The following is a 71,302-nucleotide window of genomic DNA, read 5'->3' as shown; positions in this document are numbered from 1 at the left end:
TTACTACGGGTTGGAACTGACTTGAAGGCACTTAACAATAACAACAACAACTTCCCTAATTAAAGGAGCCTTGGTAACATAGTGGGTTATTTGTTGTGCTGTTAACTGCAAGGACAGCAATTTGAATCCACCAACGACACTGCAAGAGAAAGATGAGGCTTTCTGCTCCTGTAAAGATTTACAAAACCCTATACAGGGTCACTATGAGTTGGAACTGACTGGCAGCACACCACCAGCACTTCCCTAATAAAGCATATGATCATGGATACTGTCTATGAGCTCTGTGTGACCACTGAAATAAAACAGCAAGCTCAGCAAAGAAGTAGAGAGTGCTAGGGACAGTTAGTGTCAGAATTTATAAAAAGGTTGGAGAAAGGAGGTATATCTGGTCTCTGCCTCATAGGAAGCAGCCTTGGATTGATGCTGATAGTGATTTTCCCCATCACACTACTATTTTTACAACCCTACCCAAGAAAGAGCCCAAGGGGCTTAGACTCCAGCCTGCTTTTGAAGTTTCTATGAAGCATGAAGTGTAAGCTTCCTCACTTCTTGGGAAGGCTCTTGGGAAAACCCCTTCAGAAGCAATAACTAGATTCCAAATAGAAAGTTCAAAGTGCAAATATCAGCTGGGGGCCCAGCATCTGGCTGTTCCACCTCATTAGCCAAAAGTACATGAGGTCAGTCATTCTGGTACCAGGAGAAACTGCATAAGGAAACATGGCCAAAGCTCTCAGCTGGCGATCTGAAGTCCTTCCCAGATTCAGGATGAACTACCTGCCCTCCCCTCTCCCCAGTTCCCATAGCAGTCCTCAGCCCCCTACCACTATCCTGAGATTCAAAAGCATGCAATGACCCGGTACGCCAAGTTATCTGAAACCATACCTTCTGTTCATTTATTCAGTCAACATTTAATGAAGTACCTACAGCATGCAAGTCATTAGGGGCAAATGTCAGGGCACAAAGCATCTGCAGGATCCCTACAGAGCAGCACTCTGTTCACGAGGGACCCTGAGTAAGTGTCACTGGCTGGCTGGGACAGTGGGTAGATTAAAGAGCAGAGGTAAAATGTCCCATAAATGAAAAGCCAGGAGAAAAATAAAGACCAAAAACATGAGATCACAATGTAGACAAGTCTAGGCAAGGCAAGTCAGGAATAGAGACATCCAAACATTCTTACAGTGGGCCAAAACACTGGGCTCTGAGAAAAGGAAAGCTGATGGAGCCAGACTTCTAGATACCTATCCCTGACTCTGCCAAAGGGAAACGTTCCATCACTTCTGCAAAACAGGAAGAAAGGTCTCAGCCAATCTTAAGGTTGCTGATAAATCAAAGATAGATTGTACAAAGTTTTTAGAATTAATAAGATGCATGTGATTTGTTAATACAATTTGCAATAGTGGATACCGTTTTTGACTTGACAGTCATGTGCCAGGTTACTCATATACATCTTGGAATTTAATCTGGTGGTTAAAACCAAAACCAAATGTGTTACCATCAAGTTCAGATTCACGGCAACCCTGTGTATTACATACAGAGTAAAACTACTCCATAGGGTTTTCTTGGCTGTAATCAGAAGCAGCCTTTTCTTCCATAACCTTTTAATTAGTGGTGAAAGATGAGGCTTTCTGCTCCCATAAAGATTTACAGCCTTGGAAACCTTTTACAGTGTCACTATGAGTCAGAACTGCCTCCATAGCACATAAGTCACCCAGAGACTTTAATCTGGCATAGATTAGATTTCATTATCTTTATTATCTGAGTAAACAGATCACTGATCCAGCTGTTGTTGGCTGCTAAGTGCTATCAAGTCAATTCTGACTCACAGCGATCCTGTGGGGGTTTCCAAGAAGCAGCCAGCTCCAAAACTGGAGAGTTTAGATCCAGAGAGGGAGAGTGAGTGTGTGCTGAAGACCTGGGGGGCACAGGGGAAGGATTGCATGGAGGGGATTGTAACCATGGCAATGAGACGATATACGATACAATGAATGTAAAACCAATGCTCTCCCATGTAAACTATCACATAATTCACAATAAAACATTAAAAAAAAAAAAAAAAAAAGAAGAAGAAGAAGAAGAAGCCAGCTCCAAAGCCCGCATACATTAAACCACAGCTTGCACCTCCCTATCTGAATACAAAGGTATGGGGGTAGGACTGGGATTATCCCCCCTGTGGCAGTAGAGCTTTTGACTACAGAGAACAGAACAATCCCAGAAGAATTCTGAGAAACCAGAATCATCAGCTTCAGGCAGGGGCATCTGCACACCTCTCTAGTTGGGAAAAGCAACCTTTGTCTAGTACTCTAGATAGGCCAGCAAGTGTCCACCAGAACTCAGAATCCACTCATTTACCTAAAAAGTATGTATTGGATACCCACTATGTACCAGGCTTGACTCCCACTGTGTGCCATGCTCTGCACTGAAGATCCAGTCCCTACCTGGTTGAGACTGACAGACTCCTGAAGATTGTTGCCATGACATACTCTTCAGACCTTGGACAGAAACTAATCTCAGAGGTCACCTTGTAGCTAAATAATGGCATACAAAATCATGAATATCACCAGTAAGTACTGTGCTCCCTTAAAATTCACCAATATGAGACCAAACAATGAAGAATTACTTTAAAGATGAGGACATAAGAGGGCAAGGAAACTAGAATCAAGAAATGAAACAACCAGAACAGAAATAATGAGAATTGTCACCACTGTGAAGAATGTAACCAATGGCACTGAATAATTTATGTAGACATTGTTGAAGGGAAATTTAAACTATGTGAACATTCACTGAAAACAATTTTTTTTTTTAATTTTCTTTTTAAGGTACAGTCCCTAACCTTCGTGGAATTACAAGAATTAGATACTATAAAAGTCATTAAGAGAGGCAACTCATGCAGTATGGGGGAGAAGGGAAGCAGCACGGAACTGAGCTAGAAATGGGACAGGACTGGTAAAGGGAGACAGTAATCCTGGTAGAGAAGGTGGTGGTGGTGTGCCATGGAGTCAGTTCCGACTCATAGCAATACTGCATAGTTTCCAAAGTTGCAAATCTTTGTAAGAGCAGAAAGCCTCAACTTTCTCCCATGGGACAGCTGGTAGTTTCAAACTGCTGACCTTGAAGTTAGCAGCCCGACTTGCTACCACAGCTCCTGGTAGAGAAGGTAACATGTGCTTACTTGGATAATCAGCAATGAGTGAAGTCAGCTGCCTACAGAAAAATTTGCCTAACCATTCATTGGTAAATGGTTTCAAAGTCTCATAGCCTAGGCTGTTCACCAACAATTCTAAAGTAAGACCCGTATTTTTATGCAAATAACGTATTGTTCTTTAAAAAAAAAAAAAAAAAAAACCTTCCCTTAAATATTTTCCAAAGTGTGCCATGCTAATTTTTGTACATTTTGACAAAAATGTACAATGTATATGCCTATCAAAGCAGAAACTGTGTTTCCTATCTTCAATTTGTCATTGTTTGAACAGGAAAGCTTTGGTAGAAATATAGACCTCGCTCCATATGGTAAGGACTCCATTCTATAGCTGAGGAAATTAACTGCATTCAGGCCTGCTTGATTTTATGCTCTTAACCATTATACACCCTGCACTCTTCAAGGAAGAGAAATGCTGACTCAGGGACCCAAGCATTCCAACCACAGAGGGAAGTGCCTTTGTTGTGGGGTAGGGATATATCATCCAATTTTTCCAGAAATATACCCCAAACCAACCTAAGGCAGGTTTAAACCTTTCTCATAAAAGCCTTCCTCAACCTTGATCCCTTCCTCTAATAACCATTCTCCTTCTCTTCAGAGTAAATCTTTTAGAAATCATATCTACATTCCCTTCCTTCCTCTAAATTCATCCCACCACTCTAGTGAAACAACTTCACCAAAATTGCCCTTGAATTTTCTAGTTGCTGATACCAAATAATCCTTTATTCAATGATGTTACCTTACTTGCAATTTCTCCTGGGTATAAACCAGACCACTGCTAGGTTTGCTGCCCTGCTCTCAGATCCCCAGACTAACCTAGCCCCCATACTAACAACTAGAATGGTTTACATATCTGTCTCTCTCACAGACCCCCAGCTACTTAAAGGCAGAGATTAGATCAAAATAATTTGCATATTCCCACGGCCTAGCCCACAACTAAACACATAGTAAACAAAAGAATATTTCTGAAATCTAACTCCACCCTCATTGCCCTGAAATTTTTTCTTTCCAAATTCATCAGTGAATTCCATGTTGATAAATCCAATCAACCCCAGTCAGTTACCTAGCTTGACCTCTTAGCAGATTAGATACTGTTAGCTACTCATTCCTCAAATTGTTCTCTTCCAATTACAATCTCTCCGGTTTCCTCTTTCTCTCTAGATGCTTCTCTATCTTTTTGCAGAATGCACATCTTCAAATGTTGGTACTCCTAAGAAAGCTGTATTAATCTTTTCTCCTCTTTCTACAAGTCATTTTAAAGTCATCTCACCTATTCCATGGTTTAATTACCACCCAATCTCTCTCACAATTCCAGATACATATGTATATCCAACTGTACATTACCAGGCATATCAAGCTCAACATATCCAAAACTGATCCCATCAATTTCCTTCAGACCTAGCGCTGCTTCTTTAGTATTCTCCATGTGAGCAACTAGCATCTCCATCCATCCAGTTGCCCAAGGCAGACACCTGGGCATCTTGTCATGATCAACAACAGCTACCCACAATTAAGAAGGTTAAGACTTGGACACTGATTAATCTCCACATCCCCAAGTATGACTCTATTCAAAGCCACCATCATCTTTATGGCAACAGCCTCCTAATTGGTCTCCCTGTTTTCAGTCCTGCACAGCCAGAGTAATCTTCATAAAATTACCAGTCTGGATCCTGCCACTCTATTGTTTTAAAATCTTTAATTGACTTCCATTGTCTTAGGAGAAAACCAACCAAACTCCTTAGCATACATGGTTCATGGGGCAGATTTTATTTTCCAAAGATACCTCAACAATATCTTCCATTCCACATATTTTTCTTAAAATGTGAATTTGACACTTTTTTCATCAAGAGGTCTGTGCCTCTCCCTATGAAACTGGGTTGTTGTCTATGAATATATCAACCCATAGAGCATGGCTGGAGTGGCTCCATGTGATTTCAGAAGCTAGGCTGTGAAAGACGATGCATCTTCCAACTTCCAGTGTGTTTGCTGGAATACTCATGCTTGACATCTTTAGCTACAATATAAGCAGTCTGACTGCCTGAGATAGTGATGCTATGAGGAAGCCCAAAAAGTCCCTATGGAATTATGTTGTTGTTGTTGTTGTTATGTGCCATCAAGTTGGTTCCGACCCATAGCGACCCTGTACAGGGTTTCCGAGGGTATAAATCTTTACGGGAGTAGAAATCCTCATCTTTCTCCCGCGGAGCAGCAGGTAGTTTCGAACCACTGACCTTAAGGTTCGCAGCTCGATTCGTAACCACTACGCAGCCAGAGCTCCTTCTATAGAATTATAGTGCCATGGAAAGGCCCTGGCACTATATGTAGAGATGCCCAGCTAGTCCCCAGATTCTTCAGCATCCCACTATTCTAGATCTCATTGCCATTTGACCTCAACTATATAAGAGAACCTAAGCCAAAATGACCCCACTAAACTTTCCCCAAATTTCAGTGTCACAGAAACTCTGGAAGATAATAAAAATTACTATTGTTGGTTTACACCATTATGTTTTGGATGGTTTCTTATGCAGCAATAATAACTAAGGCACTTTATAGAATCCTGAACAATCTGCCTTCCCCAACACCATTTACCTCTACAGACCTAACTCTTAACATTTCCTGCCTTATTGTTAAGTGCTGTCAAGTTGGTGCCAACTCATAGAGACCCCCTGTATAGGGTTTCTAAGGAGCGACTAGTGAGTTTGAAGTGCCAACCCTGCAGTTCAAAGCAACCTTGTAGTCCAGTGCTTACCCTACATTGCCACACCAGGACTCCTCAAACTGCCTAAACTCAAGGAACCCTGGTAGCATCATGGGTTACAAGTTGGGCTGCTAACCGCATGGTCAACTGTTCCAATCTACCAGGTGCTCCATGGGAGAAAGATGAGGCTTTCTGCTCCCGGGAAAGATTTACAGCCTCAGAAACCCTATATAGGGCCACTATGAGTCAGAGCTGACTCTACAGCATATAACCACCACCACTACCACCTTAAACTCACTGGGTATCCTCCAATGAATTACCATAGCTCCCTGTACTTTACAAATCACAACAGTAATCAAAATCCATGATTTCATGTTAGGTTGTCCATCCTGCCCTCCCAGGGCATGCATACATACATTGACAGTTCCCATAAGGTGATAACTAGGCCAGGAATATGACAACTGTTCATGAACATTTGTCAAATGCTCAGTCTCCAGCCCATCTCTTTCCTGAGCTCCAAAAAGACAATCTACCATGTCCTACAAATAAATGTCAATGTCAACATGGCCCTGTCCCTCTCCTTCCTCATAAACCTACATCTTCCCCTGAATGCCTTTATTCTATAAGTAATACCACTACCTATCAGTTGGGAAAGCCAGAAAAAAAAATCCTCTATCTATTAAAAAAAAACATTTATCAAGTCCCTCTTTTTGCTGCAGACATAGTGGATCCTGAGAGAGGCACAGCCCTGGCTGCCACAGAACGTACAGACTGGTAGAAGTCTTCCTCAACTTTTCCTTTTCTCACACCCTGTATTTCAATCTTCCATTAAGTCTTATTGGTTGTACTGATTATATCTTCTAAAATGCTCTCAGATCTACCCTTTTCTCTCCACCCCTACAGCTACAGCCCTAGTTTAGGCTTTTGTCATTTCTTGCTTTGAGAGCTTCCTAATTGGTGTCTCTGCCTCCAACTTTGCCCTCTATGTCCCACCCAAGCTCCTATGCTCAAAATTCTTCAAAGATTCCTCATATGCTTTAGGATAAAATCTAAACCCTCTTGGAAGGTATGCCTCATGCTCTAAGTCCTTGTTTCTCTTTGCCCCCTCATATAACATAATGTTCCATTCATAGTTGTTGTTGTTAGGTGCCTTCAAGTTGGTTGATTCATAGCAAGTCTATGCACAACAGAATGAAACACTACCTAGTCCTGTGCCATCCTCATAATGCTTGAGCCCATTGTTGCTGCCACAGTGCCAACACATCTGACTGGGGGTCTTCCTCTTCTTCTCCAGCCCTCCACTTTACCAAGCATGATCTCTTTTTCCAGGAACTGGTCCCTCCTGATAATATGTCCAAAGAATGAGAGGCGAAGTCTCACCATTCTGGCTTCTAAGGAGCATTCTGGCTCTACTTCTTCCAGTAAAGATTGACTTGTTCTGGCATTCCATGGTACTTTCAATATCCTTCTCCAACACTATATTCAAATGCATCAATTCTTCTATGGTCTTCCTTATTCATTGTCTAATTTTCATATGCATATGAGGCTATTGAAAATACCATGGCTTAGGCTAGGCACATCTTAGTCCTCAAAATGACATCTTTGCTCTTCAACACTTTAAAGAGGTCTTGTGCAGCAGATTTGCCTAATACAGTATGTTGTTTGATTTCTTGACTGATGCTTCCATCCATACCCTATTCTTTTTTGCACCTTTGTGCCTTTTCCTATGCTAGAATGTCCTTATCACCTTCTTCATTCCAAAGATTTTTATCAAACATCTAACAGATGTCAGGCATTGTTCTAGGTGTTGGAGATTCAGTGGAGAGTATAACTAAATCCTTACTTCCATATTTACATTCTAAAGGGAAAAAGAATCAATTGCCACAGTACATCCACAGGGAGCTACCAGGAATTCAAGCCAGATTCAGAAAAGGACTGGAAACAAGAAATATCACTGCTAACATCAGATGTTGTTGTTGTTGTTGTTGTTATGTGCCATGGAGTCGGTTCTGACTCATAGCAACCCTGTACAAGGTTTCTGAGGCTGTAAATCTTTACAGGAGCAGAAAATCTCATCTTTCTCCCATGGAACCACTGGTAGTTTCAAACTGCTGACCGTGAGATTAGCAGCCCAATTCATAACCACCATGCTACCGGAGCTCCTTAAACATCAGATAGATATTGGCTAAAAGCAGAGAATACCAGAAAGATGTTTACTTGTGTTTTATTGACTATGCAAAAGCATTTGATTATGTGGATCATAACACACTGTGACTAACACTGCAAACAATAGGAAATCCAGAACACTTAAATGTGCTCATGTAGAGCATATACATAGACTGAGGTAATTGTTCAAACAAATACTGAGTGGTTTAAAACCAAAAAAAGTACACATCATGGTTGTATCCTTGTACCAAATTTATTCAATCTATAAACTGAGTGAATTATCTGTGAAGCTGAAATATAAAGGAGAAAAAACACAGCATCAGGCTTGGAGGAGGCTCATTAATAACTAGAGGTATGCAGATGATACAATCTTACTTAATGAAAGGGAAGAGGACTTGAATCACTTACTGATGAAGATCATAGTCTACAGCCTTCTGTATGGATTACACCTCAATGTAAAGAAAACAAAAATCCTCACCACTGGACCACTAAACAACATTATGATAAACAGAGAAAAGATTGAAGTTGTCAAGGATTTTGTTCTTCTTGCATCCACAATTAATGCTTATGGAAGCAGCAGTCAAGAAATCAAATGACACATTGCATTGGACAAATCTATTGCAAAAGTTCACTTTAAACTGGTCAAAAGCGAACATGTTACTTTGTGGTATAAGGTGCACCTGAACCAAGGCATGGTATTTGCAATCTCTTCAAATGCTTGTGAAAGCTGGACAATGAATAGGAAGACAGAGAAGAATCAATGCATTTGTTTTATGATGTTGGTGCAGAAAAAGTAGAAGGTCAGTGAAAAAGAGGAAGACCCTCAATGAGATGATTTGGCACAATGGTTGCAACAATGGACTCAAACATAAGAATGACAAGTGTTTCATTCTATGGAACACAGGGTTGCTATGAATCTGAACCTAACAATAACAACAACAAAAAATAATGTGTCATGTGGCAATGAATGCTGTCAAGAAAAACAAAATAGGATAGGGGCCTGAAAGTTAACCTATTAACTGTAATATTAATGCAAAGATGTCAATGAAGTAAGGGAATAAATTCTGCAGGCATATCAGGGGACAGCCTTCCTGGAAAAAAGAATCAACAAATACAAAATTCCTGAGGTGGAACCATGAGGGTTATATTGAGGGAAGAGCAAGAAGGCAGGCTTGGCTGAAGCAGACAGTGAGGGCAAGTGTAGTCTGAGGCAAGTCAGATGGAATAGGGTCTTGAAGCAACTTACTGATCTCTAGGTAGGTTTGATAACCTACCCAGGAAGAGGGTGTCCTGAGAGTGGGCATACACATTCAAGTCACTAGAAACTACACAGATACACTCATCACTCAACAGTAATAACAGCATCATCATTTACACATCAGCCTTGTAGGTAAGTGTGACTCAACTGGTGGGGAAATGATCAAACTCTAGGTCATTGCTCACAGGAGCGCCACCTGAGCGGCCCAACAGACGTCCCATATATCCTTCTACCTCTTCACTCAGTCACCTATATCAGATGCCAGTTCCATGACCCCCATCTGCCCACACTTGAATGCTCAGAATCACTACTAAGAGCTTACACACACCCAATATCCAGAAGTCCTAGAAATTCTACATTTCAACTATTTCTTCATGGACCCCTCATCTCCATTCAAAGACCAGTCCCATATTTCCCATTCCCCCATTCAAAGGCCATTCCCACATTTCAGGTCTTCACCACTCTTCTCACAGACTCAGGTTTAAGTCTGCAGACCTTATGTCTCACTCTTTCCATGTGACCACTAGAGTTCTTGTAAGCTAATTTGATCATTTCAGTTCCCCACTTAAAATCAGTAACATCCCCTAACCTTCAAGATAACATCCAACATCTTTATGTACCATCTAACACCTCCTGTACTAGCCCTGGGCTATTTCCAGTTTCTTCTGCCTGTCCTCCCCACCCCATCCCCCCACTCCACATTCCATACATACCAATACCTGGAATTCCCTAAACTGTCTGTGCCTTCTTGTACCTCCACACCTTTGCACATGCAGTTCCCTCCATGTGAAATGACCCAGGAAACAGCTATGTTTTCAAGATTTAGTTCAGACATCACTTCCTCTGTTAAGTCTTCCTAAGCCTTCCTCTCCACAAGAAGAAAGCAGTCCCACCTGCTCTTATAGTACCTCTATTGTGAGCTCTTGGATAACATGGACCATACTGCATTCTTTTCTTCTCATCCCAACACTAAATATCTTGGTTGTTGTTATTGTTAAGTGTCATCGAGTCAATTCCAATTCATAGCAACCCTGTATAGAGTTTCTGAGGAGTGTCTGGTAGGTTTAAACTGCCCACTTGTAGCTAGCTATCCAGCGCTTACCCTACAGCCACACCAGGACTCTCTAATATCTAGGACATTCCAAAAAAAAAACCCGTCAAGTCAGTTCTGATTCATGTGTCAGAGTAAAACTGTGATTCATAGGATTTTCAAGGGCTTATTTTTCAAATGTATATCACCAGGCCTTTCTTCAGGGGTGCCTCTGAGTGGCCTGGAACCACCAACCTTTCAGTTAGTAGCTCAATGTGTCAACAGTTTGTACCATACAGGGACTCTAAAATATCTAGCACATAGTATCTAAGTCCTCACTTAGGCTAAACAGAACATGTCACTAGACAATGGCACAAAGAGCAGACCCATGAACCCTATTTTCCTAAATTTTCAGTCTTGGTTGCCCTTCTGAACTTTCTCCCAGATCTCCTTGTCCCTCTTACGTAATTTAAGATGAAACAAAGTCCAGATACTACCTATGCAGTAATATCTCATATATCTATCTAGCTATCACTACTCGAGAGAAAGCCAAGAAGCAGCAAAAGGCCTCTAGGCAGCCAAGAGAGAGAATTTTAACCATAATCATTGATACCTTATGCGTGAGTCATGATTTATGATTTTCTCACAGTAGCCTTACAGTAAATCACTGTTGTACCTTGCTTAAGGTCATACAGCTATTGAGCCCAGCCTCAAACAAGTTTGGTTCACTTCTCACTCTACCAAAGTTGTTTCAAATCTATGTCATAAACCCATGAACAAAAATCCATGCCTTTTATTCACAGGGAAACTTCTTCAGATTAATTCATAACTGTGACTACTTGGCATGTATCGTTGCAAGGGTGTGCGTGTATGTATGTATAAGTGGGTGTACAAAGGTTTGAGCACATCTCTATTCCCAAATTAGAAGCCGCAAATTAGAAGGGTGACTGATGGAGGTAGGCACAATGCCAGAATCAAGAACGACAGCTGTCAGGGATGACATAGATAGAAACCATGAAAGAATAAAACCTGAAGAAATGAAGTCAGGCCAGCAGCCTGAGGCCACTGAATAAGGAAGCAAACATTCTTTCCTACCCCAGTGGCCTGGAAAGACCTCACAGTCATACAAGAACTGAAATGTGCAATAGTCATCCTGAGTCATCAAAAAAAGTTAAAGCAAATATATCATTGGTTTTAAAGAAATTTACAGCAAAGAGAATTAAACTAATAGAATTCCAGTGCTTTTTAAAGAGCTGTAGACGTCTGGAAATTTTACTTAAGTAGAATAATTCTTACTCTATACAAGCTAAGTAACATATACCCAGTAGGGACTCAGATCAACAGATCCTAAAATTAGTTTCTCCAGTAAGCCAACCTACCAGATCATCTGTAAATGATGCAAAAGAGATTACAGATCACATTTAAGACCTCAGGGGAAAACCCTCTTCTTGTAATACAAACTATTGCTTTCCACCCTTCTTTGACTGTTGCCACGTGTGACAAACATCCTCATACACAGAGATGAGTCCAAGCCATACACATGGACACACAAATTACAAGAGGACAGTCTGTTCTCTGAAAATCATTAAAAACAGCAATGCTGAAGAGGAAACTAAGGAATCAAATGAAGTGATGGAGCAATTGAAAGAGAAAAGGCCAGGAGACTGATTGGGAAGTCAGTGAGTAATTGCACCCCATACAAGATTCTTACACCCACTGCTGCTGCTACTGGGGCAGCTGCCCCTCAAACAAATAGAATTTCTGGGTTTCTTCACAATTAAAATGGGGGGAGGGGAGGGACATGTGGGATCTCCAACATCCTAGCCTTTCTCTCAGGCTGGGAGGGGATTCATCAAGGACAGAGGCATTTGAGGGATGGGACCATAGTAAATTGTCCTCTCAAGTTTGCTAAATGTACGGATTTCAATAATATTATTTGAGATGGGGAAAAAGTCAAGATGGATTGAAATGACCATTTTAAAAATCTAGTCTTAAAAAAAAAATTCTAGTCTTCAGAAATCATCCTGTAACTACAATAAGGATATTCAGTGAAGCATTATATATGTGATTGAAAACCTGAAATGAACTTAAAGGGTCATTAACAAAGGATTGGTTAAACAAAAGTCAGTACCAGAAACCAAAACCATTGATGGTGAGTTGATTCTGACTCTCAGAGACCCGATAGTGTAGAATAGAACTGCCCCATAGGATTTCCAAGACTAAAACCTTTATGGATGCAAACTGTCACATCCTTCTCCCAAGGAGCCACTGATGGGTTTAAACTGCCTGCTGACCTTTTGGTTAGCAGCCCAGTGCTTTAACCACTCTGTCCCCAGGGTTCCTAAACAAAGGTACAGTCTTGAACTTAATTAACATGAAATAACATGAAGCTTTGGAGCCCTGATGGCACAAGAGGTTAACCCACTGGGCTGCTAACTGAAAGGTCAGTGGTTCAAATGCACCAGCCTCTTGCTCTATGGAAGAAAGATGAAGCTGTCTGCTGCTCTGGTAAAGACTTACAGTCTTGGAAACTCTAGAGAACAGTTCTACTCTGTTCTCTAGGGTTGCTATGAGTCCGAATCAACTTAATGGCAATGGGTTTGGTTTTGGGTTTCAACATGAAGCATTCAAAAGAAAAGCTGATCTGTAAATTGAAAAGAATGTTACTGATAAATGCTGAGGCAAAAAAAAAAAAAAAAAAGAATTGCTGAATTATATGTATGGCATGATCCCATTTTTTGAATGGGCAGCACAAAATTACATCTACTAAAGGTATATAAATAAAAATCAGTAGGGGCACACTAACTGCTAATTGTGTTTACCATGGGATATTGGGAAGGGCGAGGTGCTTTCTGGTTTGTTTTTTCTGTTTTCTCTTGTTTTAGGTAACAAAAAAAATACTATAGTGGCATTAAATGGATTCCAACTCATTGCAGGCCCGTGTGTGTCAGAGTTGGGCTGTGCTCCATAGTTATCAATGATTTTTTTTCTAAGTAGCTCACCAGGTCTTTCTACAAAGTTCCACTTTGATACTGTTTGAATTTTCACATAAAGCAGACATTAATTCAATAGTGATAATTTTTAAAAGATGCTATTGGAGTGCTCCTTTCCATCTTCTTCTACCTCCCTGATGGGCTCACATTCCTGTCTAGGCTCTCCACCAGGCCCCACCCCAGCCCCACTTACAGATGCATGCAGCAGCCAGCAGGCGGATGGCAGCATAAGGGGCCAAACAGCTTGGGAAGAAGGGCTGCACCATGTAGTTGGCAAAGGTGATGGCAATGATGGCCTGGCTGGTGGGCTCGATGATGAGAAGGGAGGTCCAAAGTCGGATGAAGGCAAGGAATCCCCCGAAGGCTTCGAGGATGTAGGCATAGCTGGCCCCAGATTTCTTAATAGTGGTACCCAGTTCCGCATAACAAAGGGCCCCAAAGACGGAGAAAAGGCCCCCAACAGCCCAGATGACCAGGGAGAAGCCAAAAGAGGCGCTGTGCATGAGCACACCTTTGGGAGAGACAAAGATGCCCGAGCCAATCATGTTCCCCACAATCAGGCACACTCCATTGAGCAGTGAGATCTCCTTCTTCAGCTTTACCTGCTGGGACCCTGGGCTAGCCCCATCAGCCAAAGGGGAGGCATCTCCATCATGCTGGGGGGCCACTTCATACTTAACAGTGTCAACCATGGTGGACAAGAGGAAAGCCTTCACCAGCTCCCTGGCATCGCCCTCTAAGGAAGTAAGATCATGACATATATTGGATAGTTGGCAATTACATAGAACCCCTTCCTCATAGGGCAATCCACCCCAACCCACCATTTCAGAGACCTCTCTCTTGCCTCCACCCTCCCAATAACATTTTTCTCTTGTTCAATCATCAAAACAACCCCAACTTGATTTGTTTCAATGAGGCACCCATTTCCCCGAGAGACAGTATGATACAGGACAAGACGGAAATTAGGACAGTTTGGCAGCTTCCAAGTTCAACTGTAGTGGTTTGAGTCTGAGTTTTCAGCCTCACCCAAAACAAGTATATCCTCCCTCCAACTTATATCTCACTTGTCATATGTTCTGTAATGCAATGTTAGGAACCAACCTTGCAAGTAGCTTATCTGTGGAGTGTTCTCACAACACTGCTGTTTTCTCTTAAGCTCTGGCAAATCTAGAAGCTTCAGAGATCATCGCCTGCTGGAACCAACAACCATCCTCCTGTTCAGAGAATATTCCTTAACCACCCTCAGCTGGGGTCTTCATCCCTCACAAAGCCCTACCCCTCACTCTACTCTAAAAGAACCTAGGCAATTCTCTTTCCCTTTTCCCAAGTAACTTTCCCAACCCTAATATTCCAGGCCTTCTGCCATCAAACCATATCAGCATAACTGTATCACTCAAAAAAGTGTGAACCTAGCAGATGACTGCACCCCACACAGGAGTTGCTACTGGGGAGATGCCTTCTAACACCAAGGCAAGGAAATAGTTGAAGCTGGGCAACATATGCCAGAGGAAACCATTGCCCAGTTCAGGCAAGAGACAGCTGAGGGGAAGACAGGAGAGGATGATCAAGCAAGTGGACAGGTAGTGGAGCAGAAGGCAGTCAGTCAGGAGAGAAGGTGAATGGACATTGCAAAGAGGCAGAGTGAGCAAGGTGAATGAGGATGAGAGAAGAGGGTGGGATGTACACTCACTCCCAGGCCTGGGATATACGTAGGTTCCTTTGGCAGCAGAAGCAGCAGTCTGGGAGAGGAGCACGCTGGCCCCTGGAGCAATTGTGGCCCGACTGCTCCTCCCCCTCTCAGCCTGCAGTAAAAGGGAAGGCCCAGAAAATGCTTATGGATTTAAGTCAAGTTGAAAAGGGCGGAGAGAGTGAGGGAGGAGAGGAGGGGCAAATTAAGCAGTTGTCTGAGTCTAAGGTTCACAGGCCCTTCACATCTGCAAAAGGGAAGGCTAGGAGCTCTAGGCTCAGCATTTTCTGAGATAAGAAGTTGCGCTCTCAGGAATCTCCTTTGTCAGCTCTGCCCCAGGACTGGGAGCCCTGAAGGACTTGCAGCTGGGTGCATTTTCCCCAGCTTCCGGAGACTCTCTCCTCAAGCAAGTTAGCTGAAGACAGGACAAGAACTGAAAAGGAATACACAGTCCTACTTCATCCTCCATACCCCACCCTAGCCCTATTTCTCTCTCATTTAAACAATTAAGAAAAGCAGGAAGGTTGCTCTGTGTTACACAAAAGCTTATTCACAGGCTGAGACTAGAGGAAGTGTAAGGTCCCTACATCCCGTGATTGGGCTTGGGCCTCCAGAGAGAACTCTGTCTACTTCCCCATGCACGGTGGCTAGTGGCAGACCTTAAACTTAGGCCAAGCCTCAAGACTGGGGCTCAAGCTACTTCAAAGGATCAAATTCAATTAAATAAGACTCACAAACCCTTAGCTGCATCCACACCTCACCCACATGCATTTCATCCTTAAGAAAACAGCAAGATCTTTGGAGTAATGAATTCCTACCTTCATAATACACAAGTTTATTTTAATTTCCTAAATATATGGAAGAAATAAATTTGAATGCGCTCTCCTAGGCAAACAGGCCCAGAACAGGAAATTAAAAAAATGGCCTACTTTAAATCTGATATTCCAGGTTTTTTTTACCCACTACACATTCAGAAATCCAAATGTCTGTCTGTCCCTTCTCATACCCTCCTGTATAGGATTTCTTAGGAACTGCTTGTGAGTTTGAACCGCTGACTTTGAGGTCCAGTGCTTATCCTATGGCGTCACACCAGGACTTGTTGTGTAGTTCCGTCGAGTAGGTCCTGACCTATAGTGACCCTGTATAGGGTTTCCTAGGAGCAGCTTGTGAGCTTGAACTGCTGACCTTGAGGTTCAAACTGACTTTGCAGTCCAGCACATTAACCCACAGCGCCACACCAGGTCTAGAGATCTAAAAATCTCTGGGAGTCTTCTCTCTAATCCACATCTTCCCATTCTAGCCCCCCGGAACTTTCCTTTTATCTTTTTTTTTTAATGAGAGGAGGACCCTGTCTTCCCAAAGTGCTTCTCCCAAGACAGTTTCACAAATGCCTGAAGTCCATCCATAAAAGACATCATTTCTTCTACCTCAGCCACAAAAATGTTCTTCTAATATGTTGGTGCTATTGTTAAATGTCAAGTCAGTTCCAACCCATAGCAACCCTGTATAGGACTTCCAAGGAGCGGCTGGTGGGTATGAGCTACCAACCTTGTGGTTAGCAGTCCAGTGCTTATCCTAAAGTGCCACACCTATACAGTTACCATTTATTGAGCATTTACCCAGGCCAGACAATACTGCTAAGCATTTAAACACATGATCCCATTTAATCCCTGTGTGGTGCAAATGGGTGAAAGCTGGACTTTTAGCCCAAAGGTTGGCAGTTTGAAATACTTAAGAAGTGCTACTAGCGCCTAAGGTAGCAGGTAGCATAGTGGTTACAAGTCAGGCTACTAACCTCAAGGTCAGCAGTTCGAAACTACCAGCAGTTCTGCGGGGAAAAGATGAGGCTTTCTGCTCCCGTAAAGATTTACAACCTCAGAAACGCTGTACAAGGTCACTATGAGTCAGAACCAATTCCACAGCACATTACCACCAGTACCACTAGTGCCGAGGAAGCTAGGCCTGGAGATTTGCTTCAGAAAAGTCTCAGTCTTGAAAACCTTGTGGAGCAATTCTACTCTGCATGTGTGGGGGTCATCATAAATCAGAGTCTACTCAACTGTTAATCCTTGGACAGTCCCTGAAGGCAAGTACTACGTCACTTGCTAGGGTTCCATCCAAACTAGAGAGGGAGGCAGGTAGTCTGGAAATGGAGAGTCCAAGTTCTTAACCACTTTAGTGTATTGCACTGTGTCTCCTCTACCTTCCCAGCTCCTTTTAGATGGGGATGGGATTCATGTGGCTCTTTAATTAGTTACCTGTGGATGGTGTGATTAGATTACAAAGAAAACCACCAGCTTCTGCTGCCGCCCTTCGGTCTGTAGTCCAGACTGAAGGCTCTAACAAAGTTTGTTGTCTCCTTTCCTGCTCCTCCTCCTCCACATCCCTTTGCAGACCCTCTTTACAAGTCCTCTTGGTTATGCTATTACTGGGCGCCCACTTGTAAAGCAAACAAAAACACAGGGATACACATCACGTTTCACCCCTTTAAGACCAAATTCACTGGCACCAAGGAATGGGCATGTATACTTCGTGATGGAAAGAAAAAGGAACAAAGGAGGAACAAAGAAAGGGGAACCCGTAAGGGGATGTGAGGAGAGAAGTGCACAGGGTTTCATTCCTAAGAGTTTCTGAAACTCCACTAGTGAAATCCACTTGGGGCTTGGACCTTACATTCCCACTCCAGATATACTAAATCAAAATCTTATTAAATGTAGGTTCTGATCCAGTGTATCTGGAGTGAAAACAGCAAACTCAGCAGGGGGTTGAACCAGGCTGAACCAATTGGAAGCGCTGGCAAAAGCCACACTTCAGCAAACAGCATACCCTAGTGGTCTTACCAGGAAGTGGTACTAGAGGAATTTCACTCTGCTCTTCAGTCTGCCTGCCCACGAAAACAGGTCTGGAGATTGTCATCCACTGAGATGATGCCCCCCTCTTTTCTCAACCACTGCCTAGCACACATTCCTCCCTAAAGGAATGGTTCCACCATTCAATCAGCCTGGGATTAGCAGAACCCCCAGACTTCCCTGAAGGGGTTCTCCCACACAAGACTTTACAGGAAAACCTTGCATAATCTGAACCCCTGGGATGTAACAATGCTCATGATACAATATCCCTTGTCTGTTTCCCCTGTCTGAGGTAAAGTCATCTCTGAAGTCCTAGCAAAGATTGCAGGACAGCACACTCATCCAACAGCAGTGGGAGAAATTTCTGATTTAGGGGTTCAGGAAAGGCAGGCTACAGAGCGCTCAGTATGCAGCCGGTGTCTGCCAGAGCAGTGGAGCCCTTCATTCTGACCCCACAGCGCCAGCCACACCAAAACACACTTCCTCCAGGAACCATCACACAGTCAGGGGCTTGGCTTCTCACCCTGCCAAGAGAGCTACTGTGAGAACACACTTCTCCTCCAGGGACCCTATGTCTAGTCTGGGTCCAACAAATCTGGGCTGTCTCTCCTAACAGCAGAAATAGAAAATACTGTGGACCAGATAGATTCTCCCATCACCCGAAGCTAGACATTCAGCTCCTCCCTTCTCAGTTCTCCACTTTGTTTTTCTATATTACACCGTGGCTTTTTAAAAAAGTAAAACAGGAAAGAAATTCCTGTGGCCGGAGCTTCCATTAGGATAGGGTTGAAGTCTCCGGGCAGAGGGGCTCTGCCCAGGGTGAGTAGGGACTGTGATCAAGAAACAAGAAAGAGGCTCTTGGGTCTCTGTTCAGCCAGTTTTCAAGACTCTTCACTCCATCCTTCTCCTGCGCTTTCCCTCTCACCCATTGTCCCTCCTCTCCCACCTCTTACCTGTCCAGTGACCTTTGGGCAGGTGCAGAGAGGAGGGGCTACCAGCACACTTGGGAGAGGAGAAGGTGCTGGGAAGGAGAACAAGGGCAGAGGGTTATGGCTCGAGCCGCAGCAGCTGTTGACTCTGAGGAGCAGAAAAGGCAGATCGTGCCGGGGACCGAAATGGAAAACAGGAAAACACATGTGTGACTCTGGCGGGCAGCGGGGAGGGGCCAGAGGACGGGCTGGAGCTGGGCCTGCCTGGTCAGACTGAGAAGACGTCGCCTCCTGTCTGCCTGCCTCCAGGCACCTTCTCCTCTCTGAATCTCACTCAACTCCTCCTCCCCTACCTCAGACTCCATACTTCCTTGTAGCCCTTCATTTCCTTAGTGTTTCAGCTTTCCCAGTGATTTACAGTTCACTCCTCATGCCAATTATAACTTCTCTTTCCCCCTCATTCCATTTCCAATCATCTCCCATTCATGTACTATCCTTAGTGTTGCGGGGGAGTGGGGGGGGGGCGGGATTTGATCCCTTGGTGGTGGTTGTTAAGTGCCATAGAGTTGATTCTGACCCATAATGACCCTGTATAGGGTTTCTGAGGATGTTAGAACAATGGAATTTTCAGCCCAGTCCCAAGAATTTCTGTGCCATTTGGGCATGCCAAAGAAGGCCACCTGTTGGAATAAGTGTACACCCACACACCAACAAGCCCACTCACAGCTCAGATCACCAGATGGTTCAGGGGAGGCCTGTGTAAGTGCCAACTAGGGCCATGACAAGTAATGGGTATCCTAGGCAGTCTACTGGATATTATTTAAATATTTGTTCAATGTTTACTTAGTAGTGATGGGGGTGAGGGTCTGGTTTTATCACAATAAAAACTGTAAACCTTTTAATATTCAAAATTAGGGATTATTATATGACTTCATCATATACAGTTTCCTGAAGGAGACAACTTGTTAGTAGGCATATTAAACCATTTAAGATGTAGACAATAGCATAAATTTCAGTAAGCTGTACTTCATAGTGCATTTTCAGAAATTATGCATTTTCAGAAATCCAGCTGTGGCTGCTGCTTTTAGGCATCTGTCAGCTGGCTTATCTTGAGCCTTCAGCCCGCCTTCACCTTGTACCTGCCTGTTGCAAGATTATGCTAGGGACAGATGGTCCAGGCAAGAAGTCAAGAAATTCTGTCAGTGGGTGGAGCCAATTTACATTTCACTAAGAATCATAGGCAGAAATCCGAGTTCAGATGGCACCAAATGTCTGAATTATTCCAAGGATAATTTAGTGCCTCTTTGGACACAGGCTACTGCCCAGTTGGCCTGAGGCCTAATCTCAGTCCGGGGTCAGGTCCAAGTTATGAGAGGTGACCTAGGAGGACAGATTCGAAGCTGCCCCTGCTGGCACCCACTGGCTCTCTCCTCACTCCACTCCACCAACACTCCCGGCCACTGTCACCATCAAGTATGTTCCCACTTCAGAACTTTTGCAGTTGCTGCTCCCCTGCCTGGAACATTCCTCCCTATATGGTTCATTCCTTCATTCCATTCGGGTCTGTGCTCAAACATTACCCTATTAGAGAGGCCTTCCTGAGGAGTCTCTGAAAGAACAACTTCCTCCCTCTGTCAATCTTGCGCTTCATGTTTTTCTTCATGAGCACTTACTACCACCTGGAATTTATTTGTTTATTGTCCACCTGACCCACTAAAATGTAACTATCAAAAGAGTTTTATTCACTACTGTATCCCTAATGCCCAGCACATGCAGACCGTCAGTAAAGATTTTCTGGGTGAAGAAATGAATGAACAATGTTGTTCCTCCTAAACTGATTTCCCAGCTGGCTGGGCTCACTAGATTGTCATTGAACATGCCCTCCAGGCCCTGTTGTTTTGCTCCTCTGGCTCCTAAGCAAAGAGTAATCTGAAATACTTATTCTTTTTGGTAATTTTGAGTTGAAGGGAAGGAGGAGTATATGATTTTCAGAGTTTGAAATGGCCCTTTTTGTATTATTGGGGGTGGGTAGGGCTGAGTGGAGGGAGGGGAATACCTATCTAATGCCTTTTCCCTTAGATCTGGGAAGTTCTCAGACCCTCTGTCCCACACCCTGATCAGGTGCTCTGGTGAAAGGACAGAGGTAAGGCAGAGAGAGAAGAGTGCTCGGGCTATTGTAATTGTAGGTGGATTCTAGCCGCCAACCCCTCAGCGGCAACTCTGCTCCGACCTCGCACCTCCCCCAGACGGCTTCCTTCTTCTGAAACCCTCCCTAGCCCCAGCTCTCCTACCCCATCTTCACCATTCTGGTCCCTCTCCCCTTTCAATTCCCCGTCCTATTTCTCCTTCCTCCGCTCTGCCCACTCAGCAACTGAGCTCACCTTTGCCCCTTTCTCCCATTCTCTTTTTCTCCGGGCCAACCCCCTCTCCACGTCGCCCCAACCGTTTCCCTCTAATTCCCTATTTCTAGTGGCCCTCGGTTCCCAAATGTCGACCCCAGCCACCCCGCTCATCTTCAGTTCCCCTCTGAGACGCTCCGTAGTCAGGTCTGGCTGTCAAGGCCAACCTTGACGATCTAGGATCCCGTTCCATTAGGCGACACCCGCCCTCTGTCCCCTCCACCCAGCCAAGTAGTCCCCGCCAGCACTAGCAGAGAGGGTTGTGATGGGTGTTGGGAAAAGGCACGAAGCTCCGAGAATCGAGAGACTTAGCCTATCACTCCAGCAGAGCCTTGCTGCCCGGTGGACTGGAAAAGGACTGCAGATAGTTTTAGAGATGGATCCTCCGCCTTAGGAATGCCTCGCTTCATCTTCCTTCCCTCCCAATCCTGCTTGAGCTAGTAACCCGACAGTGGGCGGGAGGGCCCAGAGTCCCAAGCACCAGCAACCTCTGTGTCTACTCCGGGGATGCTTGGCTGAAACTCCAAAGGGACCCAAAACTGGAAAGTCCTATGTGGGTAAAGGGAGATTGGGAAAGGTTTGCTGAGAGTCATGGGGAGGGATCCAGCCCTCCAATCTCTGGAGAGAGCTATTGCATCGGCTTCGAGATCTTAAATTGAAAGCGGTCGCCATCTAGCCCGGGAGGAGACGTAGGGCGGCCCAGCAACCGCCAGGGGACAGCACTTAACAAAAAATGTCTGGGCCAGTGTGCAGACTCCTAGGCACCCTTCATCTGAAGAGCCTTCTCTGCAGAGTTGTTGTTAAGTGCCACTGAGTCGGTTCTGACTCATAGAGACCCTGTATAGGTTTTTCGAGGAGTAGTTGGTGAGTTTGAACTGCCACCTTGGACCCTTCGAAAGCGGGAGATTCAAGAAAAGAGATCTGGAGATGTTCCCCTCACGTTTTAGGACTAAAAGATGACTAGCAAATAATACGATTACCTCTTTATAGTTTTTGGACTGTTCCCCTTTGGGAATTGTTTAAAGCACAGATTGCCACTCTGCAGAGATTCACAGGCTACCTTCAAGATTCACAACCACCCACCTTCAAGACCAACCTAATAGAAGGCACACATCTGAAAGGATTTCCTAGCTGCCAGCCAAGAAAGAAGAGCGTAGCCTAAGGTCATAATTTACCCATCTTGAAGATGGCAGGGCTGGGGTGGGGGTGGGAGGCAGTTCACACAGAATTTAGCCAGTACTGATTAAGCAGGAATTTGACAGCTCTGGAGGGGTGGGGGGAAAGGAATCTATTTCAATCAATTATGTAAGTAAAAAGGAAATAATATGCAAAACCACCCTGTATGCCTGCTTGTGTGTGGGTGGCTTATATTCTTTGATTCCCACACTTCTTACATGGAATGGCACAGGGATTTGATCTATGAGGAGGTAGACAATGAAAGAATGTAAAAGAAGACCCTACCCAAGCAGTTTTCCCTTCTCTCCATAACTCCAAGCCTAGACTTTGGTCACAGCATGCAAAAAAGGGAAGAGGCTAGACAACAAGATGGAAACCCAGAGTCAGTTTCATTTATACTCTTTCTCCTTCGTTATTCATCACAACATTAAAAGCACCTAATTTCCCAGAGCAAAGCACTTGTACAAAAACGACTTTATAAATACAGACCTGAGAGGACAAAAGAATATTTGAATAAACATATTAAACAAAAATAAGAATGAATAATGAAACCAAATACAGTTCATGATGCCCTCCAAAAGCAAAGGAATTTAAATAGCTTTGTGACCAGAAGAAACACCCTGAAAATGGTCCTCAGACAGTCGGGCTGTCAGAATCCAAGAGGAAAGATAAGAAGCTGAAATCCCTAATGCTTCCCATTGCCCATAACTCCAGCCTTTGCTAGATGATGTACAAAGGTTGAAAAGCATCTAGTTTGGGATGCTGATGCTGTCTTCCTGTGGCTTAGAGGGCTGATGAAGTCTTTGCCTGAATCCACTCCCCCATCAAATCCCTAAAAATGCTCATGAAGTTAGCTATGAGCTTGCTTTCTCTTTCCTTCTCCCCACTCCCTCCCTCTTTGTCTGTTTCTTCAAAATCTCAATCCTTATTTCCTGCAATTGTGTCCCCTGCCACATCACACTGCCTCAAAGGCCGTCTTCCTTCCAGACTTCCCAAATCTGATACTAACTTCTCACCCTGCCCCCAAAGTCCTCCAGCTATGGCTCCTTGACTTCTACAGCTATTAAATAATTGCAGGTTTTCGTGCTGTTCACATTATTTGCTCACCTTGATGCATTCCTTTCCACTTTTTAAATCTGTATTTAGTATTTTTATTGTTGTGAAAATATAGGTAACACATTTGTCAATTCAACATCTTTCAAGTGTACAATTTTGACACCAATTAACAATTTTGACACCAATCATTGCAAAATTTTCCATCACCATAAACAGAAACTCAGTGCTTCCTATTTAGTGATTCCCCTATCTCCTCCCTCCTACCACTGTAACCACTATTAAACTTTGATCTCTATATAAGTATCTGTTCATATAAGTGACATTATATATTTGTACTGTTGTGATTGACTTCCATGTACTCTTTTCTATAATTCTGCAAATCAGTGGAGTTCCCTATGGTTTGAGCTACTAGAAATCAGAGTACAATTGCAAGAACTATCTTTCCTGTCAGTCCTGAACGATGACACTTAGGTTATTCTTTGAGCCTGGAACTTCTACCACTTGGTTCCCTAGTGGTAGACTATTTAATAAGATTCCAGTGCTGTCTAGTTCAGACTGTCGCAACACCAGCCAAAGACTCAGAGAGCCAGGCCTGGGGAAAGTGTCACTCAGTCTATTCTACCACTAACTATAAAACAATAAATCAACTTCCACTTTTCGGTTCAGTTACCTGATGACTGAAAATTCAAGTAATTTGTAAGAAGTATTGCTTCCTGGTCTGTTTTATCCACTTACCAGGTTAATTATAAAAATCAAATTAAATCACTTATGTGAAAGTGTTTTATAACATAAAAAAGGAAACATGAAATAGAAGTGAACAGGTAAAAGGGAAAAGGAAAAGGTAAAAACATTCACTGCCCTCTCTGTCCAGGAGACAAGCTAAAATATTAATCAGGTTACTGAGGGGGACCAATCCCCTCTGCCCAGGAGACAAGCTAAAATGATCCTCTCCACCCAGGAGTCAAACTAGAATGTTAATCAGGTTACTGAGCAGAACCAATCCTCTGTTTTCCCTTCTGTCTTCAAACAGGTCTGTAACCTAACACACACACACACACACACACCCAATTCTGACCCCATATAAGTTTGCATTGCCCTATATTTGGTGCACAGAATCTGGAGAAATTAGATTCTCTGAGCCAGTTGGCTTAATAAAATCTGAAACTCTGCTTCACCTCTCTCCAAGTGTCCTCGGTTTCGTCGCCGATGAATCAAGAGCTGCTGTGACACTCTCAAATCTAAAACTGCTGCAACAGAAGTCTATGAATGTTAAGAAGAAAGTGAAATTCTTTTGTCTTATTTATAACCCTTCTCTACTCTCCTGCCCATCTGTTGACTTCTCCAAGTAATTTTTTTTTTGCTTTTTTTTAAAGTTTTTATTGTGAATTGAGTGGTTTACAGACAAGGTCATCAGTTTTACATTCAACAAATCATACACTTTGTTTCATCTCAATGATTATAATCCCCTCCATGCAAAAACAGTTATCCCACTTCCTCCCTGTGATTCCTATTTCCATCCCACCCACCTTCCCATCCCTTCTCAACTTTGTCCTTAAGTAAATGTTGCCCTTTTGATTTTGAGTGATTGACCACTCCATGGTGAGCATACTTACGAGTGCTGTCTCCCCTAATATAGGAAACAGTAGCTGTCGACTGCTTGGCAGGAAATTGGGCCATAAGGGTTAGGTCCTTTCCTGAAGGGTGCTGGAGGGCCACAGTCTCGGGTTCCTCTAGTATCTTCTTGACCAATAAGACTAATTTGTATGTGTGTGTGTGTGTTTTGTTCCACATTTTCTCTCACTCTATCTGGGACTTAATGTGTTTAATAATATCTAAGAAATTTTCCTCATTTTACCTCCAGGAGAGCCCTGGCAGCATAGCGGTTATAAGTTAGGCTGCAAACCAAAAGATCAGCAGTTCGAATCTACCAGCCTCTCCATGGAAGAAACATGAGGCTTTCTGCTCCCAAAAGATTGGCAGCCTCGGAAACTCTATACAGGGTCACTCTGAGTTATTACCAACTCCATGGCACATAACCACCAACAACCATGCTCCACCACATTCATAGTTGTGTTTTCAGGAAAGGTAAATACTGATGTACAAATATCCTCTTTCAAACTCTTACCTTTTGTGAGTATACTCCTAGTGTTCCTTCCATACCCATTCAGCCTGGGTCTCCGTCCATGTATCTTCCCTCAGAACATTGTTCCAAGGCTGCATATATAACACTATTTACTTCTATCCCCTTTAGCCCTTGCACTAACAGCCAAGTTTCTCTTGCTCCATGCCCTCTTTTGATTCAGCCCTGACCAATAATATTCTTACTGTTATCAAGATAGCTGCTTTTACTTCTTAAACAAGGAGCCACCCTCCTCCTATTTCAAAGCACACGTAAGAGTCACGCCTTGTGTAAACCTTTCCCAGTCTTGCACAAGGAAATGATAAACTTCCAGATAGACCATTAACCACTCCCTCAGGTCTAATCCCCTTCAAGGCATGTTTGAGAGTTTATCCTAGCACTTTTGTACGAGTGCTACCTTTTATAATGCATTTTCACTCACATATAGCAAGACATTCTTATAAATGCCATATATTAAGCTTTTATTTTTTAATGAAGAAATTAAAGATAAGTGACTTACCAAACGCAGTACCACATTGTTGTTGTTGTTAAGTGCCACTGATCAGTTCTGACTCACAGAGACCTTTGGAGGATTTCGGAGGCTTTAAATTTTCAGAAGCTCTAAATTTTCCAGGGAGCAGAAAGCCTCATCTTACTCAGGTAGACAGACCAGCTGTTGGACCTTGTGGTTTGCAGTCCATTGCTTATTTTATGGAGCCACCTCACTCCCAGCAGTACTGAATTTGTTATTGTTGTTGTTAGGTGCCATCAAGTCAGTACCAACTCATAGCAATCCTGTGCACAGCAGAACAAAACACTGCCCGATCCTGGGCCAACTTCACTGTTGTTGCCACGCTTGAGTCCATCGATGCTGCCACCTGGCCAATCCATCTCATTGGGGGTCTTCTTCTTTTTCTCTGACCCTCCACTCTACCAAACATGATATCCTTCTCCAGTGACTGGTCCCTCCTGACAATACGTCTGAAGTATGAGAGACAGTTTGGCCATCTTGGTCTCCAAGGAGCACTCTGGCTATACTTGTTCCAACACAGATCTGTTTGTTCTTTTGGCAGCCTATGGCACTTTCAATATTCTCCTCCAACACCATACTTCACTCAAATGCATCAATTCTTCTACAGTCTTCCTTATTCACTGTCCAATTTCACATGCATATGAGGTTATTGAAAATACCATGGCTTGGGTCAGGCTTAGTCCTCAAGCTGACATCTTTGCTCTTCAACACTTTAAAAAGTCTTGTGCAGCAACTTTGCCTAATGTAATATGTTGTTTGATTTCTTCACTGCTGCTTCCGTGAGTGTTGATAGTTGATCCAAGAAGAATGAAGTCCTTGACAACTTCAGTCTTTCCTCCATTGATAAGAATGTTGTTTACTGGTCCAGTACTGAGGATTTTTGTTTTCTTTGCATTGAGATGCAATCCATACGGAAGGCTGTGCTCTTTGATCTTCATCAGTAAATGTTTTAAGTCCTCTTCACTTTCAGCAAACAAGGTTGTATCAACTGCATATTGCAGGTTGTTAATGAGTCTTCCTCCAATCCTGATGCCACTTTTTCTTCATATAACCCAGCTTCTCAGATTATTTGCTCAGCATACATGTTGAATAAATATGGTGAAAGAATACAACCTTATTGCACACCTTTCTTAATTTTAAACCATTCAGTGTTCCCATGTTCTGTTCGAACAACTGCCTCTTGGTCCAGGTACAGATTCCTCGTGAGCACAATTAAGTGTTCCGGAATATTCATACTTCACAATGTTGTCCATAGCTTGTCATGATCCACACAATCAAAAGCCTTTGCGTAGTCAATAAAGCACAGGTAAACATCTTTCTGATATTCTCTGCTTTCAGCCAAGATCCATCGGACATCAGCAATGATATCCCTCATTCCATGGCCTCTTCTGAATCCAGCTTGAACCTCTGGAAGTTCTCTGTCAATGTATGCTTGCAACCATTTCTGTATTACCTTTAGTAAAACTTTACTCACATGGAATATCAAAGAGATTGTCCGATGACTTCCTCATTCCGTTGGGTCACCTCTCTTTGGAATGGGCACAAATACGGATTTCTTCCAATCAGTTGGCCAGATAGTTGTCTTCCAAATTTCTTGGCAGAGATGAGTGAGTGCCTCCTGTGCCACCTCACTTTCTTGAAAGATTTCAATTTTTATTCCATCAATTCCTGGTGCCTTGCTCTTTGCCAATTCCTTCAATGCACCTTGGACTTCCTCCTTCGGTATCATTGGTTCTTGATCATATGCTACCTCTCAAAACGGTTGAACATTAACCATTTCCTTTTGGTACAGTGGCTGTGTATTCCTTCCATCTTCTTTTGATGCTTTCTGCATCACTCAATAATTTGCCCAGAGAATCTTTCAATAATGAAAGTTGAGGCTTAAATATTTTCTTCAGTTCCCCCAGCTTGAGAAATGCTGAGCGTGTTCTTCCTTTTTGATTTTCTGACTCCAGATCTTTGCATATTTTGTTGTAATATTTGGCTTTAGAATTGTTGGTTTTGTTGTTAGGTGCCATCAAGTCGGTGCCGACTCATAGCAACCTTATGCACAGCAGAACAAAACACTGCCCGATCCTGGGCCAACCTCACTATTGTTGCCACGTTTGAGCCCACTGATGCTGCCACTTGGTCAATCCATCTCGTTGGGGGTCTTCCTCTTTTTCTCTGACCATCCTCTTACCCAACATGATATCCTTCTCCAGTGACTGGTCCCTCCTGACAATATATCCAAAGTATGAGACACAAAGTTTGGCCATCCTGGCCTCCAAGGAGCACTCTGGCTGCACTTCTTCCAGCACAGATCTGTTGGTTCTATGGGCAGCCCATGGCACTTTCAATATTCTTCTCCAACACCATAACTCAAAAGCATTAATTCTTCTATGGCCTTCCTTATTTACTGTCCAACTTTCATATACATATGAGGTTATTGAAAATACCATGGCTTGGGTCAGGGGCACCTTAGTCCTCATGCTGACATCTTTGCTTTTCAATACTTTAAAAAGGTCTTGTGCGCCAGATTTGCCTAATGTAATACGTCGTTTGAATTCTTGACTACTGCTTCTGTGAGTGTTGATATTTGATCCAAGAAGAACGACGAAGTCCTTGACAACTTCAATCTTTTCTCTGTTGATAAGAATGTTGTCTATTGGTCCAGTAGTGAGGATTTTTTGTTTTCTTTACATTGAGATGCAATCCATACTGAAGGTTGTGCTCTTTGATCTTAATCAGTAAATATTTTAAGTCCTCTTCACTTTCAGCAAGCATGGTTGTATCATCTGCATATCTCAGGTCGTTAATGAGTGTTCCTCCAAAGGAGGGAAGAAGTCTTAGATCTGGGTTTGCCCAGCTAGTCTCTGACTTATGAAATATTCCAGTTACAACAATCCATACTTCCAATGATCCATGCTTACAGCTATCCATTTTTGTTTTGTTTTATTTTGACCATCTTATTGTTCATTAGTAATATGTCCTACATACAATGCTGCAATGCATAATTTGCTGTTGTTCTCAGATGTTCACTTGAAGATGTTCAAGTTTATGATTTACTGTTCTTAACACTGCATATAGATTTTGTTTTCTAAATGAAATCAGGGACTTCAGTTGCTTGAAAACATGGACTCAGTTGCTGGTCCCTAATGTCGATAGGCAGATTCAAGAAGCAGTGAGATGTTACCTGGCAATATAGAAAGAAAAAAAGGATTATACAGATACTCTCACTAATTTCTGACTAGAAATGCCATCCTTCTCCCAGGGATAATCCTGAGAATCCAGAACCTTCCACAACTAACAAAACATCAATGCTGTCCAACTCTTCCTCATCACCAGAGTAGATGTTTATGACTTATGTAGTCTTTTATTTGTATATATTAAAATACATCTGTAAGCTTATATATGTCTAACCCTCAAAGATCAGATTTCTAAAGATACTGATAATAAAAGGCAATAATAATGAAAGTGAAAAAAATAATAAAGAGGTATTTGACTTATATCAGAACCCACTTACCAGGAGTTTTGGGAAGGAAAGCTCATCATAATTAGGAACTAACTGTACCTAACTCATAGGGTTGTTGTGAGGATTATAATAGGCAATGTATGGTTATTGTTGTTGTTAAGTACCATGGAGTCAGTTCCAACTCATAATAACCCTGCACAGGGTTTCCGAGGCTGCAAATCTTTACAGGAGCAGAAAGCCTCATCGTTCTCCCGCAGAACAACTGGCAGTTTCAAACTGCTGATCTTGAAGTTAGCAGCCCAATTCGTAACCACTATGCTACCAGAGCTCCTTAATGCAAGGTAGGAGCTCTTATAAAATTGGTATCAAATCTCAGCTCCATCATCTCTTCTACCAGGAAAGCTTTCCTGACTCTCTATTTCTTTTTATTGTGAACTGTGTGAAGGTCTACAGACAAGATCATCAGTTTTATATTCAATAAATCATATTCTTTGTTCCATCACTATGATTGTAATCCCCTCCATGCAACAACAGTTACCCCGCTTCCTCCCAGTTGTTCCTATTTCCATTCCACTACCTTCCCATCCCTTCTCAACTTTGTCCTTAGGAAAATGTTTCCCTTTTGATTCGGAGTGACTGACCATTCCATGGTGAGCATACTTTATTAGTGTTGTTGTTCCTCTATATACCTATGTACTGCTTGGCTGAAAACTGGGCCACGAGAGTGAGTTTCTTTCCACATCTGAAGGGTGGTCAAAGATCCTCTAGTCTCTTTCTAACTAGTAAACCCAGTCTTTTTTTTTTTCTTAATAATTATGATTTTTGTTCCACATTTTCTCCCACTCTATCTGGGACCCTCCAATGTGAGTCCTTTCAGAGCAGTTAGTATGGTAGCTGGTCTCAGACTCTTCTGGTTTCAGAGTCATGGAGACTGATGTTCACATGTTCCCTTAGTCTGTTGGACTAATTGATTCCAAGCCTCTTCACTTCTTACCACTCTTCTTTCTTCCATACATGGAGAGACCAATAGCTGTACCTTAGATAGCCGCTCATGAGCTTTCAATATGCCAGATGCTACTCCACAGCACATAACCACCAACAACCACCCACCAAAGTAGGATGGAGAACATCGTCTTTGTGGACTGTATTATGTCAATTTGCCATGGTGTCCCCTGAGACTATGGTTCTGAGCCCCCAGGCCCAGCAACTCATTGCCTTAAGATGTTTGATAACATCTAGAAGGTTTTCATCATTTTGCCCCCAATATGCACCACCACATCCATAGTGGTATTTACATGAAAAGTAAATACTCATGTACAAATATCCTCTTCCGAACTCTTATATATCTGTCGGGGATATATATATATATATATATATATATATATATATATATATACCACTCTGCCTCCCTTACCCATTCAGCCTATGTCTCAGTCCATGTATCTATGCACAGAACACTGTTGTTCCAAGGTTACGTATGTATCACTATTTACCTCTATCCCCATTAGCCCATGCATACCTCTCAGTGTCTTCCCCTATCTTCATTTTTCTTCTGCCACCCTCCCTCTTCTTGTATATTGCCTTCCCCATTCTTATATATTGTCCTCCCATCACCCAAGCTAACATGTGTCTACCATCTAGCCAGTGAGTTGCTCTTCCTTTCCTCCAACCCCTAATAACCATAAAAGACTGTTTTGTTTTTTTGGGGGGGTTAAGTATGAAAACTTTTCTTAAGTTTTTACAATAATCGTCTCATACAATATTTGTCCTTTTGTGACTGACTAATTTCACTCAGCATAATGTCCTCCAAGTTCATCCACATCATGAGGTGTTTCCTGACTGTCTTTTCTTTTACCCTACTTCTGCAATCTGTACTGAGCAAATAATCCAAGAAGATAGATTATATGGAAAAGAGCATAGCATCAGGATTGAGGAAGACTCATTAATAACCTGTGATATGCAGATGACACAACCTTGCTTGCTGAAAGGGAAGAGGACTTAAAATACATACTGATGAAGATTAAAGACTACAGGCTTCAGAATGGATTGCACCTCAGTATTTAAAAAAATAATAAAATGCCTCCCCAGCTGCCTGAGTGTCTGCGCCATCATGAATGGCACAGTAACTATCCGGACAAGGAAATTCATGACCAACAGACTACTACAGCGGAAACAAATGGTTATTGATGTCCTTCACCCCGGGAAGGCAACAGTACCTAAGACAGAAATTTGGGAAAAACTTGCCAAAATGTGTAAGACAACACCAGATGTCATCTCTGTATTTGGGTTCAGAACCCATTTTGATGGTGGCAAGACTACTAGTTTCGGCATGATTTACGATTCCTTGGATTATGCAAAGAAAAATGAACCCAGACACAGACTTTCAAGACATGGACTGTATGAGAAGAAGAAAATCTCAAGAAAACAGCACAAGGAACTCAAAAACTGAATGAAGAAAGTCAGGGGGACTGCAAAGGCCAATGTCAGTGCCGGCAAAAAGAAGGAATAAAGATTCTGAGATGCCTATGTGGATTTTTCACCAACGATTAATAAACCATAAAATCTTTAAAATAATAATAATAAAATCCTCACAATTGGACCAATAAATAACATCATGATAAATAAAGAAAGACTGAAGTTTTCAAAGACTTTATTTGCTTGAATCAAAACTCATACAAGTAGCACTCAAGAAATATTGGCTTAGGCAAATCTTCCGCAAAAGACCTCTTTAAAGTGTTCAAGAGCACATATATCAGTTTGAAGACTAAGGTACGCCTGACTTAAGTCATGGTCTTTTCAGTTGTCACATAGAACATAAAAGTTGGTCAGTGAATAAGGAAGACCATAGAAGAATTGATGCATTTGAGTTAGGGTGTTGGAGAAGAATACTGAAAGTTCTGTGGGCTGCCAGAAGAACAGATCTGTGTTGGAAGCATAGCCAGAACGCCCCTTAGAAGTCAGGATGAAGACACTTTGTCTCTCATACTTTGTACATGTTATTAGGAGAGGCCAGTCCCTGGAGAAGGACATCAAACTTTGTAAAGTGGTGGGTCAGTGTAAAAGAAGAAGACCCTCCAATGAAATTAATTAGCACCGTGGCAACAGCAATGGGCTCAAGTGTTAACGATTTTCATTCTTTTGTGCATAGGTTCCCAGAGTAGGACCCAACACAAAGGCACCTAACAATCCTGAATCAAGTCCCTATTATATGCTTACAGGCACTATATAAGTTTCTACTTCCCATCACTCATCTTAGCTGTCAGGTTACAACAATGCGTGTAGTCATTTAATTATTATTTTCTCTCTCTAGACTGCAAACTTTTATCAGATGATGTCTGTTTTTTGCCCTTCATACAATCTCCTGCGCCTAATACAGCATTTGTCACGTAGACTTAAATGAGAATTTAAACCCAAATTTTCTGATTCACTCTAGATTTGACCATTTCTCTTAATCTTGGAAAAATATGTGTTACCAAGGAGCCCTGGTATCGTAGTGGTTATGAACTGGGCTGCGAACGTTCAGCAGTTTGAAACTACCAGCTGTTCCGCGGAAGAAAGATGTGGCACTCTGCTCTCATAAAGATTCACAGCCTCGGAAACCCTCTACAGGGTCGCTATGAGTCGGTTCCGACTCCACGGCACATAACCACCACCACCAACAGTGTTACCGGACCCTGCAGAATGAGATAATGTGACTATTACTCCTCTGAGAGACATTATAAATCCCCAAGGAGTAGAGGACGCGAGAATAGCTCTTTCACATCTAGGTCTAGGAGGACACAACTTCCTTGAAGCAATGCCTCAGTAAAACGCAGTTTCGCCCTCGCTTCCGTACAATGACCCAAGATGGCGGGGCCCAAAACTTGAAAACCATACCCAAGATGGCGGCTTCCATCGCCCTCCGCAACGTCGCGCAAGGCTTCGGAGGCCACGCCCACTTCCGGCCGCACCGCCTGAGCATGGCGGTTTTGAAAACTCTCCTCCTACGTGAGTGATCGAGGGCTGGTGGGCTTAGAAACCAGCGGGTCGCGGGCCCGGGGATCGCCCTCAGCCTGGTTGTGCGGCTATCGCTTACCTCTGCCCCGTTTCTCAGCAGGTGTCCGGAGGCTACATTGCAGCGCGGCGGCTCGGGCAGGCGGCCAGTGGAGGCTCAAGTGAGTTGTTGGGAGGTAAGACAGCTGGGGGGTCAGGAGCCGAGTCGTGTCCTCACCCGACCGTTTTTTTCCCCACAGGCAAGGTCTAGCTGCCAACCCCGCCGGCTACGGGCCCCTTACAGAGCTCCCAGACTGGTCTTACGCGGGTGAGCGCAAAACTAATCCTCTATTTCCAAGATTTTTACCCGGAGGAAACGCCCCCTGGGCCGGGAGGGCCTCGGAGTATCGAGGTGGAGAGGTCTGAGTGGAAAAGGAATTTAACTTTATATTTGGAAAACGGAGTTTGAGTGTAAAAGCTATAGGAGCAGACCTGGACTAGTAACCATAAGGTCAGCGGTTCAAACCCACAAGCTGCTCTTTGGAAACTCTCTACAGGGCCTCTGTGAGCCAGAACGGAGTCCACAGCACTGAGCACAGCAACAACATGGAAAGTAAAGCTAGACAGGGTCAGCTCTTCTCGGCTTGTGAGGATACATAGAAGATGGAGACCCCCGGGGTGGAGAGGGGACAAGACTTTTACGCTTCTCAAAAGGGGACTTGGGTTTTTTGTTTGTTTTTAAATTAGGAAGCACTGAGTACATTGCTGAAAGTGTGGTTCCAAATGCAAAGAGAGCTCTTTTGAAAGTGCCCAAATAAGCATCTAAGAGAAGTAGAAAGGTGAAGATTAAGGATGGGGATGGCAGGCTTCTTTCGGAAAAGTCTTTTTCCCTTTACTTAAAAAATAAGAAGAGGAAGGAAACGAATAGAGATATTGGCCTTAGAAGGGACCTTAGAAAAGTTGAAGCTATTCCTGACAATCCATGTAGGACTTTTTTGTTGTTAAGTGCCATCGAGTTGGTTACAACTCATAGCGACTTTATATAGGGTTTCCGAAGAGCAGCTGGTAGATTTGAACCACTTACCTTAAGGTTCAAACTGGCCTTGAGATCCATTGCTTATCCTCCAGCATCACACCAGTACTGCAGGATAAGCACTAGACTGCAAGCATTGTTAAAACTAATATAAATACTCCTTGTCGCAAAAAGTCAGCAGAACACAATTTAAGCCAGCCAAGTTGCTGCAAGGAGCCCCGGTGTGACGCTGTAGGTTAAGCACTGGATCACACGGTTGGTTTAAGCTGCAAGGTCAGTGCTTATCCTACAGCACCACACCAGGACTCCACATACAGGGACATTTTGAGTCCATTCCTTCTTTCTGACCCTTCTGAGCTTTGTCCTTGAGCTGACCTATCTATTGTTTGGCTCAAAATTGAGCCATCGGAGTAAGCTCATCTTCAGACCTGAGGGTGACTAAGGGCCAGAGTTTCAGATGTTCCACAAGTCTCTAGCTGACCAGTAAGCCTGAGCTTTTTCATGAATGAGTTTTGTTACACACTTTTCTACCAGTCTTTCCAGGACCTTCTAATGTGAATTCCTTTTGGAGCAGAGTATTAGCTGGACTCCATCTAGTTCTTCCAATCTTAAGAGTTGTAGACACTGATATTCACATGGTCCATTAGTCCACTGGACTGATTGTTTCCCTGTGTCTTTGATTTTCATTACTCCCCTTTCCTCCAGACAAGGAGAGACCTCAGATAGCCACACATGAGCTTTTTAGACCCCAGTAACTACTCACGTGGTGCGGCGTTGTGGGTTAATGCTCTGGACTGCAAGGTCAGTTTGAACCTCAAGGTCGGCAGTTCAAGCTCACGAGCCGCACCATGGAAACCCTATACAGGGTCACTATGAGTCGAAACTGACTTGACAGCACTTAACAATAACAGCAGCTACTCACCAAAGTGGGCTGTAAAACATGGTCTTTGTGGATTGTTGTTTCTAAGTGCTGTTGAGTCCGTTCTGACTCTTACCTGCTCTGTAGAGGGTTTCTGAAAAGTGGCTAGTGGCTTTGAACTGTCTACCTTGTTTGTGGTTAGCATTCTAGTGCTTATCCAACAGTGCCACATCAGGACTCTCTTTGTGGACTATGTTATGCCGATTGAACTTGATGTCCCCTAAGACTATGATCCTAACTTTCCAGACCCAGCGATTCATTCTTAGAAAGTATTTGGTAAAGTGTAATAACTGCTCCCTGTACGTTCTACCACATTCATGGATATATTTGCAGCAAAGGTAAATATCCATATGCAGATATCTTCTGTGAAACCTATATATATTTGTGGGTATTCTCCCTTTCTCCCTCCCACACCCATTCAGCCTGTGTTTATACATATATCTACCCATTGTTGTCAAATGTCGTCAATCAATTTCAACTCTGACCCTATATAAGATTTCTGAGGAACTGGTTAGCAGTCCAGTGCTTTCCTACTATGCCACACCAGGACTCCTGTATCTATCCATGTTGTTGTTGTTAAGTGCTTTCAAGTCAGTTCCAACTCAGCCACCCTGTGTAGGATTTCCAAGGAGCAGCTGGTGAGCTTGATTTGAACTGACAACTCTGCGGTTCAAACTGACCTTGCAGTCCAGTACATAATCCATAGGGCCACACCAGGACTCTGTATCTACCTATTGTTGTTATGTGCCGTGGAGTTGGTTCTATCTCATAGCGACACTATATAGGGTTTCCAAGGCTATAAATCTTTACGGGATTAGAAAGCCTCATCTTTCTCCCGTGGAACAGCTGGTAGTTTCGAACTGCTGACTGTGAGATTAGTAGCCCAATTCGTAACCACTACGCTACCAGAGCCCCCATAGAGTACCCTTATTGCAGGGTTGTGTGTATAACAGTATGCCTTTAACTCTGGTACTCGTCCCCATGTTAGTATCTCTTTGTAGTAGCATAGAATATTAGAAAGATACTGGAGTTTATACAGACCTTTTATTTGTAAAAAAGAATACCTATTTCATATGGGATCCTGGTGTGGTGCTGTGGGTTAATGTGCTGGACAAACCCTATGTTGTTGATGTTAAGTGCTGTTGAGTTGATTCCAACCCATACCTACCCTGTGTAGGGTTTCTAAGGAGTGGCCAGTGAGCTTGAACCATTGACATTGCAGTTCAAACGACTTTGCAGTCCAGCGCATTAACCCACACACAGCACCACACTAGAACTGCCGGAAGCCCTATATAGGATTGCTATGGCACTTACAACAACAATGGTTCTTATAAAAATCAAATAAAACAAAAAAATATAAACCTACCGTATGCAATATTGGTTCCATTTCCTGATAAATAATATCTCTTACCTGTCCTGCCTTCAGACTTTTAGGCAAAGCTTTCTCTATTGGTTTCTTCATAGAAAGTTAGTATCCTTTTTCCACATCTCCAATATAAATTAATTGAGGTCAGATACTACATCTTTTCAGCAAGTCAGCAGACAGTTGCAGAGTATTTATTATGTGCTTATGTGCCTATACTGGAATCTTGGTATGGTGCCATAGGATAAGCACAGGACTGCTAACCACAAGGTCAACCATTAAAGTCCACCAGTCACTCTTTGTAATCCTGTACAGGGTCACTATGAGTCGGAACCAACTTAACAACATGTGCGTACACTATACAATGAACTGCTAAGAGAGATCTAGTCCCCTAAAGTACTTGAAGTCTAGCTGGGAAAACAAAAGCATGGGCATTTTATCCTACATCTATAATTAGCCCCATGGCCATGAATTCATTGCATACCATTTTGGCATCATTCTGATGATTTCCCTCATCCGGATGATTGTCTTTGTCTTGCCTTTGTCCTGTTTATGTCTTAATAAAAGGGCCTTTATGTCATATTAAAAGGAAAATTGGGGAGAAAGTGTGTTTTTAAAAAATTTTTAATGAAATATTTCAGTACTCTGCTCCTTTCTAAAACTGCTTGAGATACCCAAATAGCACTAAAAACAGTATTACAAGAAATGTCCCAAGAGAAATAGATGAATATGCACTTCTTTCAGAAGTGGTTGCAAATAAATGTTACTAAGAAAATTAGGACTTTGAGGTGGGCCTAAAAATGAAGATTTGGCTAAAAGGAAAGGAAAAGAGGGCATTTCCTTATGGAGAGGGATGGAATTTAACACAAAGAATCGCCATAGAGCATTCATCAGATGGTGTGGGTAGAGGATTTCTGAAGATAAAATGAGATGTAGCGCTACAGAGGACTTTGATTTCTCTAATAAGATAGTATGAACATACTTGGGAGTTCTTGGTGGGCTGTCATGCCTTTGAAGACAAGGGATATGTTTTAAAAGAATTAACCTACAATAAGTAGTGTGAAACAGAAGAGAAAGGCTAGAGATTGATTGAAATTGATACTTCCTTCATTACTATGACAGTGTTTGCACAAGGTGCTGTAGGCCATCTCTGTTGTTACTAAGTGCCATCCAATGGTTGTGGTGGTTATGTGCCATGGAGTCGGTTCCAACTCACAGCGACCCTGTACAGGGTTTCTGAGGCTGTAAATCTTTACAGGAGCAGAAAGCCTCCTTTATCTCCTGCGGAACAGCTGGTAGTTTCAAACTGCTGACCTTGCAGTTCGCAGCCAGATTCGTAACCACTACGCTACCAGAGCTCCTTGTGCCATCCAGTAGGACACTATATATAGGTTCCAAGGAGCAGCTGGTGAGCTTGAACCACCAACCTTGCAGTTCAAACTGACTTTGTAGTATAGCGCATTAACCCACAGCACCACACTATCTCTAACACCTGCCTTTTCTCTTGTTTGTCTCTGCAGATGGTCGTCCTGCTCCCGCAATGAAAGGCCAGCTTCGAAGAAAACTCCAAAGGGAGAACTTTGCAGTGAGTTACTAGAAAACCTAGCTAGGGCTACCTGTATATAATCAAAGAAGGAAATTTTTAATTTTAATGTCTTGAGCTTGTCAGCTGTTACACAAAGGTGCTGAGAAGGGAGGAATGGAGTGGGACAGCTCTAGATCAGAAATAAGTAGTAGATAATCCTGCCCCACATTTTACTACCTTCCTTCTGCTTCCAGATCCAAGACATGGTTCCACCCCTTCCCCAGTCAGCAGTGTCATTTTCCTGAACCTCTGACTTTGATCTGTGTATGAAAGGATATATGGTGCAGAGCTCAAGCTCCAGATGTTATCCACTGTTTTCCTGTCTGTTGCAGAGACGAGTTGTATTGCTGTCACAGGAAATGGAAGCTGGATTACAGGCATGGCATCTCAAGCAGCTGCAGAAATTGCAGGAAGAAGAAAGGAAACATGAAAATGCTCTTAAACCCAAAGGGGCTTCACTACAGAGCCCACTTTCAAGTCATTGAACAGCAATTCTTGCCCTATTCTCTCACCACTGGTTGGCTTTCTTCTTTCTTTTTTTAAAAATTGTGGTAAATTATATATAACAAAATAAATATTGATGCAACAGTCTATCATGTTGTACCAGTGTTGTTGCGTGTATAATTCAGTAACATATCTATCATGTTGTACCAGTGTTGTTGCGTGTATAATTCAGTAACATGTCTATCATGTACCAGTGTTACGTGTACAATTCAGTAACATGTCTATCATGTTGTACCAGTGTTATGTGTATAATTCAGTAATATGTCTATCACTGTTGGACCATGTTGTACCTGTGGTAACAATGTTACCACTATCCTTTTCCAAATTATTCTGTATCATTAATAGAAACCCTACCTAAACAGAAACTTCACCTTTCCCCTTCTTTCCTACCCCAGGTGACAAGTAATAAGTTTTGGTCTCTGTTGTTAAGTACTGTGGAGTCGGTTCTGACTCAGTGACCCTGCACAGAGTTTCCAATGCTGCAAATCTTTATGGGAGCAGAAAGCCTCATCTTTCTCCCGTGAAACAGCTGGTGGTTTTGAACTGCCAACCTTGAGATTAGCAGCCCGATTCATAACCACTATACTAGGATCATATTTGTCCTTTTATTTCACTCAGCATATTTTCAGGCTTCATCCAAGATGCAGAATGTATTGACTGCATTTCTCTTTATGGCTGAATAATATTCCACTGTATGTACTACATTTTGTTTATCCACTTGATAAAGGTTGTTTCCATTTTTTGGCTATTGTGAGTTATTGTTAATGTGCTATTGAGTCAGTTCCAACCCATAGCAACCCTGTGTAGATGGGTTTCCAAGGAGCTGCTGTTGGATTTGAGCTACTGACCTTGTGGTTAGCTGTCTAGTGCTTATTCAACAGCGCCACACCAGGAGTAGTACTACAATTAACATTGGTATACAGGTTCTCTAGGAGCTCTGGTAGTATAGAGATTACGAGTCAGGCTGCTAACTTCAAAGTCAGCAGTTTGAAACTACCAGCCATTCCATGGAAGAAAGATGAGACTTTATAGTCCTGTAAAGATTTACAGCCTTGGGAACCCTATGCAGGGTTGCTATGAGTTGAAATTGCCTCACTGGCACACCACCACCACCACCATACAGGGTCTCTGGCTTTCTAGGCATCTTATCCCAGCCGAAAGGGAGCTTTTATGTTTGCCACCTGTCTTAGTTATGTAGTGCTGAAATACCACAGGTGGATGACTTTAATAAGCTTTAGTTTCAGTTTAGGAGAGTACCAACTTTAAGGGAATGCTTTCTCTCTTCAGCCCTGGAGAAAGGTTCTTTCCTCAGTTTCTGTAGACCCAGCATTCCTTGGAGCTCTCCATGTGTCTTGACGTCAATCTTCCTCTTTATCTAGGAGCTTCACAGTGCAGAGACCCCAGCTCCACTCCTGGCTCTTCTTTCTTGGTAGTAGTAGGGTCCCTCTTTCTCTGCTCTCATGTCTCTCCTGTTATCTGTAAGATAAAATGTGTTACAGGCCACACCCCCAAGGAAATTTCCTTTATGTTGATTGGATGCTTATAGCATATATCACCTTGGAGGTAATTGTATTAGATCTCATCATGGGGAATTTAATCTTAATTGCTAAATCACCTAGAATCTTGGCCCAGTCAAGTTGACACAAAAACTTAACTATCACACCACCTGTGTTCAGATCAAGAGCTTGGACACCAGGAAGAACAGGCTATAACTATTGGTCTCTTCCCATCTGGAGCAAAGAAGGGTGAAGAAAATGAAAGACTCAGGGACACAGTGCAAAGGGCCACAGCCTCCCTAAGCCTAAAACAAGAACTAGATGGAATCACAACAGACACCCTTCAGACTTAGAACTAAACCCACTCCTGGAGCTGGAGACCACCTTACAATCAAACAATGTTGTTGTGAAGTGCTGTCGAGTCAGTTCCGACGTATAGTGACCCTGTACAGGATTTCTAGGGAGCAGTTGGTGAACTTGAACCACCAACCTTGCAGTTCAAACGGCTTTGCAGTCTGGCGCATTAACCCATAGCACCACACCAAGACTATAATAGGCAGGCCTATAAGGTGAACAATAGGCAGGCCTATAAGGTGAACAATATGAGGAACACACTCCTCAGAACATTCAGCTCTATAGATCAAAAGGGCAGCGTTTGTCCAAATGCAGAATTCATAAGGCAGAGAGGGGCGGGAAAGCTTGGATGAATGGAAATGGGGAATCCAAGGTAAAAGTGGGAAAGCGCTGACACATTGTGGAGACTGCAACTAAAATCACAAAACTATAAATTTTTAAATGGAAAACTGATTTGCTCTCTAAACTTTTATCTAAACCACAATAAAATGTTTTTAAAAACTAAGATTAATGTTCTCATCCCTGGCTACATTCCAGTTCAACTGAATCTCAAGGATTTTCACTACTTTTTAAGCCATAGGATTGTCCCAAGTGTGAGTATGCACTGCTTTGGGCACATGAAAAGCAGACAGCAGTTGCCCTGTTTCTAGCCTGTTCTAACAACCCATATGGAGTCCTGGTGTGGCACTGTGGATTAATGCGCCAGATTGCAAAGCCCTCTGAACTGCAAGGTTGGCGGTTCAAGCTCACCAGCTGCTTCTTGGAAACCCTATATGAGGTCTCTATGGGTTGGAGCCAACCTGACAGCACTTAACAACAGCCCATGCAGGAGTCCTGGTGTGGTGCTGTGGGCTAATGTGCTGGGCTGCAAAGTTGGTTTGATAACACAAAGTCGGTTTGATAACACAGTCAGTGGTTCAAGCTCACAATCTGCTCCTTGGAAACCCTATACAGGATCACTATGGGTCAGAACTGACTCAACAGCACTCAACAACAACAGCAGCCCATACACAGTTCAGATAATAAATATTTTGATGAAAAAGTCTTTCCGCTGAGGTACAATTCCTGGCAAGAAATTGGTACCCATTTTCCTTAAGTGTTCAGATACATGACCCGGGAGGATATCCCCACTGGAAGGCTGACAAAGGAAGCATCAGACTTGTCTAGTGCAAGGTTCTGCTTGAGTTGAGTCCTGAAATCTCCATGATTCTATTTGTCCCTCCCCAGGGAGCCCTCAGTCCTCAGACCTGTGTGTTGGCTATCCAGGACCAGGGGAGTCTCATTTTGGTGATCATAGACTCTGCACTTTTCTGTTATCACAAATGTGTGATAGTTTCTGGATCCCCATGATATCTGGACCTTCTCATCTGACCTAATTTCTGTTCAGCCCCTTATTCCTTTCTTGCTTTCTTTCCCTTCCTTTGTCCTCCACTCCCTCCTTCCCCTCTTGCTGACCAAATACAATTCTTGGATCTTAGATTTCGCTGATGAAAAGTTTTCTGTCTCCCACACTTTTCCTGCTTCCTTTGTGCTGCTTTTCCAGGTCTAGTTCTCAGCCTCTTATCTGTCTTCTTTTCCCACCATCAACTTTAGTCACCCTCCCCCTCCCCTGAATACCTCCAACCTTTTGTTCTCAGTGTCTAGTCAGTCCCTGAAGAAGGAGCATTTTTTGCTCTTCACGGAATTAATTGCCTCCTTTTCCAATGTAGAGGTAAAGGAACCTCCAAGTCCAAACACACAGTAACTTTCTCCCATCAATTTCACCAAACTGAATTTGCTTTTCCCCAGATTCCATGGGCTTGCACCCCAACCAGTTTCCTAATTTAAGGAGCAGTCAGATTGCATATGACAATAATAAAGGAAGCACATTTGTCTTTCTACTTGGACAGATCTCCAGATTCAATGTGATTGTTGGGTTTGATGTTGGTAGTGTGGAGTTTGAAGTGGGAGAGTTGAGTGCTATTTCTTTTTTAGGCAGGGGAGGGAAGGACGGAGGTGGTGGTTAAGAATAAAGGACAAAAGTTCCAATTTGGTCCGCGGCACAGGTACCTGCATACAACCCCCCAATTGTTACTTAGCTGGCTTCTTTCCCCAAAACAGGCCTCAGGGAGAAGTTCTTCCCCCCTTCCCATACCAGACCCTGAGCTCCTTGTTAGTCCCAGCTGCTTAGACACCCGAAACTTCCCACCCTGAGGTGAGACAAACGCTGAAAACCAGAGGAATCCAGTCACCCAAAATATGCTTAGGAGGAGAAAGTCTCCCACATCCCGTCACCTGGGTCCCAGTTCCCGGCCAAGGCCTCAACCCCTGCAGATGGCAGCCTGCACCACAGAAACACAGTTTAGAGCAGTTCTTTTTTTTCTCCAGCTCTGGGCTGTAATTGGATTCAGGCAGAAACAACCACGTCCCCACTAGGAAAGGAGGGATTTGGGGCGGAGGCGGGGGAGAGACTGTGGGAGAAGGGAGGGACCTGAGGAGAGAACTAGGAAAGGACTCCCGACCCAGTTCGCCGACTAAGCAGAAGAAAGATCAAAAAAGCGGAAAAGAGAACAGCAAACAGGCACTTTCAAGAACAATCCCCTCCGTCTCCAAGCCAGCAGCGCTCTAGGAATCCAGTTTCAGTGCCTCCTGAAGACAAAGGCGCCCCGAGGGAGAGGCGGTGCGACCCCAGGGCGTGGGCCCCACCGCGGAGCCCGCACTGCTCAGCTGCCCCGACGGCTGCAGACCATGTCTCTCACCCCACTACCCACTTGCAGGCTGCTGCTCCCTCTGCTCACGCTCGCCACCGCGCTCGCCTCGCTCGGCTCGGCCCAGAGCAGCAACTTCAGCCCCGAAGTAAGTGAACTTCTCCGGCCCTTCCCGGAGTCGCGCCTGCCGGGGAACTAGCCCGGGTGCCTCCAGGGCATTTCCCCCATCCGGAGAGGAGAGCTCTAGGGATTTCGGCTGCCAGGGTCTGCAAGATCACTCTTTCCTTTCCCGATTCATCTCCGAACTTCCAAGTTGGTCCAACTTGTACCGCCTCTATCATCTCCCCATCCCATACTTTCTTTCCCATACCTTCCTTTCCTTGGAAGAACTTCACTGCTGAGCTAGACCCCATCCCCCAATTCCCCCGGGCTCTGAGCTCAGCTCTGGAACCGGTTGGAAGCCAGATAAATATTTGGACTCTGCTCAAGCCCTACGCTATCCCGGTTTCTTGTCATGTGCGAGTTGGTTGTTTCTTCAACTTTACAGTTCTCTAGCGCTCTCCTGTCCGCTCACCCTTCGCGGGCGCCTGGGCAGCCCGGAAGGTTTGGGGCGGTCAAGCAGGAGCGGCTCCCGGCCCCCTACGCCTCTACTGCCCCTTCCCGCTTCCCAGGATCCCCGCGCACGCCTCCTTGACCAGGTGGGGTCGAGAGTGGGCAGCGAGGAGCGGTCCCTGTCCCCACCCAGGACCCCGCAGTGCCCTGCGGGGAGTCCTGGCGTCGAGGGTCGGGGGCTGACTCCCTGACCGCGTTTCGGTACACAAAGCTCTCCTTGTGAGCTGGGGGCTCGCCCAGGCCAGCTCCTCCTCCCCCAGTCGAAGCTCTTAGGCCCTTTTTTGTTGTTGTTAATTATTTTTGTGTTAATTGCAGGGACACTGGGGATGTCGCACAGGGAGTGGAGAGAGGGCCTGGCCCAGGGCGCTCGCTGATCTCTCGACTTACTCTGGCGACCCCCCGCTCCTGCCCCTGCACTGGCCCTACGGGCCCGGGGAGGAAGCCGCGTGGGAGTTGTCTGAGGAGGTTTTTCCTCTCTCTCTTTTATTTTGGGGTGAAGGTGGGAGACGGATTTAATCAGTTTCTTATTTTGGACCATCCCAACCCACTCTGCTGGGCGAGGGCCTGGGTGCGGTCGGGAGGGGCCGGGAAGGGCCCACGAAGGGGGAGGGGATCTGGACTTGGCTTCCTCTGCCCTCGTCCCACCCCCATACGAAACTTATCCAGACAGAAGCTCTCTCTCGCTGTCCATTGAGGAATCTGGGGATCCCCGGAAAAGTGTGCCCCTAGTTGGGTGGAGGACCCATAGTGGAGAATTCAGACCTGGGACGGTGAAAATCTGCCCTGAGGATGGGATAAATGAGACTGACTGGCGTCCTCATCTGAGGCCTGTAAGGGAGAGCGTCTAACAAAAGGAAAGCCTGGGCATTTAGTAGCTGCCCACTGCCAATTCCCCACCCCCTACCCCCGCCCTGCCTGCCTTCCCTTCCCTGTCCTGCCAAGCCCCCTAGGGGAGGGGCAGCAGCCCTGGCTCTGTTTAAAGTGGGTCATGGGCAGCCCCAGGGCCAGAATCACCATTTATTTGCTCCTGAGTGGGAGGCAAAAGAAGGGAGGAGCAGACCCAAAGGCTAAGCTCCAGGGCCTGCTGTAGAGCCAGAGATCCCCCAACCCTGCCAGGACCCCTTGGCCAGAGCTGCAAGGGGTTCCCTTGACTTTCTCTTGGAAGAATTCTTGTATCCTTCATTCCTCGAAACAAAGCTAGCCGACTGAGTTCTTTGACCCGTAATAGTTCTTCCCTCTCCAAACCAATCTGTAGAAAGAACTGGGGTGCCCTAGGCCTTAGGCAGCAGGTCCCTCCCACCAGGCCCCCACAGTCTACACTAGTTCCAGAACTATCCTCTCCTCCCCTTGGCCTGTCTGGTGCTCAGCCCTCCCCCAATTCAGCAGTAGACACAGAGTCCTCTCTTCTGTGGTTCCCACTTCATAGTCTTCTCTGTGGTTCCTGCTTTGCTCAGAGGGTGCGCCTGTGAGATGGAGGGAGAAAGCCTGAGCCTGTGAGGAGAAGAGGGAAGGATGCACTTACCTTCCAGGCTTTGTGGCTCTCTTGACTCTAGGAAAGTCCCTTTCTTGACTAACCAACCTCCTTTTCTTTCTGTGGAGAAGTGAGGTGGAGGTTATGGGTGTGAATGTTTAAACTTGCCTACACCACCACCACCACCTTCTTCTGGAGAAGTTTCATCCAGAGTAGGATAAGGGAGAGAAATTTAGCCCAGATGTCCTCCTGGGTATGCTGCCCTCCCTTCTGTCATCCTGCCTACCCTACGAGAATTGAGGGGACCTGACCCCAATCCTACTAACCTTCAGCTTGAGGAGTAAGTTACTCCATTCCTTCCCCAAAGCCTGAAGCAGCTGCCATCTCACCAGGGGTCATAAGCCTAGAATGTGCCTACCCTACAGGTGAGGTTAGGGACAAAGGGAGTTTCCTGCATGCTCGGGCACAGGCCACAGCAGGCCTCCCATGGGCAACTGGCCGTGGCATCAGACAACACAGGTCAGGGCAAGTCCACAGCTCCTGGAGAGCAGCCCGGACTAGGAGCACCCTGCTTGAGCTCCCCTGTGGCATGCCAAAAGTTAAACTTTACTCCCTCCTCTACCGATGAGGAGGGGCTGTCCTAGCAGCTAAGGCTGTTCTGGCCAGGTCTGTTGGCTTGGAAATGGCTGGGTTGTTTACATCTTGGGCCCTAACTCTCATCAGCCTGGAGGATCACTTCTCAGAACCATGTTGCAATTTCTGCCCCTGTGGGTTCATGTCCCCGGTCAGCTGCTCCTGAATCACCCCAGCATCAGTGCAAGAACACTGCTTAGATACCCAGGACCTGGAGGTACAGGGCCTCATGGAGATCCATGCTTCTGACTTTAGGCAGAGAGAGTGGGAGCTACAGCACCCAACAGCAGTCTATACTTCTCTGCCCCTCAAGCTCCTTTCCAAAGGTAACTTGCAGCCCCTCTCTGGACTCCTTCAGAAAGCAAAGCATGAGCAGGGACCAGAGCCATCTGAGTAGAGTCTCCCCATCAGATAAGTCAAATAGCCTCATATTCTAAATGTTCATTTTCATCTGGCTCATAATACTTTTAAGACTTTAGGAAAGCACTCAATTGTTCTTACAATAAAGGCTGGCTTTTTCCCTCATGTTGTTGTTGTTGTGAAGTGCCATCGAGTCGGTTCCGACCCATAGCGACCCTGTACAGGGTTTCCAAGGGTGTAAATCTTTACGGGAGTAGAAAGCCTCATCTTTCTCCCGCGGAGCGGCTGGTAGTTTCGAACTGCTGACCTTAAGGTTCGCAGCCCGATTCGTAACCACTACACTACCAGAGCTCCTAGGATTTTGCAATATGTACCTTCCAGTCAAATATCAAAAAACTAACTTTAATTGAAGGTAATATGCTAGCCCTTATATTATGAACAATTCACATCATACCTGAAATAAAATACAGTATTCCAGCCTCCACTGCCTTATCTCTTCCCTCACCCCCACCATCTCCCACTAGTTACTAGGAACCTCAAAGAGGCCTTCAGACCATCAGCCTTAGATTCAGTTGCTGCTTGAATGGAAACAGTGGCAGGATCCTGCCTCAGATTGAATTATACCTTTTGCCACCTCTGAAGGCTCCAATTTCCTCTGTCAGCATCCAGCTTCACCCCTAGCTCCCCTCCTTTCTTATAAGATCTCAACTGTGAGGGGCTTGGAGCCATGGACACCCTGTCTCATAAAGGCCTCATGCCACACACAAAAATGGAGCCCCTCAGCCTTGAGCCTGTCCCTCCCCGCTTGCCCCCCACCAAGGACACAGTGCTTTCCCAGGTGGGAAATACTGTATTTGCAAGAATACTGGCACAAAAGAGAAAAGTGCTGAGGAGACAGCCTAGAACTATCTTTTCAACCTTAGGGTGCCTGTCCTCAAGAGAGCTACAGTCAAAATGCAGAGCTTGCCGCTCCCCAAGCTCCCAGGGGCAAGCCATGCTGGAGCATCAGCCAGAGCTCAGCTCCATTCTGGGAGTCCCCTCGGGCCCCTGCCAGGCTTGAAACCCACTGTCTTTCCTCATCAAGCAGAGGGTGCATGTCAGGTACTGTGAGTCTCCCCATTGGCTGGGTAGGAATGTTCTAAGACGGACCCCTTTCCTACAGGCCTGGCTGCAGCAATATGGCTACCTGCCCCCTGGGGACCTTCGTACTCACACACAACGCTCACCTCAGTCACTCTCAGCTGCCATCGCTGCCATGCAGAGGTTCTATGGATTGCGAGTGTCAGGCAAGGCCGATGCAGACACCATGAAGTAAGTGCTAGACCTTGGCAAGGATCCTGCCCCAGCACCCACTGACACACACACTGAGGACCAGAGATGTTGCTACCTGAATGCCTGGTTCCTGTCCTCCAGAGCCCACCCAACATGCTGTTACTAACCTTCTCATATGCTTTCTGGCCTCATAACCTTGCCCTTTCCCCATAATAACCCGACCCCTACACCCAATGAACCTCTCCCCACAGTGACCCTGGTCCTCAATGTTTGCCCGCTCCCCTGAAGACCTTTCTCCTTAATACCCTGTACCAACCCCAATCCTCAACCCACTCTAGGGCCATGAAACGCCCCCGCTGTGGTGTTCCAGACAAATTTGGGGCTGAGATCAAGGCCAATGTCCGAAGGAAGCGCTATGCCATCCAGGGTCTCAAATGGCAACATAATGAGATTACTTTCTGGTGAGTCCAGCAGGCAAATGGCCTTTCTTACGTCTGGTTAGCCTTCCTTATCAGCCGTGTTTCCCCAGGGGCAAAGAGACTCCCTGTCCCCTCACGTCTGTTCTGGGAAAGCACCCTTGGGAGTGGGGAAGAGTTGTGGCCAGTAGGGGTGGGGGTGTCCCCAGGCCCTCAATTCTTGAGACAGAGGCATCAGGAAACAGCAAGAAAAGTCGGGTCAGGCAAGGTGGCGGGGCAGTTCAGTCAGACCTGGGCGAGTACAGGGAAGAGGAATTTTGCCCCTTGCTATCCTAACACCCCATCCTCTCCCCACGTGACTGGACCTCAGCATCCAGAATTACACCCCAAAGGTGGGCGAGTATGCCACATTCGAGGCCATTCGCAAGGCATTCCGAGTATGGGAGAGTGCCACACCACTGCGCTTCCGTGAGGTGCCCTATGCCTACATCCGCGAGGGCCATGAGAAGCAGGCCGACATCATGATCTTCTTTGCCGAGGGCTTCCATGGTGACAGCACACCCTTCGATGGCGAGGGCGGCTTCCTGGCCCATGCCTACTTCCCTGGCCCCAACATTGGAGGGGACACCCACTTTGACTCTGCTGAGCCCTGGACTGTCCGGAATGAGGATCTCAATGGTGAGTGAGGTAACTCTGGAACTCTTACTCCAGAGCAATTCTCCTCCCTCCTCCCAAAACTTCCAACCTCAAAATCTCAGGGCTAGAAGAAACCACAAAGGTCTCCTAGTCTGACTTCTAACCAAAGCGGGGATCCTATCTTAAGCTACTTATATCTGGTTCTCTTGTCTTTAACTGCCTTCCCAGACAAAGACTTCAAGGCTAACTTATTACCTACTTTTCCAGGCAAATGTCTGAATGGCTAGCTCCTGGTAGAAACTGAGACCTAGAGAAGACCTTTTTATTTTCGTGAAGTGCCATCCCATCGGTTCTGACTTGTAGTGACCCAGTAGTGTTTCCTAGGAGCAGTTGGTGGGTTTGAACTGCTGACCTTGCAGTTAGCAGTCAAGTGTTTTAACCTACAGTTTATCCTACAGTGCCATAGCATCCCGTAACACTTCCACCCTGAGACCCTGCCTCAGTATACTCTCTCACCTACACCCAGAGGTAGTTGCTGACTGGCTTTGTACTTTATTGTCAACTATGAGGCTGGGCCTCTGGATTTGGTCACTTGAGTTGGAAACATGACAGACACGCCTGGATGTGAAGCCTCTGGTGGGAAAACAGGGAACCTGAGGGAGGGGTTCTAGGTTGTCATCATAACCATCCCCACCCTCTCCAGGAAATGACATCTTCCTAGTGGCTGTGCACGAGCTGGGTCATGCCCTGGGCCTTGAGCATTCCAATGACCCCTCAGCCATTATGGCCCCCTTTTACCAGTGGATGGACACAGAGAACTTTGTACTGCCTGATGATGACCGCCGGGGCATCCAGCAACTTTATGGCAAGTAATCTCCCCCCATACCTGCTCCTTTCTCTCTGCTCTTTGTACCTACCTTGTCTCTTTGGACTGGGCATGTTTTTCTCTCCCCCATACTTGTCTCCTAGCCTGCATAGGATCCTCCCACTCTCCACCTGATCTTGCTTCCTTCAGCTTCCACTTTTGACCCCACTTTTTCTATCTTCTTTCAACGAATTGCCTCAGCCTTCCCAAGGTCCCTCCACACTTTTCCAAGGGTGTTGTCTGCCCATCTACCTGTTCTTCCCTCCTCCTCTGCTACCAAGTCTGAAGTCCCTCATATTCTCTGCCCTAGGGAGTGAGTCGGGGGCCCCCACCAAGACACCCTCTCAGCCCAGGAGTACCTCCCGGCCTTCTGTCCCTGATAAACCCAAAAACCCCACCTATGGGCCCAACATCTGTGATGGAAACTTTGACACCGTGGCTGTGCTCCGAGGGGAGATGTTTGTCTTCAAGGTGAGAAGAAGAAAAAGCGGGCTGGTTTGGTGGAAAAGACTGCTCTGTTTTAGGAAGGCTGGGTGGAAACAGGAACAGGAGGACTGAACTAAAATTGAGGCATGAAGACAGTGAGGGAGTTTTGGAGACCGAGCTACAGAAGATAATATACTCTTTTTTTCTTGCTATGATTGCCTTCCAGGAGCTCTGGTTTTGGCGCGTGAGGAACAACCAAGTGATGGATGGTTACCCAATGCCCATTGGCCAGTTCTGGCGGGGCTTGCCTCCATCCATTAACACTGCCTATGAAAGGAAGGATGGCAAGTTTGTCTTCTTCAAAGGTAACCAGGCATCCCCCTCAGTCTTTGGGAGTTTTGAGAGCCTCCCTGAAAGAACTGACTCTAAGTGACTCTTCCAAAGACCCTAGAGCCCAAACTGAGCCCAGAATCTGTCCTTCTCTGTCCTCCTAGGAGACAAGCATTGGGTGTTTGATGAGGCTTCCCTGGAACCTGGCTACCCCAAGCACATTAAGGAGCTCGGCCGAGGACTACCTACAGACAAGATTGACGCCGCTCTCTTCTGGATGCCCAATGGAAAGACCTACTTCTTCCGGGGAAACAAGTAAGACATCAAGCCCTTAACCCCAGACCTCTCTTTCTCAGAATTCCATCCTCCCCCCACAAAAAACACACAAAATTCCCTCAGTTTTAGAGTAAGGTTCACTTCACTTCTGAGATGTTTCCCTAAGAAGAAGGGAAATATGCTGTTGCCTAGCAACAAGCAGCTTCCAATGAGTGCTGAGTGAGTGGGATGTGACCGGGTCACCATTTCAGACCTGGTCATTTGATGCCTTCTGCCCCCAGCCCTGTCCCTCCACCCCAGCAGCTAGGCACTGTCATTAAGGGCTCTGGTGGCTCCTGACAGCCTGCTCCCTCCTTCCTTCCCACCCCCACCTTCTGCCTCTTTCAGTTGCAGGCCCTCATTACTCACAACCCCTGCCCCCCACCCTGTCCACAGGTCCTGCTATCCTCTGAGGACATGCCTAGTGTCCAACCACTTCCCTCTCCCTCCTCTCCCCCAGGTACTACCGTTTCAATGAGGAGCTCAGGGCAGTGGAGAGCGAGTACCCCAAAAATATCAAAGTTTGGGAAGGAATCCCTGAATCACCCAGAGGGTCATTCATGGGCAGCGATGAAGGTGAGAGGGACAAGAGGAGGTGTCCATGAGGGGAGGAATAGGACTGAGGCATTCAGGAAGATCGGGAGGGAAGACAGAGAGTATTCTGTGAAAAATCCTAATGATGGTAATAATAGTGGTGGCCTGACAACAACGTCCCAAGCACTGCTTTCAGTCCTTTCCATGCATGACACCCTTCACACCTCCTGACTCCTCAAACCAGCCTCGTTTCACAGCTGAAGAAACCAATGCTCAGAGAGCTTAGGAAATTCACTTGGCTGTGGCTCACATTGACCGATTTTCCTTCTACTCTTCTCTCTTGGGCTCCTGGACCCTGACCCCATCTATTATCTTCCTTGCCATCTTCTTGCTGACCCCCTGCAGTCTTCACTTACTTCTACAAGGGGAACAAATACTGGAAATTCAACAACCAGAAGCTGAAGGTGGAACCAGGTTATCCGAAGTCAGCCCTGCGGGACTGGATGGGGTGCCCATCCGGGGGCCGGCCTGATGAGGGGACTGAGGAGGAGACAGAAGTGATCATCATTGAGGTGGACGAGGAGGGCAGTGGAGCAGTGAGTGCGGCCGCTGTGGTACTGCCGGTGCTGCTGCTGCTCCTGGTACTAGCTGTGGGCCTCGCAGTCTTCTTCTTCAGACGCCATGGCACCCCCAAGCGACTGCTCTACTGCCAGCGCTCCCTGCTGGACAAGGTCTGACCCCCACCGCTGGCCCGCCCACTCCTACCATGAGGACTTTGCCTCTGATGGCCAGTGGCAGTAGGTGGTGGTGGGTGGGCTGCTCCCACCGTCCTAAGCTCCCTCTCCCCAACTCTCCTGTACCCTAATCCCTTTCCCCTGGCCCCTTTCTTCTCTCTATCCCCTGACTGGCCTCTCCACCCTCACCCCTGGCATTGCTTCGTTCCTAGAAGGGTCCCTGCCTGCGGGGTAAGCAGGGGGACAGACCCTTTCAGTCCCTGCCCCTCAAGGAAACCTTGTAGCTTGATGTGTGTCCAGCCCCAATTGAATGTCTTGGGGGCGCTGCGCTTAAAGGCAGGATCCTCAGACCTCGCTGGTAAAGGTCAAATTGGGGTCATCTGCTCCTTTTCCATCCCTGGCTTACCTTTAACCTCTGAACTCTGACCTCAGGAGGCTCTGGGCACCACAGCCCCACAAGCCCCCATGTGTATCTAATTGGCATCCTCCCACCATTCTTTCTGGCTAAAAGGAATTTAATCTTGTGTGGAGGAGACCCTGAGGAAGTGTGAGGGGTTGGGGACTGTTCAGTCACCCTAACACCTTGGAAGCAAAACTCAGAAGAGGGTCTTTATTGCTAAGGCAGCCCAGCTCCTCTCCACAAAGATCTGCTTCTACCCCCACATATCCCAGAGAACTTCCAAGAAAGGAGCCTGAGCCATTTAAGGACTAAATTGGGGCTAGAAAAACCCTCAGCAGCCTTACCCCTCTCAAATTTTAGCTTTGGATGGGGATTTCCAGGTTGGAGGAGCTACTGAGGTGGGTGGGTCAAGGGGAGAGACCAGTAGGTCTGGAGCCCTGAGGGTGAGCCTGGAGGACACAAAGGCCAAGAAAAAGACTTACTCAAATGCAGGCAGCTGGGGCTGGGACCCAGGGGCAGAGCAGTCAGAACAGAATGGGACCAAAAGAGTAAATGAGGAGGCACAGCAGTAGATGGCTGGGAGCCAGGCCAGCCAGACCAGCAGGGGTGTCATGGGTGAGCTAGAGTACTAATGGGAAGGCTTGCCCTTCTTGAGTCCCTTTCCTCAGTAACCAGATAACATTGAGGGGAAGAGTGGGAGCCTGAGAGAACAGAGAAGGGCATACATGACAGGGACTGGGGACTCGGGAACCTCAGTGAGAGAGGCCACCTAGTCTAAGCAGCCAAGGAGGTTCCTGAAGGCCTAGCATGGGGGCTGGGCATTCCCCCCAACCTCAGTGAGGGGGCAGACACCTGGGTGTCTCTTGGTTAGGTAGTTCCTCACTCTCCTAGCCTAACTTACCAGTGGCCTGCCCTCCTCACCCCGGACCCAACCTGCCTATTTGGAGTCTCTTTCGGCCACTGAAGGTGGTCTTGGTACCAGGGACATGGGAGAGTGAGAGACCCTGTGGAGAGAGTGAGGAGAGGGATGTCATGGGGAGGGCACGGGGGAGGGAGGGTAAATGGGGTGAACGGTGCTGGCAGTTCAGCTAAATTTCTGTCTTGTTTGTTTGTTTTGTTTAATGTATATTTTTATTATAATTATTATATATGAATTCCATTCAAATCGTTCCTTTTTGTTAACAAGGGGCATGGGGTGGGAGGGAGGGGACAGAGGCATTCGACCCCAGGAACCTGCAGGGCGGGTCTGGGTCAGTGCCCTCTAAGGACGTTTTTTGACCTTGTCCAACCTTTTCCACAAAGAATAAACTGTGTTTCACACTCTGTGTGGCTGCCATTCTGTGCAGGGTGACGGAGATGTGGTTGTAAAAGGATTGGAAAGGGGGGGATTGATGTTTCTCATAAAAAAATATATTGATATATTTCATAAAAGGATATATTAATCAAAAAGAATTCATGGACTCAAGGATTTAGGGGGTGAGGAGTAGACATAGGTGGAGAAGATAGCATACCCCACTGAGGGCAGGAAGTGGGGGGCAAAACCTAGCTGCTGTTCCCTCAACATAGTTGAAAAAGGTTGCCTTTGACACCCAAAGCTGCCAATGCAAGAGGAAGTATTCAGACTGAAGCCACTTGGGAAAATGTTACTAAATTACATTATCCTGACTTGTGATCTGCCCACAGACCCTCAGTTCCCTTTTGTCTCCCCTTGCCACAGGGGGATTCCCATGAGTACATATTCCACCTCATTCCCAGTGGCAGGCTACTTCACCCTCAGGACCTAAGGTAGCAGAAGGTGAGGCCAAAGAAAAGGAAAGAACTTGCCCTTGCCACAAAGAACAGCCAGTTTTCTGAGGAAACTGGAGGCCTAGAGGAACCCAACTGCCCAGGAGGGCCAGGATGGTCAGGTTGGAAGGGCAGAATAACAAGACTTTGTTTCCTCTTTCCTTAGAAACTGCTGTCCCAGACAGGGTTCCCAGGCTGGGCTTCCTCCGAAACCAGCCTGAGGGACAAATCTCCTGGTTGCTGAGTCAGCTCAGCTGGAGAAGAGCAGCCTCTTTTCCTCACCGCACCCCCTCCCACCCTCCCCTTCCTGCCTGAGCCCAGCCCAACCCTGACTCCGTAGCCAGCCCCTCCAAGTCCTAGCCCCACCTATGCCAGTTGGTCTATCCAGCTGCTAATCAGGGCTGCTTGGTATGATTGCTTTGGCAGAAGGGGTCTCCACCTTCCTGCCAGCCAGGAACGCTGACCCTATGCCTGGCTTCCTGCACCTCCCCTGCCAACAGATGTTTTGGCAGGGCCTGTGCGTTTCAGTGGAGTTGGACACTACACCCACCACCCTAACGGGAGGTGGGACCCTGAGAAGCCAACACGGGGAAGCCAGGGGAGTCTAGGGGTGGTGGGATATGCAAGTGTGGCAGAGAACTCAAAGATGAGCTCATGGTCCTATTGTGTTTTTGTGGTCCACATCTGGAGGCAATTACAGATGTTATCCAGTGGGAGTTCTGCAAAACACAGCTGGAGCCAGTGGAAGAGCCTAGGGAGGGGGGACTGCCAGAGGGAAGAGGAGGGGAGCCTAAGGCTCCTGAGGCTGGAGTGCGGTTTCCCCATCACGAGGAAATTGTTTGGCCCTGATTCTGGAATCACAAGATACTCTCTGAGGCCAAAGGATAGAGATGGGAATGGAGGACCCGAGACAAAGGGAAAAAAGTGGAAGATGGGCTCCACAAGCAGGGGTACTGTGTGGGGAAGGCCTCAGGGTCCCGTGCTTCATGTTCTTAGGCCTGCATGAGCCACCTCAGTAAAGCTGCCTGGAAACTCTGGGAGGTCCCCTCGTGATCACGAGGTCCCACTGGAAGGAACCACCCAGGCCAGGCGAGGTCAAGGGAGAGCAGAGGGTCCAGTGGTTCCTGAGACACCTGCAGGCTTTACTTTCCCTGGCCCTACCCAGCTTTGCCCATTGGGCCTGACCCAGTTTCTATGGTTCCAAGTTCCTTTATTAGAAAGCAGCACATGTGAGTTAGAACAGCCAGAAGGGAGCCAAGGGGGATCTGCAGGAGGTTTGGGCAGAACCCAGAGAAGCAAGGTGAGAGGACTGAGGAGGGGCAGTACTCTGCCCACCATTACAGATTTGGAGCAGAGATCCATGAACTCCCTTGTCATTGCCTCCCCTTCTCTAGGGTTCCTGTCACTAGCTGGGTGCTGGGTCAGCGGGATGAGAAGGAAAGGGAAAGGAACCTCTAGTAAGAGCCCTGCCTTCCAGAGAAGAGAGGATTAGGCAGTCATTCCCGCCACCCTAATCAGGCAGTTTCTAACATTTCTTCACTGTCCATCTCCTAGGGTCTCTTCTCCCTACAATCTGATGTCCCAGTCTTCTCTCCCTCATGTATCCCTACTTCACTTTCCAGCAAAGGGCAAAAGATGGGGAAAGAAACTAACATTGCTGACATCCTCACAATACCCAGTGATATAGGTCCCCATTTTATAGATAAGGAAACAGGCCTAGAAAGGTAAATGACTTGCTCAAGGTCACACAGCTCATCATGTGTCTGGTTTTGGTGGTGTTTTTTTTTCTATACCAGCAGATTCTGACATGTCTCTCGGGTGTGTCTTCCAATGTGGGCCCTCTGTAGCTAGATGTCTGCATGGTAGTACGTGTTCTAGGCACCTGTCAGCTTCTGTGTGCTGTTCTACTGCACTGTATTTTTGTACAGCAGCATTGGCATGGGGGATGGGAGTGCAGAAAGAAAGGGGCTCTTCCGCAGGAACCTATAGCCTGTAACCCTTCTTTAGGCACTCTGAGGGAAGGAAGGAATAAGACCCAGCAGTCAGAGGGACTGAGTGGGACAATGGAGGCAGCTAGAAGAGAGTCAGGTGGTAAATGGCTGTGTAAGGCCTAGGGTGGAGGGGAATCCTGTGGGGGATGTGTATTCCCTCAGACCCCAAGGGAACCCAGTAAAGCCTCTCCCACTGTCTTGTACTCTTGCCAGTCCACCCCTGCAAATTCGACTTTACCTCCTTCTGGAAAGCAAGTCCTGCACATCTGGCCCCACTTCTGGGGGTTCCTGCCTTCATCCTCCAGACTTGGGAGATTTGGGATATCCAGAGCCTGCTTACGAGGGGGTTGGGCAGCCAGTGCCTGGAAAAGAGGCAGGCCCCACTGGCCAGAGGCCACCTTCCAAATGAGCTCACGCACATACTTTCCACCCTGGCCCAGGGCCTCTGGCTGAGCTCCTTCCAGGCCAGCCTTTCTCAGTCAGGCCCAGCCCACTCTGTCCTCCCCTGCCACACGTCCTGGCCCTAGGACTTCTAGAAAATGACCAGGCACCCCAGGCATGGCTGCTATCACCACATCTCCATGTTGAAGACAGGTCCCATAGGCCCCTTTATTCCTCAGCCACTGGGGTCTCCATGGCTTTGAGGAGGAGAAGGCCAGCTCCCTGCCACCAAACACCCACACCTGGCTAATAAGGGGCAGTAGAGAGACAAAGGTAGCAAAGTTGTAGTGAACTGGCAGAAGGGCTTTTGAATGCCCAGAGTAGCTCAGTGATTCAGGGCCCAGGCCAGATGTGGGAGCTGCCTCACCATGGGTCACATCCTGCTCATTCACTCCATTTCCCATGAGGGGCACTTCCCTGACTTGGGGCAGGATGGGGTCTGGGTGGGGCAAGACTAGACTGCCTCTGAAGGCCTAGCAGATTCACCCTCACGTGACAGGCTCCGTTTTCATCTGTTCTGTGGTCACCCTTCACCCAGCTTCCAGAGACCCCGTAACACTGTGCCAGAAAGATCAAGCCCCAGAAATGTTCCCCTTCCTGTTCAACTTCTGGATCTGTGCTAGGAACATGACTTTCCTGACGGGATTTCCTGGATCCAATATTACCTCCTGAGGTTCTGTAAGTTCATATTTTGAGACAAGACAGGCAATTCATCCCATTTTGGATTCCAAAACTGTGGCCAGTGCAAGTAGATCCCACAACCATTACCTTCTAAGGCAGTGACAGCATAGTTCTGTAAAGGAATTACTATGATTCAGAATAACACTGACCCCATCACAGCTACTAAACGAAGGTATTCTGTCTTCACTCTTCCTGCAAAAGGATAGCATGGTGCTAGTCAAAAAGTAAAAGGCAATCAATAAAAGTTTGTTGAATTGAATTGCCACTATAAATTATCAGGGGCTTTGATGGTAGTCGCTCTGCCAGTATAGTAGGTTACGCGTTACGCTGCTAATCGCAAGGTCAACAGTTCGAATCCACCATTTGCTCCAAGGGAGTAACATGAGGTTTTCTGTTCCATAAAATAAAGATTTACAACCTCAGAAACCCTATATAGGGTAGTTATGAGTTAGAACACACTCTGTGGTACTCAGCTACAACAGCATGTTGGTATTTGTAAGGGTAAATAAATAAATTCATAATCATTGAGTTGTACACTTAACCTTAGTGTATTTTATGAATTTTACTGTATATTTCATCTCAATCTTTAAAAGGACAATAAAGAAAGAAAAATGTTTCTCCCACTTTATCCAGGACTTTCTAATGGGATCTCTTTCAGAGCAGTTGGTAGTGTTAGCCAGTCACTATCTAGTTCTTCTGGTTTCAGGGTCGTGAGACTGATGGTCACATGGTCCATTAGTCCATTGGACTACATGGTTCAAGTGTCTTCAATTCTTATCACTCTTCTTTCTTACAGAGAAAGACTAATAGTTGTACCTTAGATGACCGCTTATTAACTTTTAAGATCCCAGTCACTACTCACCAAAATAGGATGTAGAGATGGAACTTAAAGGTCCCCATCAGACACGCTTGTGGGCCTCAGTTTCCTCAATATATCAGTGGGGCTATTCTGGAATACTCCCTGCCTCCTGAGATTGTAGGAAGATTCCATGACGAAATCCATTTTTGTTGTTGTTTTTGTAAGTGCCTTCGAGTCGGTTCCGACTCATAGCGACCCTGTACAGGGTTTCCGAGGCTGTAAATCTTTACGGGAGCAGAAAGCTTCATCTCTCTCCCACGGAGCAGCTGGTAGTTTCAAACTGCTGACCTTAAGGTTCACAGCCCGATTCATAACCACTACGCTACCAGAGCTCCTTATTTTTGTTGTTAGGTACTGTCAAGTCAGTTCCAAGTCATAGCAACCCTCTGTACAACAGAATGAAACACCATCCAGTCCTGTGCCACCCTCACAGGCATTGCTGTTAGAGCCCATTGTTGTAACTACAGTGTCAATCCATCTCACTGGGGTTCTTCCTCTTTTTTGTTGACCCACTACTTTACCAAATATGATGTCCTTTTCCAGGGACTGGTCCTATCTGAAAACATGTCCAAAGTAAGTGAGGCAAAGTCTCATTATCTTCGCTTCTAAGAAGCATTCTGGCTATACTTCTTCCAACACAGATTTGTTTGTGCTGGCAGTCCACAGTCCTTTCAATATTCTTTGCCAACACTATAGTTCTTCTTCAGTCTTCCTTATTCACTGTTTAGTTTTCATATGCAATGAGGCGATTGAAAATACCACTAGTTAGGTTCAGACACACCTTCGTCCTCAAACCAATATATTTGCTTTTGAAAACTTGAATGAGTTCTGGAGCAGCAGATTTGCCTATTGCAATATGTCGTTTGATTTCTTGACTGCTGCTTTTATGAGTACTGATTGTGGTGGATCCAAATAAAGTGAAATCCCTGACAGCTTCAATCTCATCTCCTCTTATTATGATGTTATTTATTGATCCAGTTGTGAGGATTTCTCTTTTCTTTACGCTGAGTAGAAATCCATACTGAGCACTGTATTCTTTGTTCTTCATCAGTAAGTGCTTCAAGACCTCTTCACTTTTAAGAAGCAAGGTTGTGTCATTTGCATATCACAGGTTGTTAATGAGCTTTCCTTCAATCCTGATGCCACATTCTTCTTTATAAAGTCCAGCTTCTTGGATTCTTTTTCCAGCATACAGATTGAATAAATATGATGAAAGAATACAACCCTGAAACACACCTTTCCAGGTTTTAAACCATGCAGTATCCCCTTGTTCTGTTCCAAAGATTGCTTCTTGGTCTATATATAGTTTCCACATGAGCACAATTAGGTGTTCTGGAATTACCATTCATCACAATGTTAACCATAGTCGAATGCCTTTGCATAGTCAGTAAAACACAAGTAAACATCTTTCTGGTATTTTCTGCTTTCAGCCATGATCCATCTAACCTCAGCAATGATATCCCACATTCCACATCCTCTTCTGAATCCAGCTTGGATTTCTGGCAGCATCCTGTCAAAGTAATACTGCCTCCATCATTTCATTATCTTCAGTAAAATTTTACTTGCATGTGATATTAATGATATTATTTAATAATTTCCTCATTCTGTTGGGCCACCTTTCTTTTGAATGGGCACTAGTATGGATCTCTTCTAGTCATTTAGCCGGGTAGCTGTCTTCCAAATTTCTTGGTATACACTAGTGAGTGCTTCCAATGTTGCATCAGTTTGTTGAAACATTTCAATTGATATTCTGTCAATTCCTGGAGTCTTGTTTTTGCTAATGCATTCAGTGCAGCTTGGACTTCTTTCTTCAATACCATTGGCTCCTGATCATGTTGTTGTTAAGTGCCTTCAAATCAGTTCCACCTCATAGCAACCCTGTTATAGGGTTTCCAAGGAGCGGCTGATGGGTTTGAACCACCGACTACCGACCTTGCAATTGTACTACAGCACCACACCAGAACTCATATGCCTCCTGAAATGGTTGACTGTTGGCCCAATGTTATTGGTACAGTGACTCTATGTAGTCCTTCCATTATATATATATATATATATGTTGTTGTTGTTGTTGTTAAGTGCCGTCGAGTCGGTTCCGACCCATAGCGACCCTGTACAGGGTTTCCGAGGGTGTAAATCTTTACGGGAGTAGAAAGCCTCATCTTTCTCCCGCGGAGCGGCTGGTAGTTTCGAACTGCTGACCTTAAGGTTCGCAGCCCGATTCGTAACCACTACGCTACCAGAGCTCCTATATATATATATATAGGCTTTCTACTCCCGTAAAGATTTACACCCCTTGGAAACCCTGTACTGGGTCGCTATGGGTCGGAACCGACTCGATGGCACTTAACAACAACAACTATATATATATATATAAACTTTTTATTGTGAATTCAGGAAAGGTTTACAGAGCAGATCATCAGTTCTACATTAATAAAATCATACAGCTCATTTCATCTCAATGATTGCAGTCCCCCAATATGATCTCACTTTTCTTCCACCCTGTGTTTCTTGTTTCCAATCTTCCTTCTTCCCCAACCCTTCTGAATTCTGTCCTTAGGTAAATGCTGCCCTTTTGATCTCTAATGCTTGACCATACATCACTAATATTGTTGTCCCCCCATATACCTGGCTGAAAATTGAGTTATAGGGGTGAGTTCTGTTCCGGACCTGAAAGGTGACCAGGGTTATATAGTCTCAGGATTTCACCAGTTTCTATCTGACCAGTAAGCCTGGTCTTTTTATGATTTTGAGTTTTGTTCCACATTTTCTCCCACTCTATCCAGGACTTTCTAATGGGATCCCTTTCAGAGCAGTTGGTAGTGTTAGCCAGGCACCATCTAATTCTTCTGGTTTCAGGGTCGTGAGACTGATGGTCACATGGTCCATTAGTCTATTGGACTAAATGGTTCAAGTGTCTTCAAATTTTATCACTGTTCTTTCTTACAGAGAAAGACTAATAGTTGTACCTTAGATGACCGCTTATTAACTTTTAAGATCCCAGTCACTACTCACCAAAATAGGATGTAGAGATGGAATCTAAAGGTCCCATCAGACTTGCTTGTGTGTCTTAGTTTCCTCATATATCAGTGGGGCTAATCTGGAATACTCTCTACCTCCTGAGGTCATAGGAAGTTTCCATGAGGAAATCCGTTACAACCGACCACATGGTAAATGACTGATACAAGAAAAAAACAAACAAAAAGTGGGATGCAGAAGAGTGTTTGCGGACTATATTATGCCAATCAACCAAGGTGTTCTCAGAGATTTTAGTCCTCACTGTGTTTCTTTTCCCATCCGTCTTTCTTTCCTTGCATCTTCTTCTGATGCTTCATCCATTATTCAATATTTTGTAAGAATATTGCAAAGAACAGAATCCTTTAACTTTGTGATTGAGGCTTGGATGTTTTTTAGTTTGGGGTTTATTAGGTAATTGAACAGGTTACAGGATTCAGGATCAAAACCAACTCAGGATGCAGTTGTTTTCCTGTTAGGAACTGCTCTTTTCTGCGGTACTGCAGATACACCTCACTGTTGTCTTCGGCTTCACAGCCTTGTGGCCCCTTGGCCTCTGTCCTACTCAAGCAAATGTTACAAAACTTTTTTAGTCACTCTGTAAATGCCCAAATGGTACATTCTGCGAGCCAGTCTCCTACCTGAAGACATTCAACTTTGCTGAGTCCATGGACCTAGAGCCAGAAGCTGCTGTGTCTCTCCATGCCACCGCCTCTGCCATTGTTGCTTTTCTAGATAGGGATCTCACACACCACGTTGGCCATTCTTTTTGGTACAGTGACTCTGTGTATACCTTCCATCTTCTTTTTTTTAACTTTTTATTGTGAATTGAGTGAAGGTTAACAGACAAGATCATCAGCTTTACATTCAACGAATCATATGCTTAGTTTCATCTCAACGATTACATTCCCCTCCGTGCAACAACAGTTATCCCATTTCCTCCCTGGGACTTCCCTTTTATATCTTAATATTTCACAAATGAAGAAAGCAAAAACATTTGATGTATACATACAAAACAAAAAGTATATATTCATTTAAATGTCCAAAGGCATACATATTCTGCAAGCCAGCCTCCTTCCCACACACTCATAAGTCCATGGGCCTATCGCTCCAGGCCATCGCCTCTGCCACCATCTCTGCTGTCACCACTTTTCTAGGTAGGATCTCACACTCCACTCATGTTCTTCCTTCTTGATGATCCTGGAATCAGCTGTTCCTGAAATGAACAGTTAACTACTCCCTCCTTTTAGTTTCACATCTTCTACAATTACAGTTGTAACAAGGAGCTCTGGTAGCATAGTGGTTATGAGTCAGGCTGGCTAACCTCAAGGTCAGCAGTTCGAAACTACCAGCCATTCCATGGAAGAAAAATGAGGTTTCCTGCTTCCATAAAGATTTATAGCCTCGGAAACTCTATGCAGGGTCTCTCTGAATTGAAACCTATTCCACAGCACACCAACAACAACAATTACTCATAATGGAATCATAAAATCTTATCATGACCATCCCCCAAGCCCTTTTTCATCAGTTCCATCTTGAAAAGAGGGAAACTGTTCAGTGGGAATTCTATCTCAACCCCTTGTTCTGAAACTAGAGGCTTGGATTTTTCCTTCAGTTCTTTCAGCTTGAGAAATGCTGAAAATGTTCTTCCCTTTTGGTTTTCTAACTCGAGATCTTTGCATATTGCACTATAATACTTTGCCTTCTCAAACAGTCCTTTGAAATTTTCTGTTCAACTCGAACAGCTGCATTTCTTTCAGTTGCTTTAGCTTCTCTGTTCAAGAGCAAATTTCAGTCTCTACTAACATCTGTTTTTGTCCTTTCTTTCTTTCCTGTCTTTTAGATTACGTTTTGCTTTCTTTATGTATGATGTTCTTGATGTCATCCCAAACTCATCTGGTCTTCAGTCATTAGTGTTCAATGCATCAGATTTATTCTTGAGATGGTCTCTAATTCAGGTGGAATATACTCAAGGTGGTATTTTGTCTCTCATGTTGTTGTTATCAAGTGCTGTCGAGTTGATTCCGACCCATAGCGACCCTGTATAGGGTTTCCAAGGAGCAACTGGTGAGCATGAACCGCTGACTTTGCAGTTCAAATGGCTTTGCAGTCTGGTGCATTAACCCACAGCACCACACCAGGACTCCATAGACTTGTTTTAATTTTCTTCAAATTCAACCTGAACTTGCATATGAGCAATTGATGGTCTGTTCCACAATCAAACCCTGATTTTGTTTTGGCTGATGATATTGAGCTTCTCCATCCTCTCTTTCCAAACTGTTTGAACAAGCTCACCAACTGCTCTTCGGAAACCCTATACAGGGTTGCTATGGGTCAGAACCAATTCAACAGCACTTAACAACAATAATCCTCTCTTTCCACAGATGTAGTCAATTTGATTCCTATGTATTTCACCTGGCAAGAGTCACATGTATAGTCACCATTTATATTGTCGTAAATAGGTATTTACAATGAAGAAGTCATTGGTCCTGCAAAATCCTATCATGTGACCTCCAGCATAATTTTTATCACCAAGGCCATATTTTCCAACTAGTGATCTCTCCTCTTTGCTTTCACATTCTAATCACCAGTAATTATCAATGCATCTTGATTCTATGTTTAATCAATTTCAGACTGAAGAAGTTGATAATAGAATTCTTTAGTTTCTTCTGGGTTTTAGTGGTTGACGCATAGATTTGAATAATATAGGTAATAGATGTTATTCTACCACAGATAATATCGTATCTTCCTTGTAGGTGTATAGATATTATTCTATCATAGACAACATTGTACTTGAAGATAGATCTTGACATGTTGTTTTTGCTGATGAGTTCAACACCATTCCTCTTCAATTTATCATTCCTGGCTTAGATGTCCAATTCAAAATGGTCAATGCCTGACCATTTCAGCACACTAATGCCTAGGACCAGAGCGCTCATAGTGCTGTAGGATAAGCACTGACTGCTAACCACATGGTTGGCAATTCAAACCCACCCGTCACTTTGTGGAAGAAAGATGAGACTTTCTGCTTCCATAAATAGTTAAAGTAACAGAAACACAGCACAGGGTCACTATGAGTCAGAACAGGCTTGATCACACTTAACAACAACAATGCATAGGATATTGATCTTTATGCATTCTATTTCATTTTTGATGATTTCCAATTTTTCTAGATTCATACTTTGTACATTCCACATTCCAATGTTAATGGATGTTTGCAGCTGTTTCTTTTCATTTTGAGTTGTGCCCCATCAATAAACGAAGGTCCTGAAAGCTTTGCTCCATCCACATCATTAAAGTCAATTCTACTTTGAGGAGCAGCTCTTCCACAGTTTCCTTCTGAGTGCCTTCCAACTTAAGGAGCTCATCTTATGGTACTATATCAGACAATGTTGCACTGCTATTCATAAAGTTTTCAGGTGTGAATCCCTAAAGAAGTAAATCACCTGTTCCTTCTTCATAGTCTGTTCTTCGTCTGGATGCTCTGCTGAAACCTGTGCACCATGAGGGACTTACAGGTATTTGAAACACCAGTGGTGTAGCTTCCAACATCATGTTGTTGGTGGTGTTAATGCTGTCAAGTCGGTTCTGGCTCATAGCGGCTCTGTATAGGGTTTCCAAGGAACAGCTGATGAGTTTGAACCTCTGATCTTGCAGTTCAAACAGGCCTTGAGGTTCAGTGTTTATCCTACAGTGCCACATCAGGACTTCTACAACATCATCGTTGTTGTTGTTAAGTGCTTTTGAGTCGATTATGACCCATAGCGACCCTGTATAGGGTTTCTAAGGAGCAGCTAGTGAGCTTGAACTGCCAACTTTGCAGTTCAAATAGCTTTGCAGTCTGGCACATTAACCTACAGTGCCACACCAGGACTCCCATCATAGCAACACACAAATCACCAAAGCATGACAAACTGACCAATTTTATCTCAATTTTTAAAAGAAAGAACCATATATTTAGGTAGAGAGGGTTGTACCCCAGAATCACTGCTTTGTCCTTATAGGCCCTACACCTCCTCCTTATGGCCAACATTCCACCCCCGAAAGCCCTGAATCTGGGAATACTTAGTATTAAGTGTGCTGATCCAGCTCTTCTGTATATAAGAAGCTTTCAGATTGCACTCTAAGCCCAGTCAGTACCTGGACCCTGAAGGTCCAGCAGAGACATCTCGCTTCCTTACACCAATAAGCTGCATGTCACATGTCCACCCATTTCCTATTCCAGAAGCTCCACGACCACCATATCCCAGCACAAGGCTGCACTTAAGTACTGGGTGGAGAACGGTGAGGCAGGGGTGCAGAGGAACATCCACCCCACTCTCTTTAACTGGGTGCTCCCTTTCTACAGCAGTCTATCTGGGCAGGGTTTGCAGGTGTTCCTGCCCCCTTGTGTTGAGTGTTAGGACTGCAAACTGAACCCAGGGAACTCAGAGAGCCAAGGCAAAGCCAGATCCATCAGGGCCCGGATACTGCCAGCTTTTCCCCTCCCCTCTTTCCACTTTACATGTTTTCACCCTGGACACCTGTACTTAAAGGGGTGGAAGTATAGACAAGACAGGCCAACAAGATGTTCTTAAACAGGCAAACTTCCGGCTGCAGAGAGGAAGAGTCAGAAATTCCATCTGCTGTCCCTGAACAGGAGTTGGTGGGCAGCCCTCAAATAACCTGGGGAAGGGAATGGAGGGGGTGCATGACAGAAGGTCTGCGGAGGAACTGAGTGAAGCCGTCTGTGCCCTTCTCCTTAGAGCGTCTCCAAGTTGTCAGACTGCCCCCTTATGGTTGCTTCGGGTACTGAAGACATCAGAATGCCCACTGGGTTCCAGGTGGGACTGCACTACTGGACTTCAGTGTATTATTACAAGGTATTCAAGGCTCAATGTCTTATCTAAGAGTGTGACATTTCTCTCTCACTTCCCTGAGACCTTTGCTCTTGCATGTTGGGAAGTTTCTAACCTGCACCCACCTTTTCATTCTCATCCCCACCTTGGGAATAGGAGAGTCCTTTAGTGTCAATCTTACAATCAGAATGGGCCTGAACTTTCTAGTTTGGTAGTTTTGGTGTTTATTTTAATTTTTAATCCTGTAAGTATAGTCAATACTAACTATTCATGGATTCCATATTTGTGAATTTGTCTACTCACAAAAATTTATTTGTAACACCAAAACCAATACTTGGGGTGCTTTCTTAGTCATTCATGGACATGTGTAGAGTAACAAAAACTGAGTTGCCTGATGCACGTTTCCAGCTAAAGTTAAGCAAGATGATGCTCTGCCTTTTCTTCAGCTCTCGTACTGTAAACATGTCCTTGTACGATCTATTCAGTGTCACATTTAAAAATTGTGTTGTTTTTTTCTTGGTGATTTTTCCAGTGCAAATGACCCCCCAAGTGTAGGCTAAAGTGCTGTTTAAGCCCAAGAAGGCTGTCAGGTGCCTTATGGAGAAAATACATGTTGTAGATAAGTTTTGTTCAGTAGGAGTTAAAGTGATACTGGGTGTGAACTCAATGCTAATGAATTAACCATATATATTAAATAAAGTGTCTTTAAAGAGAAAGTTATATATTGATTGGTTGGCAGAAAAATGTTGTGGTTCAAAGACACCTAGCCTGGTAAATCCCTTAAGAGCACTAGTTCAGTGTGGCAGTTTTATAATACATTCAGTTGCTATCAAGTTGATTCCAACTCATGGCAACCCCATGTGTGTCAGAATAGAACTGGACTCCGTAGAAGTTTTCAAAGGCTGATTTTTCAGAAGTCAACTGCCGGGACTTTGTTCCAAGGTGACTGCAGGGGATTCAAACCTCCAACCTTTCCTAAGTATCATAAATAATGAGAAGCAACTATTATCTTGTGAAAAGCACTATAACACTGCACTGTCTGTGGTAAAAATTTTCATTTGTTAAATGTAAACATTTAAAACACACCAAGTGTTTTTCAAAATCATCTTAGTATTTAACCCACTGCCACTGCGTCTTTTCCAACATTAACAACCAGATAAGAGAGCAGAACTGCTCCAGAGAGTTCCTGAGACTATAAACCTTTATAGGAGCAGACAGCCTCATATTTCCCCCACATAGTGATTAGCAGGTTTGAACCACTGACATTGTGACCAGCAGTCCAATGTTTAATCCACTGTACCACCAGGGCTCCTTAACTAGAGGCTAAAAACTCCCTCTTTCCCTTCAAACAGAGGTTATGCCATTTTAACACACTCTTTCCTGAAAACTACTACAGTTTCAAATGATTTCCCTCCATCTTTCTCTTTCCCCTCAAGCCAAACCAAAGTTTTTTCAAAGCTTTGTTTAAGTTCACTGGTTATTACTTTTTAACCGAATCTCTAAATCTGTACTTCAACTTAAGCATTTACTGAAACCTCTCTAAAAAGGCCTTCAGGATCCCTTCCTTCTCACCCAAGGATCTTTGTTTGCCTTTACTTTCCTTGGCCTCATATGAGCATCTGATACAACTTGCTTCTAGAAGTGCCCTTTGCCTTTGTCTTCTGTGATGTACCATTCTGACAGCCACAAGTTTCAGAGTTATCAAGAGGTTCAAATGACCTAGTCAGGTTTCCTTCGCATCACCCCTACGCGCACCCTCAACACTCTGTATCTCAAACATTTGCTCTGTTAGTTCTAGTTTTTGCCCTAAGTTTGTATAGAATAAACAAACTCTTCTTCCACACTATGTTGTTGTTAAGTTACGTCGAGTGAGTTCCAACCCATAGCGACCCTAAACAGGGTTTCCGAAGCTGTAAATCTTTACGGGAGCAGAAAGCCTCCTCTTTCTCCCGCGGAGCAGCTGCTAGTTTCGAACTGCTTATCTTGCGGTTCGCAGCCCGATTCGTAACCACTACGCTACCAGAGTATTTAAACGTGGTTTTCATGGAATTTTTCACTAATGTGAAGCCTTTTCTTTAGTTAAAAAGTTTTCTAGTTCAACATGAGCAGGCATGTAAGCTTGCTGGTGACCATGATGGTCTGCTGGTGAGTGGAAGAGAGGGAAAGCAGCAATGAGGAAATGGACTGAGTTCAACCACATTTCATAGACTCCCATTGACCTGGAGATGAGAGATAGAAGAGGAAGGACTGGTTGGTCCAAAGTGTGGTGAGACCTGGGGACTCCTGAGCCCATGGGCAAGGACATAGCCATGGAGAACTAAAGCTGAAAGTGAAGCGTCCAGCTGATATGAAGTGAGGTGAGACACACAAGAATGCCCAAACTGGTAGATAATACCCATTTGCCCTAGCTTCAATAGCTTGATGATCAGAACTCAATTAAAGGAAGATAAAAAGAAAATTTTTGATCAAGAAACAAGTGTAAATTGCTACAATTTGATGAACTTGACCTACACTTATGGCTGTAGTAGCTCAAAATACCAACTGAGAGGGAAGGAGTCTTCACATTAAGTGTCAATCCTATCCCCTCTGTATATAGGGTTGATAGGGACAAGCAACTTAGACATTGGCTACATAAAATGGGGGTGGGTGGTGGTAATAAATGCATGAAGTGACTGGCTTACAAGTTTTCAAGAGGGAGTTTAGTTTCAGAGTGTGCAGGGGAAGGTAGACTCCCCACTGAATAGTTCTCATCTTGTCTAGATGGGTCTGGTGAAAGGAGATGGGGATAAGATTCTTATGATTCAACAGTGAATTGTTATCATGACTAATTGCGATAGTCACAACTGTAAATGTAGAACTTTTGTAACAAAAAGGTCTTACATTCCAGGAACAGAGAACCCTAGGACCATCAAGGGAGAAGACCATGAACAGAATGTAGGATCCTATCCAGAGAAGCAGCGACACCAGAGATGGAGGCAGAAATAAGGACATGGAGAAATACAGCAGCTGAAGACTCTAGACTCATGGAAAGATAAAGGCTATGTAGTTGTGGCCAGGAGGAGGGCTTACAGAATGTGCCCTTTGGTTGTTTAAATGATAATATATTCCTGAGTGTTTTTGTGTACATCCAAAAACAAACAAACAAATAAAAACAAAGAGAATAGAAGCAAATACTGTTGAATGATGATACACAGAGGAGATTGTAATCATTGCAATGAAATGATGAGTGTAAAACTGATGTTCTCCCATGTAAACTCTCACTCAATTCACAATAAAAACAAAACAAAACAAAAAGCTAATGGCAATCAAAAAAAAAAAGTTTTCTTGTTACATAAACAGTGACTCATATAACATGACTTAAAAATCCTTCACAATTACTTTGATATCCCATGTGAGTAAAAATTTTACTAAAGGTAATACAGAAATGGCTGCAAACATACATTGACAGAGAACTTCCAGAGGTTTAAGCTGGATTCAGAAGTGGCTGTGGAACAAGGTATAGCATTGCTGATGTCCGATGGATCTTGGCTGAAAGCAGAGAATACCAGAAAGATGTTTACCTGTGCTTTATTGACTACACAAAGTCTTTTGATTGTGTGGATCATGACAAACTATGGACAACATTGTGAAGTATGAGTATTCCGGAACACTTAATTGTGCTCATGAGGAATCTGTACATGGACCAAGAGGCAGTTGTTTGAACAGAACATGGGTACCCTGAATGATTTAAAATTAAGAAGGGTGTGCGACAAGGTTGTATTCTTTCACCATATTTATTCAACCTGTATGCTGAGCAAATAATCTGAGAAGCTGGGTTATACGAAGAAAAACGTGTAACTAAAAGAGGGGAATAATTAATCTTCCATTTCAGGAGCAGAGGACCTCAGGTCCATCAAGAAAGAAGAGCATGAGTGGAACATGAGATCCTACTCAGTAAAGCAGCAACAGCAGAGATAGTGGCAGAGATGATGGCATACATAGAGCAGCTGAGGACTCTAGGCCCATGAACTGAGTAAGGCAAGAGGCTGGTTTGCAAAAGGTGCCCTTTGAATGTTTAAATTAATGTATATTTTTTGTTTTGTATGTGAACATCAAATGTTTTTGCTTTGGGAAGCCACAGAGAGGAAGCAGGATAACTGTTGTTACAGGGAGGGGAGTATAATCATTGAGATGAAACAAAATGCATTATTGGTTGGAAGTAAAGCTGATGATCTTATTTGTTTACCTTCACTTACTTCACAATAAAAGTTGGGTGGGGACGCTTGTGGCCAGTTATTATGACTTGTCTGGAAACTTCTGTAAATTTTATGTTTCAGTAAAATATTTTTTGCTATTCTAGAAAAGAAGAAGAAGAAGATGGAGGGTATACACAGAGTCACTGTACCGAAAAGAAATAGTTGATGTTCAACCGTTTCAAGAGGTAGCATGTGATCAAGAACTAATAGTACTGAAGGAAGGGTCCAAACTGCACTAAAAGCATTAGTGAAAAACAAGGCTCCAGAAATTGACAGAATACATATTGAAATCTTTCAATAAACTGATGCAGTACTGAATGTGCTTAATTATCTATGACAAAAAGTTTGGAAGATAGTTACCTGGCCAACCAACCAGAAGAGATCCGTATTTGTGCCCATTCCAAAGAGAGGTGCCCAAATAGAATGTGGAAATCATCTAATAATATCAGGAATACTACATGCAAGTCAAGTTTTGCTGAAGATAATTCAAAAACAGCTGTAACAGTAACTTTACACTCCCTTCTAAGAATGAAACTCAAAGGGAACCCAGAGTCTAGTATATACTCTCTGGTGACCACCTCAGCCTACTTGTGAGTGGAAGAAGGGAAATGCAGCAAAGAAGACATGGGCTGAGTTTGGTTATGTTCCATTGACACCTGCTGACCTTGAGATGAGAGAGTAGACAAAGGACTGGCTGGAAAGTTTAGGGAGATAAGTGAACTCCTGAGTCCATGGACACTGACCTAGCCACTGGGAGCTACATCTGAGATGAAGGGCCCAGCTGGTCTGAAGTGCAAGGAGGTGTGTGATAACTTGCATACTTGCAACTGGTACCCATTGGACCTAGTTTGAATGGCTAGCTGACCAGAACTTCACCAGATGAAGAGAAAGATGCTTGATACTGTGAGCAAGTATAAATTGCTATAACTTGATAAACTAGACCTTTGCTTATGGATGCAATTCGTCAAAATTCCAACCAGAATGGAAAGATTCTTCATATG

At 44.7% G+C, this 71,302-nt stretch overlaps 3 protein-coding genes and 1 pseudogene across 4 annotated transcripts in view; 3 read left to right on the top strand and 1 right to left on the bottom strand.

Annotated features, from left to right (window-relative positions):
• Positions 1–14,069, bottom strand: part of SLC7A7 (solute carrier family 7 (amino acid transporter light chain, y+L system), member 7) — a 31,056-nt gene extending 16,987 nt beyond the window's left edge. The window contains exon 1 of the mRNA XM_006835457.1: positions 13,535–14,069. Coding sequence (XP_006835520.1) covers positions 13,535–14,033 — 499 coding nt within the window. The 5' untranslated portion in view covers positions 14,034–14,069. The remainder of the gene's footprint in view (positions 1–13,534) is intronic.
• A 17,583-nt stretch (positions 14,070–31,652) lies between these two features.
• LOC102825303 lies at positions 31,653–32,051 on the top strand (annotated as a pseudogene).
• A 1,590-nt stretch (positions 32,052–33,641) lies between these two features.
• MRPL52 (mitochondrial ribosomal protein L52) lies at positions 33,642–38,931 on the top strand. Its single transcript, XM_006835456.1, has 4 exons — positions 33,642–33,696; positions 33,775–33,842; positions 38,350–38,414; positions 38,747–38,931. The coding sequence occupies exons 3-4, from the start codon at positions 38,370–38,372 to the stop codon at positions 38,897–38,899; spliced, it is 198 nt and encodes a 65-aa protein (XP_006835519.1). The 5' UTR covers positions 33,642–33,696; positions 33,775–33,842; positions 38,350–38,369; the 3' UTR covers positions 38,900–38,931.
• Positions 38,932–43,212: 4,281 nt separating this feature from the next.
• Positions 43,213–52,173, top strand: MMP14 (matrix metallopeptidase 14 (membrane-inserted)). Of its 2 annotated transcripts, none has more exons than XM_006835454.1 (10): positions 43,213–43,603; positions 47,694–47,842; positions 48,142–48,264; positions 48,590–48,897; positions 49,559–49,720; positions 50,031–50,191; positions 50,373–50,511; positions 50,641–50,791; positions 51,252–51,367; positions 51,731–52,173. In XM_006835454.1, exons 1-10 carry the CDS (start codon positions 43,496–43,498, stop codon positions 52,060–52,062), a joined length of 1,749 nt encoding a protein of 582 aa, XP_006835517.1. In that variant the 5' UTR covers positions 43,213–43,495; the 3' UTR covers positions 52,063–52,173. The 2 variants fall into 2 exon arrangements, with proteins under 2 accessions (XP_006835517.1, XP_006835518.1); XM_006835455.1 differs by having other exon boundaries at positions 43,496–43,603; positions 49,559–49,724; positions 50,035–50,191; positions 51,731–52,062.
• The last annotated feature ends 19,129 nt before the right edge of the window (positions 52,174–71,302 follow it).

The sequence above is a fragment of the Chrysochloris asiatica genome, unplaced genomic scaffold, assembly GCF_000296735.1.
Source record: "Chrysochloris asiatica unplaced genomic scaffold, ChrAsi1.0 scaffold00017, whole genome shotgun sequence".
Taxonomy (NCBI): domain Eukaryota; kingdom Metazoa; phylum Chordata; class Mammalia; order Afrosoricida; family Chrysochloridae; genus Chrysochloris; species Chrysochloris asiatica.
Note: the sequence above shows the minus strand (reverse complement) of the source record. Positions and strands in the feature narration are given on the sequence as shown.

What these genes read in the sequence shown, in the direction of transcription:
- MRPL52 (XM_006835456.1), top strand. Translation starts at nt 38,370, where the DNA reads ATGAAAGGCCAGCTTCGAAGAAAACTCCAAAGGGAGAACTTTGCA. An exon ending in TCCAAAGGGAGAACTTTGCA is followed by an intron (nt 38,415 to 38,746) that starts GTGAGTTACTAG and finishes TGTCTGTTGCAG; the next exon opens with AGACGAGTTGTATTGCTGTC.
- MMP14 (XM_006835454.1), top strand. Translation starts at nt 43,496, where the DNA reads ATGTCTCTCACCCCACTACCCACTTGCAGGCTGCTGCTCCCTCTGCTC. An exon ending in GCCGATGCAGACACCATGAA is followed by an intron (nt 47,843 to 48,141) that starts GTAAGTGCTAGA and finishes AACCCACTCTAG; the next exon opens with GGCCATGAAACGCCCCCGCT. An exon ending in ATTCATGGGCAGCGATGAAG is followed by an intron (nt 51,368 to 51,730) that starts GTGAGAGGGACA and finishes GACCCCCTGCAG; the next exon opens with TCTTCACTTACTTCTACAAG.